The sequence below is a fragment of the Tachyglossus aculeatus genome, unplaced genomic scaffold (assembly GCF_015852505.1).
Source record: "Tachyglossus aculeatus isolate mTacAcu1 unplaced genomic scaffold, mTacAcu1.pri scaffold_169_arrow_ctg1, whole genome shotgun sequence".
NCBI lineage: Eukaryota > Metazoa > Chordata > Mammalia > Monotremata > Tachyglossidae > Tachyglossus > Tachyglossus aculeatus.
The window spans coordinates 156,838-227,148 of record NW_024044891.1 but is presented as its reverse complement, the minus strand read 5'-3'; the positions used below and the strand labels follow the sequence as shown (position 1 = coordinate 227,148).

General features: G+C 56.1%; 2 long non-coding RNA genes across 3 annotated transcripts; both read right to left on the bottom strand.

Annotated features, from left to right (window-relative positions):
- Positions 1-31,677: 31,677 nt before the first annotated feature.
- On the bottom strand, positions 31,678-52,722 carry LOC119923292. 2 transcript variants are annotated; one of them, XR_005448812.1, is made up of 4 exons: positions 52,682-52,722; positions 35,927-36,024; positions 35,249-35,345; positions 31,678-31,854 (listed from the first exon to the last, which is right to left on the bottom strand). It is a non-coding gene; the product is annotated as an uncharacterized LOC119923292 (long non-coding RNA). The 2 variants fall into 2 exon arrangements; XR_005448811.1 differs by lacking the exon at positions 31,678-31,854 and adding an exon at positions 34,477-34,840.
- A 38-nt stretch (positions 52,723-52,760) lies between these two features.
- LOC119923293 lies at positions 52,761-60,835 on the bottom strand. The gene is made up of 3 exons (XR_005448813.1): positions 60,701-60,835; positions 57,212-57,309; positions 52,761-52,802 (listed from the first exon to the last, which is right to left on the bottom strand). It is a non-coding gene; the product is annotated as an uncharacterized LOC119923293 (long non-coding RNA).
- Between the last annotated feature and the right edge of the window lie 9,476 nt (positions 60,836-70,311).

Below are 70,311 nucleotides of genomic sequence, written 5' to 3'. Positions count from 1 at the left end.
CCCCCCCCCACTCCGCATAGTGCTATCCCCCCACTCCGCCTAGTGCTATCCACCCACTCCGCCTAGTGCTATCCCCTCGCCCCGCTTAGGTCTGTCCCCCACAACCCCGCCTAGGGCTGTCACTTCCCCGCTCCACCTAGTGCTATCCTCCTCTCCACCTAGTGCTATCCACCCACTCCATCTAGTGTTATGCCCCCGCTCCGCCTAGGGCTGTCGTCCCCCGCCCAGCCTAGGGCTGTCGCACCCCACTCTGACTAGGTCTGTCTCCCACGGCCCCGCCTAGGACTGTCGCCCCCCGCCTAGTGCTGTCGTAGGCCTGCTCCGTCTAGTGCTGTCGCCACCCCCCTCCGTCTAGTGCTGTCGCCCCCCGCTCCGTCTAGTGCTGTCGCCCCCCGTCCTGTCTAGTGCTGTCGCCCCCGCCCCACCTAGGGCTGTCACCCCCCACCCGGCCTAGGGCTGTCGCCCCCCGCCTAGTGCTGTCCCCCCCCGCTCCGTCTAGTGCTATCCCTCTGACCCGCCTAGGGCTGTCATCCCCCTCTCTGCCTAGGGCTGTCGCCCCCAACCCTGCCTAGTGCTATCGCCCCTGCTCTACCTAGTGCTATCTGCCTGCTCCGCCTAGTGCTATCACCCTGCTCCACCTAGTGCTATCACCCTGCTCCGTCTAGTGCTATCCCCGCACACCGCCTTGGGCTGTCACCCCCCGCCCCGCCTACGGTTGGCGCACCCCCGCTCCGCCTAGTCCCCTCCTATTCCCTCTGCCTACTGCTGTCGCCCCAGCTCCATCTAGTGCTATCCTCCCGCTCCGTCTAGTGCGATCCCCTGCTCCGCCTAGGGCTGTAGCTCCCTGCCCCGACTAGAGTTGTTGCCCCCTTGCTCCATCTAGTGCTGCCCCCCTGCTCCGTCTAGTGCTATCCCCCTGCTCCGTCTAGTGCTATCCCCCTGCCCCACCTAGTGCTATCCCCCCCTGCACTGCCTAGTGCTATCCCCGCCGCCTAGTGCTGTCCCCCCGGCTCCTTCTAGGGCTATCCCCCGGCTCTGTCTAGGGCTAGCCCCCTGCTCCGTCTAGGGCTATCCCCCCGTTCCATCTAGTGCTATCCCCCTGCTCCATCTAGTACTATCCCCCCGCTCCGCCTAGGGCTGTCACACCCTGCCCCGATTAGGGTTGTTGCCCCCATGCTCCGTCTACTGCTTTCCCCCCTTGCTCTGCCTAGTGCTATCCCCCCCACCTAGTACTGTCCCCCCGGCTCTGCCTAGTGGTATCCCCCCCCCACCCCCATCTAGTGCTATCCCCTCGCTCCATCTAGTGCTATCCCCCCTCTCTGTCTAGTGCTATCCCCCCGCTCCATCTAGTGCTACCCCCCTACTCTGTCTAGTGCTATCCTCCTGCCCCGTCGAGTGCTATCCCCCAGCTCCACCTAGGGCTGTCACCCCCTGCCCTGACTAGGGTTGTTGCCCCCAAACTCCGTCTGCTATCCCCCTGCTCTGCCTAGTGCTATCCCCCCGGCTCTGCCTAGTGCTATACCCCCACTCAGTGCTGTCTCCCACGTTCTGTCTAGTGCTATCCGCCCGCTCCGCCTAGTGCTATGCCCCAGCTCTGCCTAGTGCTATCCCTCTTCTCTGCCTAGTGCTATCCCCCCGCTCTGCCTAGTGCTATCCCCCCCGCTCTGCCTAGTGCTATCCCCCCGCTCTGTCTAGTGCTATCCCCCCACTCACCTAGGGCTGTCACTCCCCGCCCTGACTACGGTTGTCGCCCTCCCCACCCCGCTCCACCTAGTGCTGTCCCCCCAGCTCCGTGTAGTGCTATCCCCCCGCTCCGCCTAGTGCTATCCCCCCGCTCTGTCTAGGGCTGTCACCACCTGCCCCGACTAGAAGTTGTTGCCCCCCCGCTCCGTCTAGTGCTACCCACCTGCTCCGTCTAGTGCTATCCTCCTGCTCTGCCTAGTGCTATTCCCCCCGCCTGGCCTAGTGCTATCCCCCTGCCCCGCCTTGGGCTGTCTCCCCACCCCTCCGCCCTGCCAAGGTCTGTTGCCCCCCCCGCTCCACCTAGTGCTATACCCCCACTCCATCTAGTGTTATCCCCCCACCCCGCCTAGGGCTGTCGCCCCCCGCTTCGCCTAGTGCTGTCGCACCACCCCCCAGCCTAGAGCTGTCGCCCCTCCGCCCCGCCTAGTGCTGTCACCCCCCCCCACCACGCCTAGTGCTGTTGCCCCCCGCCCGACCTAGGCCTGTCACCCACCTCCCCTCCTAGGGCTGTCACCCCCGGCCCTGCCTAGGGCTGTCGCCCCCTGCCCTTCCTAGGGCTGTCACACCACACCCCGCCTAAGGCTGTTGCCCTCCTACCCCGCCTAGGGCTATCCCCCCCGCTCTGTCAAGTGCTATCTCCCCGCTTAGTCTAGTGCTATCCCCCCGCTCCATCCAGTGCTATCCCCCCACTCCATCTAGTGCTATCCCCCCGCTCCGTACAATGCTATCCCCCCACTCCGTCTAGTGTTATCCCACCGCTCCGTCTAGTGCTATCCCCTCGCTCCGTCTAGTGCTATCTCCCCGCTCCGTCTAGTGCTATCCCCCCACTCGTCCTTGGGCTGTCGCCCCCCGCCCCGCCTAGGGCTGTAGCCCCCCCACCGTGCCTAGTGCAGTCATCCCCATGCCCCGCTTAGGGCTGTTGCCCCCCTGCCCTGTCTAGGGCTATCCCCCACGCTCCATCTAGTACTATCCCCCCGCTCCATCTAGGGCTGTCACTCCCCGCCCCGACTACGGTTGTCGCACCCCCGCTCCGCCTAGTGCTATCCACACCTGCTCTGCCTAGTGCTATTCCCTCTGCCTAGTGCAGTCCTCCCAGCTCCATCTATTGCTATCCCCCCTCTCCGTCTAGTGCTATCCCCCACTCCACATAGGGCTGTCGCTCCCTAGTAGTAGGGTTGTTTCCCCCCTGCTTCATCTAGTGCTAGCCCCCTGCTCCGCCTAGTGCTATCCCCCTGCTCCGCCTAGTGCTATCCCCCTGCTCTGCCTAGTGCTATCCCCCTGCTCCGCCTACTGCTATCCCCCCTGCTCTGACTAGTGCTATCCCCGCCGCATACTGCTGTCCCCCCCGCTCTGTCTAGGGCTATCCCCCTGATCCATCTAGGGCTATCCCCCTGCTCCATCTAGTGATATCCCCCTGCTCCGTCTAGTGCTATCCCCCCACTCCGCCTAGGGCTGTCACCCCCTGCCCTGATTAGCGTTGTTGCCCCAACGCTCCATCTAGTGTTATCCCCCGGCTCCGCCTAGTGCTATTCCCCCCTGCTCTGCCTAGTGCTATCCTCCTCGCCTAGTGCTGTTCCCCGGGCTCCTTCTAGTGCTGTCCCCCCTGCTCTGCCTAATGCTAACCACTCCACCTACTGCTGTCCCCCCCGCCCAGCCTAGTGCTATCCCCCCCCCGCCTTCTCGAGTGCTATCCCCTGCTCCGCCTAGGGCTGTTGCCCCCTGACCCGATTAGGGTTGTTGCCCCCAGGCTCCATCTAGTGTTATCCCCCCGCTCCGCCTAGTGCTATTCCCCCCTGCTCTGCCTAGTGCTATCCTCCTTGCCTAGTGCTGTCCCCCCTGCTCTGCCTAGTGCTAACCTCCCCGCTCCGTCTAGTGCTATCCCCCCGATCCGTCTAGTGCTATCCCCCCGATCCGTCTAGTGCTATCCCCCCGATCCGTCTAGTGCTATCTCCCCGATCCGTCTAGTGCTATCCCCCCGATCCGTCTAGTGCTATCCCCCCGATCCGTCTAGTGCTATCCCCCCGATCCGTCTAGTGCTATCCCCCCCGCTCCGTCTAGTGCTATCCCCCCCGCTCCGTCTAGTGCTATCCCCCTGCTCTGCCTAATGCTATCCACTCCACCTACTGCTGTCCCCCCTGCTCAGCCTAGTGCTATCCCCCCCGCCTTCTCAAGTGCTATCCCCTGCTCCGTCTAGGGCTGTTGCTCTACCGCCCTGCCTAGTGCTGTCACCCCCCGCCCCGCCTAATGCTGTCGTCCCCCCGCCCTGCCTAGGGCTGTCACTCCCCTCCCTGCCTAGGGCTGTCGCCCCCCGCCTAGTGCTGTCTCCCCCGCTCCGCCTAGTGCTGTCCCCCCTGCTCCATCTAGTGCTGTTGCCCCCCGCCCAGCCTAGGGCTGTTGCCCCCAGCCCCGCCTAGAGCTGTCGCCCCCCGCCTAGTGCTGTCCTCCCCGCTCTGTCTAGTGCATCCCTCTGACTGACCTAGGGCTGTCACCCGCCGACCTGCCTAGGGCTGTCGCCCCCCTGCCCCGGCTAGTGCTATCCACCCCGCTCTGCCTAGTGCTATCCCCCTTCTCTGCCTAGTGCTCTCCCCCTGCTCCCTCTAGTGCTCTCCCCCCGCTCCCTCTAGTGCTATCACCCTGCCCCGCGTAGGGCTGTTGCCGCCCACCCTGTCGAGTACTGTTACTTCTGCTCCACCTAGTGCTATCACCCCCTCCGCTCCACCTAGTGCTATCACCCCCTCCGCTCTCCTAGTGCTGTTGCCACCCGCCCCGCCTAGTGTGGTTGCCCCGCCGCTCCGCCTAGTGCTGTCGCCCCCCGTCCTGCCTAGTGCTGTCGCCCCCCACCCTGCGTAGTGCTGTCGCCCTCCACCCCTCCTAGGGCTGTCACCCCCCACCCCTCCTACGGCTGTCGCCCCCCCCCCCCCTCCTACGGCTGTCGCCCTCCACCCAGCCTAGGGCTGTCGCCCCCCGCCCCGCCTAGGGCTGTCGCCCCCGCCCCGCCTAGGGCTGTCGCCCCCGCCCCGCCTAGGGCTGTCGCCCCCTGCCCCGCCTAGGGCTGTCGCCCCCCGCCGCGCCTAGTTCTGTCGCCCCTGTGCCCTGCCTACTTCTGTCGCCCCCCCGCCCAGCCTAGGGATATTGCCCACCCACCCTGGATAGAGGTGTCGCTCCCCCCCACCCACCTGGGGCTGTCTCCCCCCCGCCCCATCTATCCCCCCGCTATGCCTAGTGCTATTCCCGGGCTCCATCTAGTGCTATCCCCCCGCCCCAACTAGGGTTGTTGCCCCCCACCCCGACAAGGGTTGTCGCCCCGCCGGCTCCGCCTAGTGCTATCCACCTTCTCTACCTAGGGCTGTCGCCCCCCGCCCCACCTAGTGCTGCCTTCCCACCCACCCACCCACCCACCTGGGGCTGTCTCCCCCCTGCCCCACCTAATGCTATCCTCCCCGCTCAGCCTAGTGCTATCCCCCCGCTCTGCCTAGTGCTATCCCCCCGCTCTGTCTAGGGCTATCTCCCGACCCAACTGGGGTTTTCACCCCCGCCCTGACTAGGGTTGTTGCCCCCCACCCCGACTAGGGTTGTCACCCACCCCCCCATGCTCCACCTAGTGCTATCCACCTTCTTCGCCTAGGGCTGTCACCCCCCCCGCCCCGCCTAGTGCTGTCTTCCCCCCCAACCCACCTGGGGCTGTCTCCCCACTTCCCTGCCTAGTGCTAACCCCCCTGCTTGGCCTAGTGCTATCCCCCGCACTCTGCCTAGTGCTATCCCCCTGCTCCATCTAGTGCTATCTCCCGGCTCTACCTAGGGCTGTCGCCCCCTGCCCCGACTAGGGTTGTTGCTCCCCCCCGGCTCCGTCTAGTACTATCCCACTGCTCCGCCTAGTGCTATCCCCCCCTGCTCTGCCTAGTGCCTCGCCCTCGCCTAGTGCTGCTCCCCCTGCTCTGTCTAGTGTTATCCCCCCGCTCCATCTAGTGTTATCCCCCCGCTCCATCTAGTGTTATCCCCCCGCTCCATCTAGTGCTATCCCCCCGCTCCGTCTAGTGCTATCCCCCCGCTCCGTCTATTGCTATCCCCCCGCTCCGTCTATTGCTATCCCCCCGCTCCGTCTATTGCTATCCCCCCGCTCCGTCTAGTGCTATCCCCCCGCTCCGTCTAGTGCTATCCCCCCGCTCCGTCTAGTGCTATCCCCCCCATCTGTCTAGCGCTATCCCCCGGCTCCTTCTAGCACTATCCCCCGGCTCTGCCTAGTACTATCCCCCCCGTTCCGCCTAGTGCTATCCCCCCCTGCTCTGCCTAGTGCCTCGCCCTTGCCTAGTGCTGCTCCCCCTGCTCTGTCTAGTGTTATCCCCCCGCTCCATCTAGTGTTATCCCCCCACTCCGTCTAGTGCTATCCCCCTACTCCGTCTAGTGCTATCCCCCCGCTCCGTCTATTGCTATCCCCCCGCTCCGTCTAGTGCTATCCCCCCATCTATCTAGCGCTATCCCCCCACTCCTTCTAGCACTATCCCCCAGCTCCGCCTAGTACTATCCCCCCCGTTCTGCCTAGTGCTATCCCCCCCTGCTCTGCCCAGTGCTATCCACCCCACCTAGTGCTGTCCCCCCGCCCAGCCTAGTGCTATCCCCTGCTCTGCCCAGGGCTGTCACCTCCTGCCCCGACTAGGGTTGTTGCCCCCCCGCCTAGTTCTGTCTCCCCCGCTCCACCTAGTGCTGTCCCCCCCCAGCTCTGTCTAGTGCTGTTACCCCCTGCCCCGCCTAGTGCTGTCGCCCCCCCCGCCCCACATAGTGCTGCCGCCCCCCCGCCCGGCCTAGGGATGTTGCCCCCCACCCCGGATAGAGGTGTCACTCCCCCCCCACCCACCTGGGGCTGTCTCCCCCCCCGCCCCATCTAGTGCTATCCCCCTGCTATGCCTAGTGCTATTCCCCGGCTCTGTCTAGTGCTATTCCCCCCGCCCCGACTAGGGTTGTTGCCCCCCACCCCGACTAGGGTTGTCGCCCCGCCGGCTCCGCCTAGTGCTATCCACTTTCTCTACCTAGGGCTGTCGCCCCCCGTCCCACCTAGTGCTGCCTTCCCCCCCACCACCCACCCGGGGCTGTCTCCCCCCTGCCCCACCTAATGCTATCCTCCCCGCTCAGCCTAGTGCTATCCCCCAGCTCTGCCTAGTGCTATTCCCCCACTCCATCTAGGGCTATGTCCCGACCCGACTGGGGTTTTCACCCCCCGCCCCCACTAGGGTTGTCGCCCCCCCGCCCCATATAGGGTTGTCGCCCCCAACCCCGACTAGGGTTGTCGCCCCACCCCCATCCCCCGCTCCACCTAGTGCTATCCCCCTGCTCTGTCTAGTGCTATCCACCTTCTCTGCCTAGGGCTGTCACCCCCCAGCCCCGCCTAGTGCTGTCTTCCCCCCCAACCCACCTGGGGCTGTCTCCCCACTGCCCCGACTAGTGCTATCCCCCCTGCTTGGCCTAATGCTATCCCCCTGCTCCGTCTAGTGCTATCTCCCGGCTCTACCTAGGGCTGTCGCCCCCTACCCCGACTAGGGTTGTTGCTCCCCCCCGGCTCCGTCTAGTACTATCCCCCTGCTCCGCCTGGTGCTATCCCCCCCTGCTCTGCCTAGTGCCTTCCCCCCCACCTTGTGCTGCTCCCCCCGCTCCGTCTAGTGCTATCCCCCCGCTCCGTCTCGTGCTATCCCCCCGCTCCGTCTCGTGCTATCCCCCCGCTCCGTCTCGTGCTATCCCCCCGCTCCGTCTAGCGCTATCCCCCCGCTCCTTCTAGCGCTATCCCCCCGCTCCTTCTAGTGCTATCCCCCCGCTCCTTCTAGTGCTATCCCCCCGCTCCTTCTAGTGCTATCCCCCCCCTGCTCTGCCTAGTATTATTCCCCCTTGCTCCGCCTAGTGCTATCCCCCCACCCCTGCTCTGCCTAGTGCTATCCACCCCACCTAGTGCTGTCTCCCCGCCCAGCCTAGTGCTATCCCCTGCTCCGGCTAGGGCTGTCGCCTCCTGCCCCGACTAGGGTTGTTGCCTCCCCGCCCAACCTAGGGCTGTCGCCCCCCACCTAGTGCTGTCTCCCCCGCTCTGCCTAGTGCTGTCCCCCCGGCTCCGTCTAGTGCTGTTGCCCCCAGCCCCGCCTAAGGCTGTCCGTCCCCCCCCCCCCCCCACCGCCTAGGGTTCTCACCCTCCCACTCCATCTAGTGCTATCCCCCTGCTCCTTCTAATGCTATCCCCTGGCTCCGCCTAGTGTTATTCCCCCCCGGCCCCCCCGCCTAGTGCTATCCGCCCTGCCTAGTGCTGTCCCCCCTCACCATGCTCTACGTAGTGCTATCCCCCCCACCGCTCTGCCTAGGGCTGTTGTCCCCCACCCTGCCTAGGGCTGTTGCCTCCCACCCCGCCTAGGGCGATCGTCCACCACCTCGCCTAGGGTTGTCACCCGCCACCCCGCATAGGGCTGTCACCCCCCCAATTCGCCTAGTGCTATCCCCCCCCTGCTCTGCCTAGTGCTATCCCCCCGCCTAGTGCTGTCCCTCCCGCTCTGTCTAGTGCTGTCCCCTGCTCCGCCTAGTGCTATTACCCCCAGCTCTGCCTAGTGCTGTCGCCCCCCGCCCCACCTTGGGCTGTCCGCCCCTCCCCCGCCCTGCCTAGGGCTGTCCGCCCCGCCGCCCCGCCTAGGGCTGTCGCCTCCCAGCTCAGTCTAGTGCTATCCCCCCCCGCTCCACCTAGCGTTATCCCCCTGCTCCGCCTAGGGCTGTCTCCCTCCACCCCGCTGAGAGCTGTCACCCCCCACCTCGACTAATGCTGTCGCACCCCCCCGCCTAGGGCTGTCGCCCGCCCCCCCGCCCCACCTAGGGTTGTCTCCCTCCTGCTCCATCTAGTGCTATCCCCCTGCTCCCTCTAATGCTATCCCCTGGCTCCGCCTAGTGCTATCTCCCCCTTCTCTGCCTAGTGCTATTCCCCCCCACCCGCCTAGTGCTATCCCCCCGCTTAATGCTGTCCCCTGCATGCTCTACGTAGTGCTATACCCCCCCACCACCTAGGGCTGTTGCCCCCCACCCCACCTAAGGCGATCGCCCTCCATCCCACCTAGGGTTGTCACCCGCTGCCCTGCATAGGGCTGTCACCCCCCAACTCTGCCTAGTGCTATCCCCCCACTCTGCCTAGTGCTATCCCCCCTGCTCTGTCTAATGCTATCCCCCGCTCTGCCTAGTGCTATCCCCCGCTCCGCCTAGTGCTATTACCCCCAGCTCTGCCTAGTGCTGTTGCCCCCTGTTCCGCCTAGGGCGATCGCCCACCCACCCGCCTAGGGTTGTCATCCGCCGCCCCGCCTAGGGCTGTCACCCCCCCCGCCCTGACTAGTGCTATCCCCGCCCGACCCCCGACTCTGCCTACTGCTATTCCCCCGCTCCGCCTAGTGCTATTCCCCTGCTTCGTTATCCCCCCGCCCTGCACTGTTGCCCTCCGCCCCGACTAGGGTTGTCGCCCCCCGCCCCGCCTGGTGCTGTCACCACTCCACGCTTCGCCTAGTGCTATCCCCCCGTTCTGCCTAGTTCTATCCCCCCGCCCCACCTAGTGCTATCCCCCTGCCCCGCCTAGGGCTGTCCTCCCCCACGCCCCGCCTAGTGCTATCCTCCCGCTCCGCCTAGTGCTATCCACCTGCTCCGCCTAGTGCTAGCCCCCCGCTCCATCTAGTGTTATCCCCCCCCCGCTCTGCCTGGGGCTGTTGTCCTCCACCCTGCCTAGGGCTGTCGCCCCCCGACTCTCCTAGTGCTGTCACCCCCCCCCGCCTCGCCTAGTGCTATCCCCCCCGCTCCGCCTAGTGCTATCCCCCCCCGCTCCGCCTAGTGCTATCCCCCCGCTCCGCCTAGTGCTATCCCCCTGCTCCGCCTAGTGCTATCCCCCTGCTCCGCCTAGTGCTATCCCCCCGCTCGATCTAGTGTTATCCCCCTGCTCTGCTTGGGCCTGTTGTCCTCCACCCTGCCTAGGGCTGTCGCCCCCCGACTCTCCTAGTGCTGTCACCCCCCCCTCCGCCTCGCCTAGTGCTATCCCCCCAGCTCTGCCTAGTGCTATCCCCCCGCTCCGCCTAGTGCTATCCCCCCCGCTCCGCCTAGTGTTAGCCCCCTGCTCGATCTAGTGTTATTCCCCCGCTCTGCCTGGGCCTGTTGTCCTCCACCCTGCCTAGGGCTGTTGCCCACCGCTTCTACTAGTGCTGTCGCATCGCCCCCGCCCCGCCTCACCTAGTGCTATTCCCCATTGCTCTGCCTAGTGCTATCCCCCCATTCCGTCTTGTGCTATCACCCCGCCTAGGTCTGTCCCCCTCCACCCCACCTAGGGCTGTCACCCCCCCCCACCCCGCTCGACCTAGTGCTATCCTCCTCTACACCTAGTGCTATCCCCCGACTCCATCTAGTGTTATCCCCCCGTTCCGCCTGGTGCTGTCTCTCCGCGCTATGCTTAGGGCGGATGGCCGCCGCCTAGTGCTGTCGCCCCCCGGCTCCGTCTAGTGCTGTCGCCCCCCGCTCTGTCTAGTTCTGTAGCACCCCGCCCCACCTAGGGCTGTCGCCCCCCACCTGGCCTAGGTCTGTCGCCCCCCGCCTAGTGCTGTCCCCCCCGCTCCATCTAGTGCTACCCCTCTGACCCACCTAGGGCTGTCATCCCCCGCCCTGCCTAGGCCTTCCCCCCCTGCCCTGCCTAGTGCTATCGCCCCCGCTCTGCCTAGTGCTATCCCCCTGCTCCCTCTAGTGCTATCCCCCGGCCCCGCCTAGGGCTGTGGCCCCCCCGCCCCACCTAGTGCTATCCCCCCCGCTCCGCCTGGTGCTATCCCCCACTCTCTGCCTAATGTTATTCCCCCCCGCCCAGCTTAGGGCTGTCGCCCCCCTCCTGGCCTAGGGCTGTCGCCCCCCATCCCACCTAGCGCTGTCACCCCCGGCCTGCCTAGTCCTATCCCCCCACTCCGCCTAGTGCAATCCCCCCGCTCCGCCTAGTGCAATCCCCCCGCTCCGCCTAGTGCAATCCCCCCGCTCCGCCTAGTGCAATCCCCCCACTCCGCCTAGTGCTATCCCCCCGCTCCGCCTAGTGCTATCCCCCGGCTCCGCCTAGTGCTATCCCCCCGCTCCGCCTAGTGCTATCCCCCCGCTCCGCCTAGTGCTATCCCCCCGCTCCTCCTAGTGCTATCCCCCCGCTCCTCCTAGTGCTATCTCCCCGCTCCATCTAGTCCTATTCCCCTGCTCCGCCTAATGCTATTCACTCCTGCTCTGCGTAGTGCTATCCCCCCACCCAGCCTAGTGTTGTCGCCCCCCACCCCGCCTAGTGCTGTCGCCCCCCACCCCGCCTGGGGCTGTCACACCCCCACTCCGCCTAGTGCTATCCCCCCTGCTCCACATAGTGTTATCCCCTTCCTCCACCTAATACTACCCCCCTGCTCCACCTAGCGCTATCCCCCTGCTCCATCTAGTGCTTTCCCCCCGCTCCACCTAGGGCTGTCGCCCCCCGCCCCGGCTAGGATTGTCGCCCCCCACTCTGCCTAGTGCTATCCCCCCGCTCCGCCTAGTGCTATCCCCCAGCTCCATCTAGTGCTATCCCCCCACTCCGCCTAGTGCTATCCCCCAGCTCCGCCTAGTGTTATCCCCCCGCTCCATCTTGTGTTATCCCCCGCTCTGCCTGGGGCTGTTGTCCTCCACCCCGCCTAGGGCTGTCGCCCCCCCGCCTCTCCTAGTGCTGTCACCCCCCGCCTCACCTAGTGCTATCCCCCCGGCTCTGCCTAGTGCTATCCCCCCAGTTCGCCTAGTGCTATCCACCCGGTCCACCTAGTGCTATCCCCCAGCTCCGGCTAGTGCTATCCTCCTGCTCTGCCTAGTGCTATCCTCCTGCTCCGCCTAGTGCTATCCCCCAGCTCCGTCCCCCAGCTACTCTTCCGCTCCGCCTAGTGCTATCCCCCTGCTCCATCTTGTGTTATCCCCCCGCTCTGCCTGGGCCTGGTGTCCTCCACCCCGCCTAGGGCTGTTGCCCCCTGCTTCTACTAGTGCTGTCGCCCCCCCGCCGCACCTAGCGCTATCCCCCCACTCCGCCTAGTGCTATCCACCCGCTCCGCCTAGTGCTATCCACCCGCTCCGCCTAGTGCTATCCACCCGCTCCGCCTAGTGCTATCCTCCTGATCCATCTAGTACTATCCCCCCGCCCCGCCTAGGTCTGTCCCCCACAACCCCGCCTAGGGCTGTCACTCCCCCGCTCCACCTAGTGCTATCCTCCTCTCCACCTAGTGCTATCCCCCCACTCTATCTAGTGTTATCCCCCCACTCCGCCTAGGGCTGTCGCCCCCCACCCAGCCTAGGGCTTTCGCCCCCGGCCCAGCCTAGGGCTGTCGCCCCCCACTCTGCCTAGGTCTGTCGCCCACGGCCCCGCCTAGGACTGTCGCCCCCCACCTAGTGCTGTCGCCCCTCGCCCAGCCGAGGCCTGTCGCCCCCCGTCTAGTGCTGTTGCCCCCCGCTCCGTCTAGTGCTGTCGCCCCCCGCTCTGTCTAGTGCTGTCGTCCCCCGCTCTGTCTAGTGCTCTCGCCCCCCCCGCTCCATCTAGTGTTGTCGCCCCCCACTCCAACTAGTGCTATCCCTCTGACCCGCCTAGGGCTGTCATCCCCTGCTCTGCCTAGGGCTGTCGACCCCCGCCCTGCCTAGTGCTATCGCCCCTGCTCCGCCTAGTGCTATCACCCTGCTCTGTCTAATGCTATCTCCCCACTCCACCTAGTGCTATCCCCGCACACCGCCTTGGGCTGTCACCCCCCAGCCCCGACTATGGTTGTAACACCCCCGCTCCGCCTAGTGCTATCCCCCCCTGCTCTACCTAGTGCTATTCCCTCCGCCTAGTGCTGTCCCCCCAGCTCCATCTAGTGCTATCCCCCCGCTCTGTCTAGTGCTATCCCCCGCTCTGCCTCGGGCTGTAGCTCCCTGCCCCAACTAGAGTTGTTGCCCCTCTGCTCCGTCTAGTGCTATCCCCCTGCTCCATCTAGTGCTATCCCCCTGCTCCGCCTAGTGCTATCCCCCCCTGCCCCAACTAGAGTTGTTGCCCCCCTGCTCCGTCTAGTGCTATCCCCCTGCTCCGCCTAGTGCTATCCCCCCCTGCACTGTCTAGTGCTATCCCCACCGCCTAGTGCTGTCCCCCCGGCTGCGTCTAGGGCTATCCCCCTGTTCCATCTAGGGCTATCCCCCCACTCCACCTACTGCTATCCCCCCGCTCCATCTAGTGCTATCCAACTGCTCCGCCTAGGGCTGTCGCCCCCTGCCCTGATTAGGGTTGTTGCCCCCACGCTCCGTCTAGTGCTATCCCCCCCTGCTCTGCCTAGTGCTATCCCCCCAGCCTAGTGCTGTCCCCCCGGCTCTGTCTAGTGCTATCCCCCCGGCTCCGTCTAGTGCTGTCCCCCCTGCTCTGCCTAGTGCTATCCCCCCCCCGTCTAGTGCTATCCCCTCACTCCGTCGAGTGCTATCCCCTCGCTCCATCTAGTGCTACCCCCCTGCTCCATCTAGTGCTATCCCCTTGCCCCGTCGAGTGCTATCCCCCAGCTCCACCTAGGGCTGCCACCTCCTGCCCTGACTAGGGTTGTTGCCCCCAAACTCTGTCTAATGCTATCCCCCCAACTCAGTGCTGTCTCCCCCGTTCTGTCTAGTGCTATCCGCCTGCTCCGCCTAGTGCTATCTCCCAGCTCTGCCTAGTGCTATCCCTCTGCTCCACTTAGTGCTATCCCCCTGCTCCGTTTAGTGCTATCCCCCTGCTCTGCCTAGTGCTATCCCCGCCGCCTAGTGCTATCCCCCCCTGCTCTGCCTAGTGCTATCCCCGCCTCATAGTGCTGTCCCCCCCGCTCTGTCTAGGGCTATCCCCCCGCTCTGTCTAGTGATATCCCCCCGCTCCATCCACTGCTATCCCCCCACTCCGTCTAGTGCTATCCCCCTGCTCCGCCTAGGGCTGTCACCCCCTGCCCTGATTAGGGTTGTTGCCCCCACGCTCTGTCTAGTGTTATCCCCCCACTCCGCCTAGTGCTATCCCCCCCCCCCCCCGCTCTGCCAAGTGCTATTGCCCCCTGCTCTGCCTAGTGCTATTCCCCCTGCCTAGTGCTGTCCCCCCGGCTCCGTCTAGTGCTGTCCCCCCTGCCCCGCCTAGTGCTATCCCCCCCACCTAGTGCTATCCCCCGGCTCCATCTAGTGCTATTCCCCGCTCCGTCAAGTGCTATCCCCCCACTCCTCCGTCTAGTGCTATCCCCCCTCTCTGCCTAGGGCTGTCACCCCCTGCCCCGATTAGGGTTGTTGCCCCCAGGCTACATTTAGTGCTATGCCCCCGCTCTGCCTAGTGCTATTCCCCCCTGCTCTGCCTAGTGCTATCCTCCTCGCCTAGTGCTGTCCCCCCTGCTCTGCCTAGTGCGATCCCCCCCGCCTAGTGCTATCTCCCCTGCTCCGTCTAGTGTTATCCCCCCACACCTTCTAGTTCTATCCCCCCGCTCCATCTAGTGCTATCCCCCCGCTCTGCCTAGGGCTGTCACCCCCTGCCCTGATTAGGGTTGTTGCCCCCATGCTCCGTCTAGTGCTATCCCCCCTGCTCTGCCTAGTGCTATCCCCCCTGCTCTGCCTAGTGCTATCCCCCCTGCTCTGCCTAGTGCTATTGCCCCCTGCTCTGCCTAGTGCTATCCCCCCCGCCTAGTGCTGTCCCACCGGCTCCGTCTAGTGCTGTCCCCCCTGCCCTGCCTAGTGCTATCCCCCCCACCTAGTGCTATCCCCCCCGCCTAGTGCTATCCCCCCAGCTCTGTCTAGTGCTATTCCCCCGCTCCGTCTGGTGTTATTCCCCCACTCCGTCAAGTGCTATCCCCCTGCTCCATCTAGTGCTATCCCCCGGCTCCGCCTAGGGCTGTCACCCCCTGCCCCGATTAGGGTTGTTGCCCCAACGCTCTGTCGAGTGCTATCCCCCCGCTACGCCTAGTGCTATTCCCCCCGCTCTGCCTAGTGCTATCCTCCTCGCCTAGTGCTGTACCCCCGGCTCCGTCTAGTGCTGTCCCCCCTGCTCTGCCTAGTGCGATCCCCCCCGCCTAGTGCTATCCCCCCAGCTCCGTCTAGTGCTATCCCCCCGATCCGTCTAGTGCTAATCCCCCCCTGCTTTGCCTAATGCTATCCACTCCACCTACTGCTGTCCCCCCCACCCAGCCTAGTGCTATCCCCCCCGCCTTCTCGAGTGCTATCCCCTGCTCTGCCTAGGGCTGTTGCCCCCTGCCCCGACTAGGGTTGTTGCTCCACCGCCCTGCCTAGTGCTGTCACCCCCCGCCCCGCCTAATGCTGTCGGCCCCCGCCCTGCCTAGGGCTGTCGCTCCCCTCCCTGCCTAGGGCTGTCGCTCCCCTCCCTGCCTAGGGCTGTCGCCCCCCGCCTAGTGCTGTCTCCCCCGCTCCGCCTAGTGCTGTCCCCCCTGCTCCATCTAGTGCTGTTGCCCCCCGCCCAGCCTAGGGCTGTTGCCCCCAGCCCCACCTAGGGCTGTCGCCCCCCGCCTAGTGCTGTCCTCCCCGCTCTGTCTAGTGCTATCCCTCTGACCCACCTAGGGCTGTCACCCCCCCGCCCTGCCTAGGGCCGTCGCCCCCCCTGCCCCGGCTAGTGCTATCCACCCCGCTCTGCCTAGTGCTATCCCCCTTCTCTGCCTAGTGCTCTCCCCCCACTCCCTCTAGTGCTATTCCCCTGCCCCACGTAGGGCTGTTGCCGCCCACCCCGTCGAGTACTGTTACTTCTGCTCCACCTAGTGCTATCACCCCCTCCGCTCCACCTAGTGCTATCACCCCGTCCGCTCTCCTAGTGCTGTTGCCACCCACCCCACCTAGTGTGGTTGCCCCGCCTAGAGCTGTTGCCCCCCGCCCCGCCTAGTGCTGTCGCCCCCCACCCTGCGTAGTGCTGTCGCCCTCCACCACTCCTAGGGCTGTCGCCCTCCACCCCTCCTAGGGCTGCCGCCCCCGCCCCGCCTAGGGCTGTCGCCCCCCGCCCCGCCTAGGGCTGTCGCCCCCCTGCCCCGCCTAGGGCTGTCGCCCCCCTGCCCCGCCTAGTGCTGTCGCCCCCCGCCCCGCCTACTTCTGTCGCCCCCCCCCCCGCCCAGCCTAGAGATGTTGCCCCCCCACCCCGGATAGAGGTGTCGCTCCCCCCCACCCACCTGGGGCTGTCTCCTCCCCGCCCCATCTAGTGCTATCCCCCCGCTATGCCTAGTGCTATTCCCCGGCTCTGTCTAGTGCTATCCCCCCGCCCCGACTAGGGTTGTTGCCCCCCACCCTGACTAGGGTTGTCGCCCCGCCGGCTCCACCTAGTGCTATCCACCTTCTCTACCAAGGGCTGTCGCCCCCAGCCCCACCTAGTGCTGCCTTTCCCCCCACCCACCCACCCACCTGGGGCTGTCTCCCCCCTGCCCCGCCTAATGCTATCCTCCGCACTCAGCCTAGTGCTATCCCCCCGCTCCGTCTAGGGCTATCTCCCAACCCGACTGGGGTTTTCGCCCCCGCCCCGACTAGGGTTGTCGCCCCCCCCACCCCGACTAGGGTTGTCACCCCCCCCCCCCACTCCACCTAGTGCTATCCCCCTGCTCTTGCTCTGTCTAGTGCTATCCACCTTCTCCGCCTAGGGCTGTCACCCCCCGCCCCACCTAATGCTGTCTTCCCCCCCAACCCACCTGGGGCTGTCTCTACACTGCCCCGCCTAGTGCTATCCCCCCTGCTTGGCCTAGTGCTATCCCCCCCACTCTGCCTAGTGCTATCCCCCTGCTCCATCTAGTGCTATCTCCCAGCTCTACCTAGGGCTGTCGCCCCCTGCCCCGACTAGGGTTGTTGCTCCCCCCCTGCTCCATCTAGTACTATCCCCCTGCTCCAACTAGTGCTATCCCCCCTGCTCTGCCTAGTGCCCTCCCCCCCGCCTAGTGCTGCCCCCCCCCGCTCCGTCTAGTGTTATCCCCCCGCTCCGTCTAGTGCTATCCCCCCGCTCCGTCTAGTGCTATCCCCCCGCTCCGTCTAGTGCTATCCCCCTGTTCTGTCTAGTGCTATCCCCCCGCTTGTCCCTGAGCTGTCGCCCCCCGCCCTGCCTAGGGCTGTCGCCCCCCCCCACACACACACACCGTGCCTAGTGCTGTCGTCCCCATGCCCCGCCTAGGGCTATCCCCCACGCTCTGCCTAGTGCTATCCCCCGGCTCTGCCTAGTGCTATCCCCCCGCTCTGCCTAGTGCTATCCTCCTGCTCTGCCTAGTGCTATCCTCCTGCTCTGCCTAGTGCTATCACCCTGCTCCGTCTAGTGCTATCACCCCGCTCCGTCTAGTGCTATCCCCCCGCTCTGTCTAGTGCTATCTCCCTGCTCCGTCTAGTGCTATCTCCCCTACTCTGCCAAGTGCTATCTCCCTGCTCCGTCTAGTGCTATCTTCCGGCTCCACCTAAGGCTGTCACCCCCTGCCCCGAATAGGGTTGTTGCTCCCCCCTGGCTCCATCTAGTGTTATCCCCCTGCTCTCCCTAGTGCTATCCCCCCCTGCTCTGCCTAGTGCCTTCCCCCCGGCCTAGTGCTGCCCCCACCGCTCTGTCTAGTGCTATCTCCCCGCTCCGTCTAGTGCTATCCCCCCACTCCGCCTAGTGCTACCCCCCCGCTCCGTCTAGTGCTGCCCCTAGCACTATCCCCCGGTTCCGCCTAGTACTATCCCCCCTGCTCTGCCTACTGCTATCCACCCCACCTAGTGTTGTCCCCACGCCCAGCCTAGTGCTATCCCCTGCTCCGCCAAGGTCTTTCGCCTCCTGCCCCGACTAGGGTTGTTGCCCCCCCTCCCCGCCTAGTGCTATCCCCCAGCTCTGCCTAGTGCTGTCTCCCCCGCTCCGTCTAGTGCTGTCTCCCCCTGCCCCGCCTAGGGCTGTCGCCCCCAGCCCCGCCTAGGGCTGTCGCCCCCCCACCTAGTGCTGTCCCCCCCCCCGCTCCGTCTAGTGCTATCCCTCAGACCCACCTAGGGCTGTCACCCCCTGCCCCGCGTAGGGCTGTCGCCCCCCGCCTAATGCTGTCTCCCCTGCTCTGCCTAGTGCTGTCCCCCCCGCTCTGTCTAGTGCTGTTGCCCCCTGCCCCGCCTAGGGCTGTCGCCCCCCCACCTAGTCCTGTCTCCCCCGCTCCTTCTAGTGCTATCCCCCTGCTCTGTCTAGTCCTATCCCCCCGCTCCGCCTAGTGCTATCCCCCCCCTGCTCTGCCTAGTGCCTTCCCCCCCGCCTAGTGCTGCCCACCCCGCTCCGTCTAGTGCTATCCCCCCACTCCGCCTAGTGCTACCCCCCCCCCCACCCCGGATCTGTCTAGCGCTATCCCCCCTGCTCCATCTAGCGCTATCCCCCGGCTCCGCCTAGTACTATCCCCCCCTGCTCTGCCTAGCGCTATCCACCCCACCTAGTGCTGTCCCCCTGCCCAGCCTAGTGCTATCCCCTGCTCCGCCAAGGTCTGCTGCCTCCTGAGCCGACTAGGGTTGTTGCCCCCCCCACCCCACCTAGGGCTGTCACCCCCCGCCTAGTGCTGTCCCCCCCCCCCTCCATCTAGTGCTATCCCTCAGACCCACCTAGGGCTGTCACCCCCCCGCCCCGCCTAGGGCTGTCGCCCCCCCCGCCTAGTGCTGCCCCCCCCGCTCTGTCTAGTGCTGCCCCCCCCGCTCTGTCTAGTGCTGTTGCCTCCTGCCCCGCCTAAGGGCTGTCGCCCCCCCCGCCTAGTCCTGTCCCCCCCGCTCCTTCTAGTGCTATCCCTCAGACCCACCTAGGGCTGTCGCCCCCCTGCCCTGGCTAGTACTATCCACCCCGCTCTGCCTAGTGCTATCCTCCTTCTCTGCCTAGTGCTCTCCCCCTGCTCCCTCTAGTGCTATCCTCCTACCCCGCCTAGGGCTGTTGCCTCCCGCCCGGTTGAGTACTGTGACTTCTGCTCCACCTAGTGCTATCACCCCCTCCGCTCTCCTAGTGCTGTTGTCACCTGCCCCGCCTAGTTTGTTTGCCCCCCAGCTCTGCCTAGTGCTATCGCCCATCCGCCCCACCTAGTGCTGTCACCCCCCGCCCCGCCTATTGCTGTTGCCCCCTGCCCTGCGTAGTGCTGTGGCCCCCCCACCCCTCCTAGGGCTGTCGCCCCCTCACTCCTCCTAGGGCTGTCGCCCTCCGCCCCGCCTAGGGCTGTCGCCCCCCCACCCTGCCTAGAGCTGTCGCTCCCCCCCACCCACCTGGGGTTGTCTCCCTGCCGCCCCATCTAGTGCTATTCCCCCCCGCCCGGCATAGTGCTATCCCCCCGCTATGCCTAGTGCTTTCCCCCGGCTCTGTCTAGTGCTATTCCCCCGCCCCGACTAGGGTTGTCGCCCCCTTGCTCCGCCTAGTGTTATCCACCTTCTCTGCCTAGGGCTGTCGCCCCCCGCCCCACCTAGTGCTGCCTTCCCCCCCACCCCCACCCACCTGGGGCTGTCTCCCCCCTGCCCCGCCTAATGCTATCCCCCCCGCTCTGACTAGTGCTATCCCCCAACTCCGTCTAGGGCTGTCTCCCGACCCGACTAGGGTTTTCGCCCCCACCCCGACTAGGGTTGTCGCCCCCCCGCTCCGTCTAGTGCTCTCCCCCCGCTCCGTCTAGTGCTATCCCCCCGCTCCATCTAGTGCTATCCCCCGGCTCCGTCTAGTGCTATCCCCCTGCTCTGTCTAGTGCTATCCCCTTGCTCTTCCTAGGGCTGTTGCCCTCCCGCCACACCTAGGGCTGTCGCCCCCCACCCTGTCTAGTGCTGTTGCACCCTGCCCCGCCTAGGGGTATCCCCTCCGCTCTGCCTAGTGCTATCCTCCCCTGCTCTGCCTAGTGGTATTCCCCCCGACCCTGCCTAGGGCTGTCACCCCCTCCCCGCCCCACCTAGTGCTGTCGCCCCCCCGTCCCGCCTAGTGCTCTCGCCCCCCCCCCCCCCGCTGCCGACTAGGGCTGTCGCCCCCACCCCCGAATAGGACTGTCACCCCCCGCCCCGACTAAGGTTGTCACCCCCCACCTCTGCTTAGTGCTATCCTCCTGCTCTGTCTAGTTCTATCCCCCCGCTCTGCCTATTGCTATCCACCCCTGCTCTGCCTAGTGCTATTCCACCCCGTCTAGTGTTATACGCCACCGCCTAGTGCTGTCCCCCCCCGCTCTGCATAGTGCTATCCACCCCCGCTCTGCCTAGTGTGATCGCCCCCTGCCCCGCCTAGGGCTGTAGGGGCCACCCATTTCCCACCTAGGGTTGTCGCCCCCTCCCCCACCTAAGGCTGCCCCCCTACCCCACCTAGTGCTGTCCCCGCGCTCGGCCTAGTGCTATCCCCCCGCTCTGCCTAGGGCTGTCACTCCCCCCCTGCCTAGGGCTGTCGCCCCCCGCCTAAGGCTGTCGCCCCCCGCTGCACCTAGTGCTATCCCACCACTCTGTATTGTGCTATCCCCCTATTCCCCCTAGGGCTATCACCCCCTGCCCCGCCTAGGGCTGTTGCGCCCCGCCCCACCCAGTGCTATCCCCCCACCACACTCTGCCTAGTGCTATCCCCCCTGCTCTGTCTAGTGCTGTTCCCCTTGCTCTGCCTAGTGCTATCCCCCCCACCTAGTGCTATCCCCCTTCCTAGTGCTATCCCCCCCTGCTCCACCTAGTGCTATCCCCCCTGCTCCGCCTAGTGCTATCCCCCCTGCTCTGCCTAGTGCTTCCCCACCCCCAACCTAGTGCTATATCGCTCCCGCCTAGTACTATCCCCCAGCTTCACCTAGTGCTGTCCCCCAGCTCCGCCTAGTGCTGTTCCCCAGCTCCGCCTAGTGCTATCCCCCCGCTCCGCCTAGTGCTATGCCCCCGCTCCGCCTAGTGCTGTCTGCTCCCTGCTCTGCCTAGTGCTATCCCCCACTGTTCTGCCTAGGGCTATCTCCCCCCTGCTTAGTGCTATCCCCCACCCCAGGCCTAGTGCTATGCCCCCACTGCCTAATGCTATCCCCCTTGCTCCGCCTAGTGCTTCCCCCCGACCAACCTAGTGCTATACAGCCCCTGCCTAGTGCTATCCCCCCTGCTTCACCTAGTGCTGTCCCCCGGCTCCACCTAGTGCTATCCCTCCTGCTATCCCCCTCGCTCCGCCTAGTGCTATCCCCCCGGCCCCGCCTACTGCTATTCCCCCGCCCCTGCCTAGTGCTGTCCCCCTGACCTAGTGCTATCTCTCCTGCCTAGTGCTATCCCCCCTGCTTACTGCTGTCGCCCCCAGTCGCGCCTACTGCTGTCGCCCCCCCGACCTTACCTACTGCTGTCGGCCCCCGCCGCGCCTACTGCTGTCGCCCCCTGCCCCAACTCCTGCTGCCATCCCCCTGCCCCGCCTACTGCTGCCATCCCCCTGCCCGCCTACTGCTGTCGCCCCTCGCCCCGCCTACTGTTGTCGCCCGTCGCCCCGCCTACTGATCTCGCCCCTTGCCCCGCCTAGTGCTGTTGCCCCCAGCTCCCCTTAGGGCTATCCCCCCTGCTCTGCCTATTGCTAGCCCCCACCATGCTCTGCCTAGTGCTGTAGCCCCCTGCCCCGCCTTGTGCTGTCGCCCCCCTCTCCGCCTAGTGCTTTCGCCCCCCCCCCACCCCGCCAGTGCTGTCACCCCGCCCAGCCCACTGCTATCTTCCCGCTCCTCCTAGTGCTATCCCCCCGCTCCGCCTAGTGCTATCCCCCCGCTCCGCCTAGTGCTATCCCCCCGCTCCGCCTAGTGCTATCCCCTCCTGCTCCGCCTAGTGCTATTCCTGACTGCTCTGCCTAGTGCTACCCTACCCTGCTTTGCCTAGTGCTATCCCCCCGCTCTGCCTCGTGCCATAGCCCTGCTCCGACTAGTGCTATCCCTCCTGCTCTGCCCAGTGGTATCCCCCCCCGCTCTGCCTACTGCTATCCCCACGCTCTGTCTAGTGCTATCCCCCCACTCCGCCTAGGGCTATCCCTCCACTCCGCCTAGGGTTATCCCGCCCATTCTCTGCCTATTGCTATCCCGCACCATGTTCTGCCTAGTGCTACCCCACCCTGCTCTGCCTAGTACTATCCCCCCCCTCTCTGCCTAATGCTATTCCCCCTCTGCTCTGCCTAGTGCTATTCCCCCCCTGCTCTGCCTAGTTCTGTCCCCCCCGCCTAGGGCTATCCCCCCGCTCTGCCTAGTGCTATCACCCTGCCCTGCCTAGTGCTATCACCCTGCCCTGCCTAGTGCTATTCCGCCACTCCGCCTAGTGCTATCCCCCGGCTCTGCCTTGTGCTATCCCACCCGCTCTGCCCTGCGCTATCCCCATGCTCCAACTAGTGCTATCCCCACCCCGCTCTGCCCAGTGTTATCCCCACCCCGCTCTGCCTAGTGCTGTCCTCCCCTGTTCTGCCTAATGCTATCCCCCCCTGCTCTGCCTAGTGCTATCCCCCCCTGCTCTGCCTAGTGCTATCTCCTCTGCTCTGCCTAGTGCTATCCCCTCTGCTCTGCCTAGTGCTATCCCCCCTGCTCTGCCTAGTGCTATCCCTCTGCTCTGCCTAGTGCTATCCCCCCTGCTCTGCCTAGTGCTATCCCCCCTGCTCTGCCTAGTGCTATCCCCCCTGCTCTGCCTAGTGCTATCCCCCCTGCTCTGCCTAGTGCTATCCCCCCTGCTCTGCCTAGTGCTATCCCCCCTGCTCTGCCTAGTGCTATTCCCCGCCCCACTCTGCCTGGTGCTATTCCCCCCCACCACTCTGCCTAGTGCTATTCCCCACCCCCTGCTCTGCCTATCCCCCCTGCTCTCCCTAGTGCTATCCCCCCCACTCTCCCTAGTGCTATCCCCCCCACTCTCCCTAGTGCTATGCCCCCCGCCTAGTGCTATCTCTCCCCGCCTAAGGGCATTCCAGGCCCGGGGGATGACGTGGGCCGGGGGTCGATGGCGGGACAGGCGAGAGCGAGGTACAGTGAGGAGATTAGTGGTGGAGGAGCGGAGGGTGCGGGCTGGGCAGTAGAAGGAGAGAAGGGAGGTGAGGTAGGAGGGGGCGAGGTGATGGAGAGCCTTGAAGCCCAGGGTGAGGAGTTTCTGCCTGATGCGCAGATTGATCGGTAGCCATTGGAGGTTTTTGAGGAGGGGAGTGATATGTCCAGAGCGTTTCTGGACAAAGATAATCCGGGCAGCAGCATGAAGTATGGATTGAAGTGGAGAGAGACACGAGGATGGGAGATCAGAGAGAAGGCTAGTGCCTTCTAGTGAGAGCTTGAATTAGCAGGGTAGCGGTTTGGATGGAGAGGAAAGGGCGGATCTTGGCAATGTTGCGGAGCTGAGACCGGCAGGTTTTGGTGACGGCTTGGATGTGAGGGGTGAATGAGAGAGCGGAGTCGAGGATGACTCCAAGGTTGCGGGCTTGTGAGACGGGAAGGATGGTAGTGCCGTCAACAGAGATGGGAAAGTCAGGGAGAGGACAAGGTTTGGGAGGGAAGACAAGGAGCTCAGTCTTCGACATGTTGAGCTTTAGGTGGCGGGCGGACATCCAGATGGAGATGTCCTGAAGGCAGGAGGAGATGCGAGCCTGGAGGGAGGGGGAGAGAGCAGGGGCAGAGATGTAGATCTGGGTGTCATCAGCGTAGAGGTGATAGTTGAAGCCGTGGGAGCGAATGAGGTCACCAAGGGAGTGAGTGTATATTGAGAACAGAAGGGGACCAAGCACTGAACCTTGGGGAACCCCCACAGTAAGAGGATGGGAGGGGGAGGAGGAGCCTGCAAAAGAGACTGAGAAAGAACGACCGGAGAGATAAGAGCAGAACCAGGAGAGGACGGAGTCTGTGAAGCCAAGGTCAGATAACGTGTTGAGGAGAAGGGGGTGGTCCACAGTGTCAAAGGCAGCTGAGAGGTTGCTATCCCCCAGCTCTGCCTAGTGCTGTCCCCCCGCTCCGCCTAGTGCTATCCAACCTTCTCTGCCTAGTGCCATCTGCCCCCTGCTCTTCTTAGTGCTACCCCCCCCGCTCTTAGTGCTGTTCCCCCCTGCTCTGCCTAGTGCTGTCCCCCCAGCTCTGGCAAGTGTTATCCCCCCCACCCCGCTCTGCCTGGTGCTGTCGCCCCCCATTCCACCTAGTGTTGTTGCCCCCTGACCCGCCTAGGGCTTTCGCCCCCCACCCCCCTAGGCCTGTCACTCACTGCCCTGCCTAGTGCGTGCGCCTCCCCCGCCTCGCCTGGGGCTGTTGCCCCCAGCCCCGCCTAGGGCTGTAACACCCCCGCCCCGCCTAGGGCTATAACACCCCCGCCCCGCCTAGGGCTGTAACACCCCCGCCCCGCCTAGGGCTGTAACACCCCCGCCCTGCCTAGGGCTGCCGCCCACCCTGCCCCGCCCAGGGTTGTCGCCCCCACCCCCACCCCCCCCTAGTGTTTTCCCCCTGCTCTGTGTAGTGCTATCCCCCCGCCCCGCCTAGGGCTGTTGCCCCCCACCCCGCCGAGGTCTGTCACCACTCGCCCCTCCTGGGGCTGTCGGCCCCCCGCCCTGCCTAGGGCTGCCGGCCCTCCGCCCTGAGTAGGGCTGTCACCCCCCCCCCCACTACCCACGCTGCCTAGTGCTATCCCACCCACTCTGTCTAGTGCTATCCCCTCCGCTCTTCCTAGTGCTTTCCCACCATTCCGTCTACTGCTATCCCTCTGCCCCGCCTTGGGCTGTCGCACTCCTTCCCACCTAGGGCTGTCACCCCCCATCTCAGTCAACTGCTATCCCCCTGCTCTGTCTAGTGCTATTCCCTGGCTCCACCTAGGGCTGTCGCCCCCTGCTCCATCTAGTGTTATCGTTCCACTCTGCTAGTGTCACCCCCCAACCCCGAATGGGGCTGTCGCCCCCGGCCACGCCTAGGGCTGTCTCCCCCCGCCCCGCCTAGTGCTATCCCCCCACTCCTTCTAGTGCTATCCCCCTGACCCGCCTAGGGCTGTCGCCCCCTACCCCTTCCTAGGGCTGTCGCCCCCGCCCCCCGCGCCACTGCCCCGCCTAGTGCTATCCCCTCCGCTCTGCCTAGTGCTATCCCCCCTGCCCAGCCTAGTGCTATCCTGCCAGCTGTGCCTAGTGCTATCCTCCCGCTCTGTCTACTGCTATCCCCCAGCCCCGTCTTGGGCTGTTGCCCACCACCCTGCCTAGGGTTGTCTCGCCCACCGCGCCGGCTAAGGCTGTCAACCCCCAGTCCCAACTAGTGCTATCCCCCTGCTCCATGTAGTGCTATCCCCCCGCCCTGACTAGGGCTGTCGCCCCCCCGCCCCCCGCCCCGCCTAGTGCTATTCCCCCAGCTCTTCCTAGTGCTATACCCCCTGCCCAGCCTAGTGCTATCCCCCCACTCGGCCTAGTGCTATCCCACCCCTCCGCCTAGTGCTATCCCACCCCTCCGCCTAGTGCTATCTCCCTGCTCTGTCTACTGCTATCCCCCCGCCCCACCTTGGGCTGTCGCCCCCCGTGCCGCCAGGGCTGTCGCCCCCGCCCCGCTCTGTCTACTGCTATCCTCACACTCCGTCTACTGCTATCCCTCCGCTCCGTCTAATGCAGTCCCCTCACCCGGCCTACGGCTGTCGCCCCCCCACCCCCCGCTCCTTGTAGTGTTACCCTCCCACTCCGTCTAGTGTTATCCCCCTGCTCTGCCTAGTGCTGTCACGCCCCCACCCTGCATGGGGCTGTCGCCCCCCCCGCCCCACCTACGGCTGTCACCCCCCTGCCCTGCCTAGGGCTGTTGCCCCCCCCCAGCCCCACCTAGGGCTGTCGCGCCCCGCTCCCCCCCAGGGCTGTCTCCCCCAGCCCCGCCTAGTGCTATCACCCCCTTCTCTGACCAGTGCTATCCCCCCCTGCTCTGCCCAATGCTATCCCCCCCACTCTGCCCAGTGCTATCTCCCCAGCTCTACCCAGTGTTATGCCCCCCACTCTGCCTAGTGCTATCCCCCCCCGCTCTGCCTAGTGTTATCCCCCCTTGCTCTGCCTAGTGCTATCCCTCCCTGCTCTGCCTAGTGCTATCCCCCATGCTCTGCCAAGTGCTATGCTCCCCGCCTAGTGCTATCTCCCCCAGCCGACTGCTTTACCCCCCGCTCTGCCTAGTGCTGTCCCCCCATTCCGCCTAGTGCTATCCCCCTGCTCCACCTAGTGCTACCCCACCATGCTCTGCCTAGTGATACCCCACCATGCTCTGCCTAGTGATATCCCACCATGCTCTACCTAGTGATACCCCACCATGCTCTGCCTAGTGATGTCCCCCAATGCTCTGCCTAGTGATGTCCCCCAAGCTTTGCCTAGTGCTATCCCTCCCACTCTGCCTAGTGCTGTCGACCCCATCCCACCTAGTGTTGTCTCCCCCAACCCTGCCTAGGGCTTTCGCCCCCGGCCCCGCCTGGAGCTATCGCCCCCCCCTCCCGCCTAGGGCTGTAACCCCCCTGCCCCGCCTAGAACTATCACCCCCCGCCCCACCTAGGGCTGTCGCCCCCCCCCCACCCCGCCTAGTGTTTTCCCCCAGCTCTGTGTAGTGCTATCCCCCTGCCCAGCCTAGGATTGCTGCCCCCAACCCTGCCGAGGTCTGTCAGCCCCCCACGCTGCCTAGGGCTGTCACCCCCGCCCCCACCCCGGTCTAGCACCCGCCCTGCCTAGTGTTATCCCACCCGCTCTGCCTAGTGCTATCTCCCCGCTCCGCCTAGTGCTTTCCCACCACTCCTACTGCTATCTCCCCTCCCCGCCTAGGGCTGTCGCCCCTCCTCTCTGTCTACTATCTCTCCGCTCCATCTAGTGCTATTCCCTCTCTCCACCTAGGGCTGTTGCCCCCTGCTCTGTCTAGTGTTATCCTTCCACTTTGTCTAGTGTTATCCCCCCGCTCCGCCTAGTGCTGTCACCTCCCGACCCTGCATGGGGCTGTCGCCCCCCCCCCCCGCCCCGCCCAGTGCTATCCCACCCGATCTGTCTAGTGCTATCCCCCCACTCTGCTTACTGCTTTCCCACTGCTCCGTCTACTGCTATCCCCCCGCCCCGCCTTGGGCTGTCACCCCCGTCCCTGCATAGGGCTGTCACCCCCAATCTCCGCCTACTGCTATCCCCCTGCTCCATCTAGTGCTATTCCCTTGCTCCACCTAGGGCTGTCGCCCCCCCCCCCCCCCCCCCGCCTACGGCTGTTGCCCCCTGCTCCATCTAGTGTTATCCTTCCACTCCCCTAGTGTTAACCCCCACCCCGCCTAGGGCTGTCTCCCCCCCGCCCCGGGCTGTCGCCCCCCACCCCGCCTAGTGCTATTCCCTTGCTCCATCTAGTGCTATCCCACCGCCCTGCCTAGGGCTGTCACCTCCCCTCCCCTCCCCGCCTAGGGCTGCCGGCCCCCCGCCACGCCTAGTGCTTTCCCACTGCTCTGTCTACTGCTATCCCCCCCGCCCCGCCTAGAGCTGTCGCCCTCGCCCCCCCCCCGCCCCCCGTCTACTGCTATCCCCCCGCTCCGTCTAGTGCTGTTCCCTCACTCCACCTCGGGCTGTTGCCCCCTGTCCCACCTAGGGCTGTTGCCCTCTGCTCTGTTTAGCGTTATCCTTCCACTCCGTCTAGTTTTATCCCCCCGCTCTGCCTAGTGCTGTCACCCCCCACCCCACCTAGGGTGTCGCCACCCCACCCGACCTAGTGCTACCCCCTCGCTCAGTCTCGTGCTATCCCCCTGACCCGCCTAGGGCTGTCACCCCCGTCCTGCCTAGGGCTTTTGCCCACCCCCCCGCCCCGCCTAGTGCTATCCACCCCGCTCTTCCTAGTGCTATCCCCTCCACTCTCGCTAGTGCTATCTCCTCCCCGGCCCCGCCTAGTACTATCCCCCTGCTCTGTCTACTGCTATCCCCCCGCCCCACCTAGGGCTGTCGCCCTCCCCTTCCTGCTCTATCTACTGCTATCCCCCGCTCCATCTAGTGCTATCGCCTCGCCCCGCCTAGGGCTGTTGCCCCCCCCGCCCAGCTTAGGGCTGTTGCCCCCACCCCCAACCAGCTCCTTCTAGTGTTATCCTCCCGCTCTGTCTAGTGTTATCCCCCCGCTCAGCCTAGTGCTGTCACCTCCCCACCCCGCCCCGCCTGGGGCTGTCACGCCCCGCCCTGCCAAGGGCTGTCTCCCTCAGCCCCGCCTAATGCTATCCCCCCAAATCTGCCCACTGTTATCCCCCCCGCTCTGCCTAGTGCTATCCCCCTGGCTCTGTCTATTGCTATCCTCCGTGCTCTGCCGAGTGCTATCTCCCCCCGCCTAATGCTATCTTCCCCGACCTAGTGCTATACGCCCCGCTCTGCCTAGTGCTGTCCCCCCATTCCGCCTAGTGCTATCCCCCCCACTCCACGTAGTGCTATCCCCCCGGCTCCGCGTAGTGCTATCCCCCCACTCCGCGTAGTACTATCCCCCCTCTCCGCGTAGTGCTAACCCCCCGCTCCGCGTGGTGCTATCCCCCCGCTCCGCGTGGTGCTATCCCCCCGCTCCGCGTGGTGCTATCCCCCCGCTCCGCGTGGTGCTATCCCCCGGCTCCGCGTGGTGCTATCCCCCGGCTCCGCGTGGTGCTATCCCCCCGCTCCTCGTGGTGCTATCCCCCGGCTCCGCGTGGTGCTATCCCCCCGCTCCGTCTAGTGTTCTCCCCCGGCTCCGCCTAGTGCTACCCCCCATGCTCTGCCTAGTGCTATTCCACCCCGCTCTGCCTAGTGCTGTCGCCTCCCGCACTGCCTAGTGTTATCGTCCCCCGCCCCGCCTAGGGCTGTCCCCCCCTCACCCCCTGCACGTTGCCTAGTGCTATCCCACCCGCTCCATCTACTGCTATCCCCCCGCTCCGCCTAGGGCTTTCCCAGCTGTCAACCCCCTCCCCACCTAGGGCTGTCACCCCCCTTCTCCATCTACTGCTAGCCCCCCACTCCATCTAATGCTATTCCCTCGCTCCACCTAGGGCTGTCACCCCCTGCTCCATCTAGTGTTATCCTTCCACTCTGCTAGTGTTAATCCCTGCTCTGCCCAGTGCTGTCACACACACCCACCCCACCTAGGGCTGTCGCCCCCCGCCCAGCCTATTGCTATCCCCGCTCTCCGTCAAGTGCTATACCCCCTCCCTGCCTAGGGCTGTCAGTGCCCCGCCCCGCCTAGGTTGGTTGTCCCCCCTGCCCCTCCTAGGGTTGTCACCCCCCCAGCCCCACCTAGTGTTTTCCCCCAGCTCTGTGTAGTGCTATCCCCCCTCCCTGCCGAGGGCTGTCGGCTCCCCGCCCCCCCTAGGGCTGTCGCCCCGCCCACCGCCCTGCCTAGTGCTATCCCACCCGCCCCGCCTTGTGCTATCCCCCTGCTCCGTCTAGTGCTATCCCCCTGACTCGACTAGGGCAGTCGCCCCTGGCCCCACCTAGGGCTGTCGGCTCCCCCACTGCCTAGTGCTATCCCACCCGCCCCACTTAGTGCTATCCCCCTGCTCCATCTACTGCTATCCCCCCGCTCCGTCTAGTGCAATCCCCTCTCCCCGCTCCTTCTAGTGTTATCCTCCTGCTCTGTCTAGTGTCGCCCCCCCCCTCCCCGCCTAGGGCTATCACCCCTCTTCTCCGTCTACTGCTATCTCCCTGCTCCGTCTGGTGCTATTCCCTCGCTCCACCTAGGGCTGTCGCCCCCCCCGCCCCGCCTAGGGCTGTCATCCCCTGCTCTCTCTAGTGTTATCCTTCCACTCCGCTAGTGTTAACCCCTGCTCCGCCTAGTGCTGCCACCCCCCCCACCCCACCTACGGCTGTTGCCACCCACCCCACTTACGGCTGTCGCCCCCCGCCCCGCCTAGGGCTGTCACCCGCCACCCCGCCTGGGGCTGTCGCCCCCGGCCCTGCCAAGTGCTATCCCCCCTCTCCATCTAGTGTTATCCCCCTGGCGCCTCTAGGGCTGTCACCCCCCGCCCCGCCAAGGGCTGTCGGCCCCCTGCCTCGCCTAGGGCTGTCGACCTCCCGCCCCGCCTTGGGCTGTCGGCCACCCGCCCCCTCTAGGGCTGTCGCCCCCCCCACCCCGCCTAGTGCTATCCCCCCCTCTCCATCTAGTGCTATCCCCCTGCCCTGCCTAGGGCTGTCACCCCCCGCCCCGCCTAGGGCTGTCACCCCCCGCCCCGCCTAGGGCTGTCGCCCCCCGCCCTGCCTAGTGCTATCCCCCATCTCCGTCTAGTGCTATCCCCTTGGTGCCCCTAGGGCTGTCACCCCCCGCCACACATAGGGCTGTTGACCTCCCACCCCGCCTTGGGCTGTAGGCCACCCGCCCTGGCCCTGCCTAGTGCTATCCCACATACTTCGCCTAGTGCTATCCCCCCACTCCGCCTATTGCTTTCCCACCGCTCCATCTACTGCTATCCCCCCGCCCTGCCTTGGGCTGTCGCCCCCCTCCCCGCCTAGGGCTGTTGCCCCCCTGCTCCACCTAGTGCTGTCCTCCTCTCCACCTAGTGTTATCTCCCTGCTCCGCCTAGGGCTGTAGCCCCCACACCCTGCCTCGCATAGTGCTGTCCCCCCCGCTCCGCCTAGTGCTATGCCCCCTGCTCCGCCTAGTGCTGTCCCCCCCACTCCTCCTAGTGCTATCCCCCCGCTCCGACTAGTGCTGTCCCCCCACTCCTCTTAGTGCTGTCCCTCAGCTCCGACTAGTGCTATCCTCCTGCTCCGCCTAGGGCTGTCGCCCCCTGCCCGACTAGGGTTGTTGCCCCCCAACTCCATCTAGTGCTATCCCCCCAGCCTAGTGCTGCCCCCCCCACCCCGCTCCATCTAGTGCTATCCCCCGACTCCACCGAGTGCTTTCCCACCGCTCTGTCTACTGCTATCCCCCCGCCCCACCTTGGGCTGTCACCGCCCCCACCCCAGTCTACTGCTATCCCCCCCCGCTCCGTCTAGTGCTATTCCCTTGCTCCACTTAGGGCTGTTGCCCCACCACCCCGCTTAGGGCTGTTGCCCCCTGCTCCATCTAGTGTCTTCCTTCCACTCCGCCTAGTGCTGTCACCCCCTGACCCCGAATGGGGCTGTCGCCCCCGGCCTCGCCTTGTGCTGCTGGCCACCCGCCCCGCCTAGGGCTGTCGCGGCCCCCCCCCCCCACACCACCGCCTAGTGCTATCCCACCCGCTTCGTCTACTGCTATCCCCCCGCTCCGCCTAGTGCTTTCCCACTGCTCCGTCTACTGCTATCACCCCGCCCCGCCTTGGACTGATGCCCCCCTCCCCGCCTAGGGCTGTCACCCCCCCCCCCCACCCTTGTCAACTGCTATCCGCCCGCTCCATCTAGTGCTATTCCCTCGCTCCAACTAGGGCTGTCAACCCCCACCCCCACCCCGCATGGGGCTGTCGCCCCCTGTCCCGCCTAGGGGTGTCACCCCCGCCCCGCTTAGTGCTATCCCCCCGCTCCACCTAGTGCTATCCCCCTGATACCCCTAGGGCTGTCGCCCCCCCCCCCCACCCCGCTTAGTGCTACCTCCCCGCTCTGTCTAGTGCTATCCCCCTGACCCCCCCTAGGGCTGTCGCCCCCCCGCCCTGCCTAGGGCTGTTGCCCCCTCCCCCCGCCCCGCCTAGTGCTATCCCCCCTGCTCTTCTTAGTGCTATCCCACCCTTCAGTTACCTCACTTGTCAAGTGGGGATGGAGAATGTGGGCCCTGGACAGAGACTACGTCCAATCCAATTGCCTCGTATCTATCCCAGAACTTGGTGTGGTGCTTGGCCCATGATAAGTTATTTACAGATTCCACAATTATTCTTATTACTACTATTACAACAGGCTCAGTGGAAAGAGCACCGGCTTTGGAGTCAGAGGTCATGGGTTCGAATCCTGGCGCCGCCACATGTCTGCTGTGTGACCTTGGGCAAGTCACTTAACTTCTCTGAGCCTCAGTTACCTCATCTGTAAAATGGGGATTAAGACTGTGAACCCCACACGGGACAACCTGATCACTTTGTATCCCCCTCAGCGCTTAGAACAGTGCTTTGCACATAGTAAGCGCTTAACAAATGCCAACATTATTATTATTATTAATATTATTATTTAGTAGACATTTCTTGCCCACAAAGAGTTTTCAGACTAGAGGGAGACACAGACATAAATATAAACAGCAGCTACCCTGACACTCATCTTGCCTTATGCCGTCCAGTCTTCTCCGACCCATAGCGACGCCACGGACACATCTCTCCGAGAACGACCCACCTCCATCAGCAGTCCTTCAGGTAGCATTTCTGTAGAGGTTTCTTGGTAAAAAAAATACAGAAGCTGTTTACCTTCGCCTCCTTCTGTGTGATAGACGTGAGTCTCCGCCCTCGAATCTTTCCCGTGATGCCGCTGCCAAACGCAGGTGAGTTTTGACTTGTAGCAGATTGCCCGCCACTCACTAGCCACTGCCCAAGCTAGGAATGGAATGGACAGGCCTCTGCTTTACTCTCCCTCCAGTGGTCGAGACTGGTAGAGTATGGAAACCCTCCAGGTGTGAACCTGAAAAGGGATCCTGGCACTTAGCAAGTGCACAATATCACAACTATTGTGATTATTATTAGAAAGAAAAGCAGAAACCCAGAGAGCTTGAGGGACACCCTTAAAGTCACTCAGACAGTCACATGTTCATTCTCAGGCTCCTCTGTGGGCTCTTCCTCCATCTCCCACCCCCTCACTGTGGGGGTCCCACAAGATTCAGTTCTGGGTCCCCTTCTAGTCCCCATCTACACACGCTCCCCTGGAGAACTCATTCACTCCCATGACTTCAACTAGCACCTCTATGCCGACAATACCCAAATCTCTATCTCCGGCCCTAATCTCTCCCCCTCTCTCCAATCTCGCATCTCCTCCCGCCTTTCGAGACATCTCCACTTGGATGTCCTCCTGTCACTTCAAACCTGGCATGTCCAAAACGGAGCTCCCTATCTTCCCACCCAAACCCTGGCCTTCCTATCACCGGAGACGGCACTACCATCCTTCCTGACTCGCAAGCCCGGCACCTTCACCTCATCCTTGACTCCTCTCTGTTGTCCGACCCGGATATTCAATCCCTCGCTAAATCCTGTCGGTCTCTCCTTCGCAACATCGCTAAAATCCACCCTTTCCCCTCTCCGTTCAAGTTAATTCCTTCGCTCATCGGATCCTACCTGGATTGCTGCATCAGCCTCCTTGCTGACCTCCCAGCCTCTGCTCTCCCCCCACCTCCAGTCCACATTTCTTTCTGCGGCATGGACCATTTCTCTACAGAAACATTCAGAACGCGTCACCCAGCTCTTCAGAAAACTCCAGGGGTTGCCCATCCACCTCTGCCAGAAACTAAAATTCCTCTCCGTCGGCTTTAATGCGCTCCACCACCTTGTCCGACCCTACCTCATCTCACCTCGCTTCTCCCCTTCTACAACCCAGCCCCTACACTTCGCTCCTCCGATGCTAACCTTCTCACTGTTCCTCCATTTCATCCATCTGGCTGCCATCCATCCCCTAGCTCACGTCCCGCCTCTGGCCCGGCCCGTCCTCCCTCCTCAAATCCAACAGAAGAGTCTTCTCTCCCTTCTTCAAAGCCTATCTGAAGGCACATCTCCTCCAAGAGGCCTTCCCAGACTAAGCCCCACTTTTCCTCATCTCCCACTCCCTTCCACATGGCTCCAACCTGCTCCTCTTGCTCGTCCCCCCCCCTCCATCCGGCCCTACAGCACCTGTGTACATCCCTATCATTTTATTTATTTTTACGGATATCTGTCTCCCCTCCTCTAAACTATAAGCTCATTGTGGGTGGGGATCGTGACTGTTTATTGTTGTAGTATATTCTCCCAAGCATTTAGTACAGTGGTCTATGCACCGTAAGTGCTCAATAAATACAACTGAGTGAATGAACTTTAGTTGCTTAAACATGACTGATTGACTCACAGACTGGGTAGTGGAAACTGGGACAACCTCCAGTCTGAGCCACTGCCCACCCTCACCCTGTGCTGCCCCCTCCCTGGCTCTTGGGCTTAGAGGGTCCTGCCTCCCAGGCTTGCCCAGCCCAGCCGATAGGGTCAGGGAGATATCAGAGGCTCTCCAGCCAATGGGAGCCACACTACTCCAGTCCCTTCCTCTAGAGACCCTCAGACTGGAGAGGCAGAGTGGGCAGGAGAACAAGAGGTATCATCACTCCCTCCGTTTGACCTCTTAAGACTCCTGCACCCTTAGCCGTCCCGGGTGAGACCGAAGGAATGAGATCTGGGGGGAGGGAGGGAGGAGTGGGAGTTCTAGCCTGCCAAATTCCAAGTTAGAAGCTGGTGGGCTGCCTCTGCTTGGAGCACAGAGTTGCTCCCCTCAAATGAGAACCCTTCTGTGGAGCAGGTCAGCTACCACTGGCTCAAGGAGACTCAGGTGGGATGCACAACACAGACATTTTATTCCATACAGATGCATGTGGCCTTACAGAGGCCAAGCTGCCAAGGGGACAGAGACAGGAGGAGAGAAGGAGGGGGCCAGACTGTGCCATTTATGTGGGTAGTGTGACAGGGGAAACCACTTGGCACCTTCCCACTCTAGGATTTGCTACTGATTCTCCCCACCCCTCATTCGGCTCCTTGTGGAGAAATGGATGACACAGGGCAGTCGCGCGCGCGCACACACACACACACACACACACACACACACACACACACACACACACACTACTCCTGTCCCTGTACCCTGCTCCCCCAGGGTCACCCCCCTCGGGCGGGCAGGTGAGTCTGTACTCTTGAAGCCAGAGACGGGGCAGATGACTCCAGATGGACTGGACCCGGAGAAAGCTGCTCTATCTAAAGAATTAAGGGCCCCAGGCGACTTCACACCCGGTCTTGGGGTCCATCCTCAGAGCACCTGTCCGAACCCTAGACCCCTGTTTCCAGAACCCGTCTCCCCGTCCGAAAAGGGGCAGCCCCCTCCTCCTGATCTGGTCCTGACACCCATTCTCACACCAGAGACGCACACACATCCATCACCTCCAGGAATTGCCAGAGATTTGTGTGGCACCCATGATGCAGTGTTTGACCCTTAACCCCTACCCGAAAGAAATGACATTGTCTGAAGGAAGGGGATACAATCGTGGGATGGGGGCGGGAAGGAGCGTGCAGGGGGCAACAGCCTGGTGCCAACCGATGCCCTCCTGGGGGGGGCCGGTGCGGTTCTCATGGTATCCCAAGAGGGGCCGGTTAGTCGTCCGCCATCCAGGGGGGCCGACAGACAGGTTTGGATCAGCGCCACGGCCTCCTGGGGACAGATGTGACCGTTGATTGGATGATGAGATGATGATGTTGATGGATCTCCTCGCCCCCGGGGAGAGTGCTGGCCCATCACAGTTTAGGTGGTTGAAGGGGAGAAAGCGTGGATGGGTCTCCAACCAGGAGCCCAGGCCTCCAGCAGGGGAGCGAGAAGTTGTACATTGGATAGGAGCCTGGCCAGGGGTCACTCAGGGGCCAGGTGGGACTCGGTCACTGCGCTGAGTTGTTGATGATAAAGATGCAGTGGATTGTAGCAGGGGATAAGGATCCCTTCACTATACACTCTCAAGCACTCAGTACAGCGCTCCAGACCTAAGTGCTCAATAAACACCATCGATTCCTCCCACTTGCCCGAAACAGGGTCCCAACAGCCCCAGGCCTACAACCTGATACTCACCGTCCTGTCCATACCCCGATGTCCTTGGGGAAGCAGGGAAGGATGTGGGAGCCAGGTCTCCCATGACACATTGGGGGCTCAGGTGCCTTCCTTGGTCCTAAGGATACATCACTTGTCAGCTGTGTGACTTTGGGAAAGTCACTTAACTTCTCTGTGCCTCAGTTACCTCATCTGTAAAATGGGGATCAAGAGTGACAGCCCCTTGTGGGACAACCTAATTACTTTGTATCTACCCCAGTGCTTAGAACAGTGCTTGGCACATAGGAAGCGCTTAAAAACGAGCATTATCGTTATCATCACCTAGTCAGGCCTCAGGGCAATCTCCCTCTGCCCCCTTGCTCATGTGAGGGGGTACTGCCTCCTGTGTCCAGCTCCATCTGTGCCCTCACCCCTCAGCTGGACTGATCCCTGAACGCTCACTGGAGAGAGCAGAGAGGAGAGGGAGACCAAGAGAGAAGGCAGAGAGAGAAAAAAAAGAGAGGGAGACACGGAGGAGACCCCCTTTGAGACAGAGACACCGTGGCCGCCACTCACACTCCCTGCAGGGGATACCCTGGCTAGTTTAGCCTGGGGGGTCCGGCCTTGGGGTGAACCATCTGGGTTTCCCTGGACAGAGTCTTACCCCTGCAAAACTCCTCCCCGATATACCCACCCATACCCACTTCCCCAGGGTCTCACCTCTGAGCGGGCTGGTCTGGAAAGCTTCTCCAGGGAGGCAGAAAGAAGCTGGACTTCTGCCTTTTCTCCTCATGCAGCCAAGGCCCTGAAATTACTGACTAGAGGGGAAATGGGAATTAATAGAAAGAAATAAAACCACGGATATGTACAGAAGTGCTGTGGGGCTGGGAAGAGGGATCAAATAAAGGGAGTAAGTCAGGGCAATGCAGAAGAGAGTAGAAGAAAAGGAAAGGAGGGCGTAGTCAGGGAAGGCATCATGGAGGAGATGAGCCTTATCCAGCACCATCTGATCCTTCATGCTTGTCCCTCTTCCCCGCTTCAAGTTTGGCTGGACTTGGGTGAGACCACACCCCATTAAGCCCCCTCTTTTGGCCAACTGGCTATAAGAGACACAGTCCCTGCCCACTGGGAGCTCACAATCTAAGTCACTCAGTCCATCAGTTGATAGGATTTGAGCTCCTACTGTGTGCAGAGCACTGTACTAAGCCCTTGGGAGGATACATTAGAAAAATTTAACAGACATCCACCCTACCCAAAACAAGCCTAGAAGGGGAAGCTTTGACTTTGGAAAAACACAGTTGTTTTTTTTTTCCAAGAGTTCAACACTACATGGCCCCTGCTCTTAAGAAGCATCCAGTCTGTGATGGACATTAAAGCTGAGGTACACAGACGGAATGGCATATATGAGGTTGGTCCATGAAGTGATGCTCGCTGAACCTAACGTAAGCTCGAATTGGCAGTTCGAGATTAAGAACAGAGTAAAGGAGTACGTAAAGTGAAGGATGGCAGTATTGCATAAGACATCAATAGTGTTTACTGAACGCTATTTGACGGAGCACAGTACGATGAGGAGGATGGGGGGAGAGACCTCGATTGCTAAGGACAACCATTTCAGTCACTTGGATTTATCCAGCACTTTCCATGGGCCAAGCACAGTATCACAAGGCAGATAACAGATATACATTACACCCATTTAAGAAGGAACCATGACACATTGGGGGAGGAGTCATCTGGAAACGTTCAGCAGACTAGGTTCCAACTCAAGACGAGATTTACGCTCTGTAACTCAGTTTCCCAGGCGCTCAGTACAGTGCTCTGCATCTACCAAGTACTCAATGAATGCTGTGGATGACTCAGCTTCTTCTGCTACAACGGCACGTGTCTGTGATGCTACGGGTCAGTCTGTCCTGTTTGAGCACACCGCACTGTCTAAAGTACATAGGAGAGTACAATTTAACAACAGACACATCCTCCTGCCCAAATCGAGCTTCCAGTCTCCTCCACACGTGTGAGGCAAGTGAACCCCGACTCAGTGCTGGGCTTTTGAGGCGTCGTAATGGAGTCCCACAGGGGTGAAGGGGCAAGCTGTATCCTGGGGTGGAGAAATTGGGAAAGCCCAAAAGAGTCCTCAACCAGCCAGATGGGGTCGGCGCAATCCTGCCCTCAGAGGGGCTTCCTGTTTAAGAGCCCTCGAGGGGCACACGATGGTACCGCCACCCCACCCCTGTCCGGTCGGCGGGTCTCAGTTCCTACCCCGGAGGGGCTCACAATCTGATGCTACGATACGGATGCTTCCGGGACAGACCCACGGCTCTGAATCAAGGGAGGATGGTGGAGGGCAGGGGGAAGGTTACCAGTGGATTGGGGCTGGAAGTGCACCTCCTTGGAATGATAAGGGGGCTCACGAGTCTTGCAGGAAGCTCAGCACCTTCCACCTCATTCCAGGCCCAGGGTCCCATGCGGGGAAGGACAGTGGCCTTGGTGACCTTATTGTTTAGTGGAAAATCCTAGCTAACTAGGGGCTGGCATGAGCACACGGAAGAGGATACAATGACACACACACACACACACACACACACACACACACACAGTAAATATTCACCCCAGGGTTTCTGCCCCATCCCTTTGTCCCCCCCACACAAACATCTCTAGACACAGAGCATAAAGACTTCATAGCATCACAACCCCTCAACTTCCTCTATTCCAGAGGTATTTTGTTGTCCCCAAGTCACCAGGTATGGCAAGCGTAAACACCCAAATCACTTCTGAATCTTCCATAAAAAACCAAAGCCCCCAGTAAACCACCCCCTCACTCATCAATTAGCCCGGCCTTAAATTGCCTCAAAACATCAACCCAAGGGATGTTTCAGCCATCAAAATCAACCTATTAGCACCACCAATTCAATAAGCACTATCACCCAATCCCACCGCAAACACACACAAAATACAACTGAATGAATAAACAAAAGATAAGATAACCAAGAGAAAATCACAGGCCCAGCTCACCAAACCGCCTACAGGAAACAAAATCCATGGGGCACAAAATGGTGCACAAAAACACCCAGAAGCCTCTGGGACTTTAAAGGCACAGTGCCACTTGCCCCATTGAAGGGCACCTAATGGATAGACTATGTTTCTGGGTTGGGGGGCGGGTGTTGAATCTAGGAAGGAAGAGGCAGAAGGCTATTAAGGAGAAGGGGATTTGCAGCTGCCCATCATCAAAAGGATTTGGAAAAGCAGATGCCATTATAGACACCTGCAACCCATTCACATTCTCCTTGAGGATCGGGTCTAATGGGTACTTTCCCAGGGCTTAGTACGGTGCTTAGCATCCAGGAGGGTATTGAATAAAGAACAACAAATGAACCAATCATTGAAACAATGAATGATCTCAAGCACTGCACTGAGGCCTCCCCAGTTCCCAGGCCCCACTGTCCCCTCTGCTCTGTATCTCTTTTTCCCTTTTTGTTTCCTTTTTAATGCTATTTGGTAAGCACTTTCTGTGTGCCAGTCACTGTGCTGGGCCCCACGGTGGATACAAGATAATCGGGTTGGACACAAGCCTCTGTTCCATGTAGGGCTGGCACCCTCGATCTTCCATTTTACAGATGAAGTTACTGAGGCCCAGGGAAGTGAAGTTACTTGCCCAGGGTCGCACAGCAGATTGGTGGCAGAGTCGGGCTTGGAGCCCAGGTCTTCGGCCTCCCAGGCCCGGGCCCTTTCCACTAGGCCGCACTGCTTCTCTCCTCCCTGCTGCTGGCCCATTTGGCTTCCAGGGAAGGACTGTTGGTGTAAGAAGTAGGTAGAGGAGGCCAAGGTTGGGGGGGGGGGGGGGGGGGGGGGGGGCTCTTAGCCCAGGAGCCTGGGGAGAGTGGAAGGAAAAGGCAGGGAAGGGGTGGAGAAGAAGGGAAAGAACGGCGAGTCAGCTTTAAGGCTGGACACCGGGGTGACCACTCATGTCCCTTGCAGATCTTGTACCAACCAATAATTATAATGGTATTTTGAAGCGCTTACTATATGCCAAGCACTGCATTAAGTGCTGGTGCCCAGGGTGTCACATGTCTCACAGAACACTTTTTTATGCTACTTGTTCAGCGCTCACTATGTGTTCAACACCGTTTTAAGTGCTGGGGTCGACAAGTGAATTAGGTCAGACACAGTCCCTGCTCCGTGTGGGGCTGACAGTCTAAGTAGGAGAACCGAGGTCCAGAGAAGTGGAGCCACTTGCCCAAGGTCACACAGAGGGCATTTGGCAGAGCCGGGATTGGAAATCAGGTCCTTTGAATCCCAGGCCCGGGCTCTCTCCACAAGACCACGCCGCTTCTTGGAAAAAAAACAACAAAAAAACTTCTCTCTGTTCATTACCTCGTCTGTAAAATGGGGGATTAAGACTTGTGAGTCCCATGCTGGACATGGACTGTGTCCAACCTGTTTAGCTCGTATCTTCCCCAGTGCTTAGAGTGCCTGTCACAGAGTTGGTGCCCAACAAATACCAGCTAAAAAAACAAAAACAACAAAAAAATAAAACACCATGCCCTCACACGAGACGACACCTTTCCGAAGACAACTTTCCGAGGTTGGGACGTCGGGACAGTGTGTGTGACGATGTAGAGGGCCAATATGGTTCTCCCAGATATTCCGTCGTCACTCACCGGTGCGGCTTACTAAGTGTCTGAGTGCAGAGTGCTGGATGGGGCAGAACAGAGTTACGAGAGAGTTACAGGACATGATCCTTCAGAGCTCTGAGTCCTCCAATAAGGTTGCTTCCAATCAATCCATCGTAGTTACGGAGAGCTCACTGGATGTAGAGCCCTGCACTGAGAGGTTGGGAGAGTACAATATAACAGTTAGGAGACATGTTCCCTGCCCACAATGAGCGAACAGCCTAGAGAGGGTGAGGTCCCATTTATACATTAAGATTAATCAAGTAGAGAAACAGTGTGGTCGAGTGGAAACAGCATGGGGCTGGGAGTCAGGAGAACTGGGTTTTAGTCCCAGCTTTGCCACTTCCCTACTGAGTAACTTTCTGAAACTCACTTCACTACCCTTTGCCTCAGTTTCCTCACCTGTAAAATGGGGGCTAAATTCCTGTTTTCTCTTCCCCTTGGACTGTGAGCCCGATCTGGGAAATGGACAGTGTCTGATCTGATTGCACTGAAGACTGTAAGCACAAGACGATAAGGGAAGGGATCATATCTACTAACTCTATTATACTCTCCTAGGTCTTCTTCCCACAGTAGACTGTAAACTCCGTTAGGGCAAATATCAGGTCCACCTAGTCTACTGTACTGTCCCAAGGTCTTAGTGCAGTGCTCTGCACAGAGTAGGTGTTCTATAAATACAAGTGAATCACTGATAAGGGAAAACACCGCACGTAGCTCAACAATATCTGTCTCTTCTGATCGGGTAGGTTGCTGCCACTTAAAACGCTCTTGCTGTCAGTTGGACCTCTGTTAATTTCCTAAACACCCTCTAGCCAGAATGTAGGGTGAAAATACACCTTCTGGCAGAGACGGAAGTATACCCATCCATCTGTAGTGTTTCCTGAGCCCCCAGGGTAGGCAGAGCAGTGAATTAATCTCTAGAGTACAAAATTCATTCATTCATTCAATCGTATGTATTGAGCGCTTACTGTGTGCAGAACACTGTACTAAGCACTTGGGAAGCACAAATAGGCAACATATAGAGACAGTCCCTACCCAACAACGGGCTCACAGTCTAGCTGAACGTTGTTGCCTTGTATTAAGATGATCCCCGATATCTATAGCTATCTAGTGCCCTCTGCTGAATACTTCAATACTGTGTCGCAGAATAGAGTACTTCTAGCAGTAATGTAGAAAAGGGAGCTTCTGGAGCCAATCAACTGAAAGTGTTCTGGCCTACATTTAGCCCAATATTTTATTCCCAGTCTGTATTCTCTCTGCTTTCCGACTGGAGTGGTAAATCTGGATTGCCTATGGGTTATAAACAAGAAAAACCAAATAGGACTCTTAAACCCCAGTTATCACTACGATCCTTTAAAAGTCAACCAAGTCACTGAAATCTACTGTGACCAGCAGCTCTGCTTCCAAATCATCAAGCTCTCTGCAAGGCACAACTCCAGAAATTATCTTCCAGAATGGTAAGACGAAAAAACATTCTTCAGCTACAAATGCCAGGAACCTCTAGCTGCCAAAGAAGAGGCACTAGGTCTTGCAGTTCATTAAAGACTTCAGATCATGCTTGCCAAAGTAACAATGCAGACAACTCGTATAGTCTTTGCATACTAGTCTAAATGCCCAATCAGACAAAGGGGATAGAGGAGTACAGTAGTGGTTATGCTGGGAGTTGTGGTGAGAGCAGCTAGAGCAGGGGTAGTGGGAAAGGTACAGGGAAAGAAACAGTCCAGGGAAACCTGAGAGAAGAGAGGCAGGAGGGATAGGAGAGAACTGGCTGGGGGAGGCCTGGTTTTCCTCAGTTCCCCTGAGGTGAATTTCTCCCTAAACCCCTCCAATGCTTCCCTGGAGCTTCTCTAGCCTGGATCTCTCCTAGGCACTTTTGCTAGCCTTTGAAGGGGAAACAGGAGGGATATTATAATGATACAGTAATAATGATGACGTGTCTGTCCACTCTTGCATTGCACTCTCTGCACAAACTAAGCCCTCAACCATCGTTGATGATGATGATGATAATACGGGAAGCGGTGTGGCCTAGTGGAAAGAGCACAGGCCTGGGAGTCATGGTTCTAACCTGGGCTCTGCCTCTTGCTTGTTGAGTGACCTAGGGGCCTAGGGACTACAGCTCAGATCTGGAAGTCAGAAGGACCTGGGTTCTAAATCCAGCTTTGTCCCTGGTCTGCTGGGTGACCTTAGAGAAGTCTCTTCGCTTCTCTGGGCCTCAATCACCTCATCTAGAAAACGCAGATTAATCCTAAATTGATGCCTATTTATAATTTAACTTTCAGGATGATTTTACTGGGGTAATTCTTGTTTGATTTCAATGGGGGTGATCTAGGGGTTTGACAAAACATCTGAATGATAAGTAAAGACCAAAAAGTCTGCCCAAAGAAGCACCAGCACGGGCTTGGGAGTCAGAGGTTATGGTTTCTAATTCCTGCTCCGCCACTTGTCAGCTATGTGACTTTGGGCAAGTCACTTAACTTCTCTGAGCCTCAGTTACCTCATTTGTAAAAAGGGGATAAAAAAAAAGTGAGCACCCCATGAGGGACAACCTGATTACCTTGTATCTACCCCTGAGCTTACAACAGTGCTTCGCACATAGTAAGCGCTTAAGAAATGCCATTATTTTTATTATTATATACTCAACAGTTGGCCTCATAAAACAAACGTAGGGCTGGGAGTCAGGGGTCCTGGCTTTTCATTCCATCTCCACTCGTCTGCTGGGTGACCTCGGGCAAGTCACTAAACTTTTCTGGTCCTCAGTACCCTCGTCTGTACAATGGGGATAAAGACTGTGAGGCCTCTGTGGGACAGGGAGGTATTCAACGCGATGAGCTTTTATCTACCCTGATGCTGGACATATTTTAAGTGCTTAACAAATACCATCATAATCACCTCACTCATCAGAGCCACAGTTCCCTCATCTGTAAAAGGGGATTCGATACCTGTTTTGACTCCTACCTAAGCAGTGGGACACGAACTGAACCCATCTGATGATCGGGTCAGACACAGTCCCTGTCCCATGTGGAGCTCATAATCATAATGATGATGATGATAGTTAAGCCAAGTCTGGGTCCCACATGGGGCAAAGTCAAAGCTGGAGTTGGCAGGGAACCTGTCCGCCCACCATTGTACTGGACTCTTCCCAAGTGCTCGGCACAGTGCTCTGCACACAGAAGAACTTAAATACAACTGACTGACTGAATGAATGATATTTGTTAATCACTTACTCCGTCACAGGCACTGGGCGACAAGCAAAGCAATTATGGTTTGATACAGTCGGTGTCCGCCATGGGGCTCACAATCTTAATTCCCATTTTACAGATGAGGTCCCTGGGACCCAGAGAAGTGAAGTGACTTGCCTAATGTCCCCCTCAGTCAATCACATTTCTTGAGCACTTACTACGTGCGGAACACTGTACTAAGCACTTGAGAGAGAACAATAGAACAATATAAGAGACATAATCTCTGCCCACAATGAACTTACAGTCTAGAGGGGGAGATGGACATTAATATAAACGAATACATTACAGATGAGCGGCAGAGCCGGGAGTTCAACCTGTGTCCTCCTGAATCCCAGGCCCATGCCCTATCCTCTAGGGAACAAACCGAGCAGCTAAAAACCCTCAAAATTCCATTTCTTACGGGCAAACCTTCTCATTTCTCTTCCCTGCCTCATATTTGTCACATTTATGAGGCCAAAAATATTGAAGTTCTAAGAAGCGGAAATAGGAAAATCAAAAAAGCTGGTTTGTTTAGACTCCAGACTGTAAGCTCCTTATGGGCAGGGAACGTGTTTGCTAATTCTATTGTATTGTACTCCACCAGGGGCTTAGTACAGTGCACTCTGCACGCAGTAACCATTCAATAAATACCTTTGATGGATGTTTAACCAGTATGTGGGGAAAGGGGTGTGCCCCAGTGGAAAGAGCAGCCGATCAATCAGTCATGTTTCCTGAGGGCTTACTCTGTGCAGATCATCATCTGAGGAGTCAGAGGACTTGGGGTCTAAGCTCTGCTCCGCCACTTGTCTGCTGTGACTTGTTTGGGTAAGTCACTTCACCTCTCTGAGCCTCTTCTGGCAAATGGGGATGAAGACTGTAAGCTCCATGTAGGACAGGAACCATGCCCAACCTCATTAGCTTGTACCTACTCCGGTGCTTAGAACAGTGCTCGAAACAGAGTAAGCACCTAACGAACAACATTTAAAAGAAAGAGAGGGAGGGAACCAGGATGAAAATCCAATCAGTCGTATTAATGGAGCGCTTACTGTGTGCAGAGCACTGGTCCAAGCGCTTGGGTGAGTACACTAGAACAATAAAAGGCCACATTCCCTGCCCACAGAGAGCTTAGGGTCTAGAGTGGGAGACAGACTATAACAGAAATAAAGAAATAACAGATACGGACATAAGTGCCGTGGGGCCGGGAGGAGGGGGATGAATAAAGGGAGCGAGTCAGGGTGACACAGAAGGGAGTGGGAGAAGAGGAAATGAGGGCTTAGGTCGGGGAAGGCCTCCCAAGGGCTTAGTACAGTGTTCTGCACACATTCAGTGCTCAATAAATACTGACTGACTATCCGAGCTGATTAACTTGTACCTCCTTCAGTGCTTAGAGAAGTGCTTGACAAAGAGTAAGCGCTAAAGAAATGCCATTTCAAAGAAACACAAAAAAAGAAAGAGGAAGCCAGACTGACGAGGAACTGAGCTCCACTCCCAGTCTGGCCAACAAATCTGGAGCTAGAACGAAGAAGGGGAATACTCTACTAGGAGAAGCAGCAAGGCCTAGCTGGTAGACCCCAAGGCCTGGAAGTCAGAAGAATGTAAATTCAAATTCCAGTTTTGTCCCCGGTCTGCTGGGTGACCTTGGATAAGTCTCTTCACTTCCCTGGGCCTCAGTCACTTCATCTGTAAAATGGAGATCAATCCTAAATTAATGCCTATTTATAACTGAACCTCCAGGGTGATTTTACTGGGGAAATTCTTGGTTGATTTGGGTTTGTGTGATCAAGGGGTATGATAAAACCTCTCAAAGATAAGTAAAAACTGAAAAGCCTGCCCACAGGATCACCAGCGATCACAGGGATTCGATCCCTGCTTTCTCTCCTACTCTGGCTGTGGGATAAGCACAGTAACCATCTGAAGATCTGACTGGAAACTGTCCCTCTCTCATGTGAGGTTCAGAATCATAATGATGATGGTGATGATGATGATGATGATAATGGTTAAGCCAAGTCTGGGTCCCACATGGGGTGCAGTCAGAGTTGGAGGTAGGCATGGAGTGTGTCTGCCCACCATTGTACTGAACTCTCCTAAGTGCTCGGTACAGTGTTCTGCACAGAGGAAGAACTTAATAAATATGATTGAATGAATAAATAAATACGATTGAATGAATGGTATTGGTTACTATGGGCCAGGCACTGTTCTGAAAACTGGTTACACACCGAGATAATCATGGTTTGACACAGTCCAAGTTCCCCAGAGGGCTACCAATCTTAATCCCCATTTTACAGATAAGGTCACTGAGGCCCAGAGAAATAAAGTGATTTGCCCTTTGTCTCCCTCAGTCAATCACATTTACTGAGCGCTTATGACGTGCAAAGCACTGTACTAAGCACTTAGGAGAGTACAACAGAGCAATAGACACATTCTCTGCCCACAACGAACTTACAGTCTAGAGGGGGAGATGGTAATTAATAGAAATCAATACATGACAGATGAGCGGCAGACCTGGGAATAGAACCCAGGTCCTCCCGACAACCAGGCCCGTGCCCTATCTGCTAAGGAACAAACCGAGCGGCAGAAGAGCCTCAAAATCCCAGTTCCTACCATTAGACCTTCTCATGTCTCTTCCCTGCCTCACAATCGTTACATTTATGAGGCCAAAAATATTGAAGTTCTAATAAGCGAAAAATCAAAAAGCTGGGTTTTTAGACACCACATTGTAAGCTCCTTATAAACAAGGAACGTATTGGCTAATTCTATTGCATCCTACTCCCCCAGTTGCTTAGTACTGAGCATGCTGCACATATTAAGCATTCAATAAACAGCTTTGATTGATGTTTAATTGGTATGTGGGGGAAGGGGCGATTGGAAAAAGCAGCTGGTCAATCAGTAAAATTTATCGAGGGATTACTGTGTGCAGGTCACCAGCCGGGGAGTCAGAGGACTTGGGTTCTAACCTCAGCTCTGCCAACTGTCCGCTGTGTGACCTTGGGCAAGTCACTTCACTTCTCTGGGCCTCAGTACCCTCCTCTGTAAAATGGAGATGAAGACTGTGAGACCCATGCGAGACAGGGAAGCTTCCAATGTGCAAACAAATCACCCTTCCTCCCTCAGGCCCTACCGAAGGCTCACCTCCTCCAGGAGGCCTTCCCAGACTGAGCCCCCTTTTTCATCAGCCCCCGCCACTACCCCACATTGCCCCGACTCACTCCCTTCACTCTACCCTGCCCTGCCCCACAGCACTTGTGTATATATGTACATATCTATAATTCTATTTATTTACATTTATGGAACAGCACCTGACACATAATAAGTGCTTAACAAATACCATCATCATCACCTCACTTAGCAGAGCCTTGGTTCTCTGATCTGGAAAACAGGGATTCGAACCCTGTTTTCTCTCCTACTCGGGCTGTGGGACAAGCACTTTTATCCATCTGATGATCAGTTTGGACACAGTCCCTGTCCCGTGTGGGATTCACAACCATACTAATGATGATAATTAAGCAAAGTCTGTGTCCCACGTGGGATGCAGTCTAAGTAGGAGGTAGGCAGGTTATAATATTCTGTTTACGGCTTTGCTTTCTTTGCATTTCCAGGGTCCCTTTACCCTGCTAGAAGACACTTTCATCCAAAATTGGCCTCGTTTATTCAGAGTTAAATCTCTAACCACTTTGACCATAACCAGTGAGCTGTCACAGCTCAGATCTTAGGTGCCTCCTGGGTGCTTTTCATTTGAAGGAACGTGGAAGATGATGTGATGAGCCTGAGATGGGTTTGGGCACGTACTTCCCAAGCACTTAGTACAGTGCTCTGCACACACTAAGTGCTCAGTAAATATGATTGAGTGAATGGGTGACTGAATAAAGGCTGAACATGACTGATTAGACTGCTAATAATAATAATAATAATTGTGGTACTTGTTAAACGCTTACCATGTGCCAAGCACTGTTCTAAGCTCCAGGGTAGATATAAAGTAATGAGGCTGGACCCAGAGGCTGTCCCACATGGAGCTCAGTCTTAATCCCCATTTTGCAGATGAGGTAACTGAGGCCCAGAGAAATGAAGCGACTTACCCAAGGTCACACAGCAGACATGTGGCACCTCAGTCCTTCCTCTGCACCCTAAAACTGGAAACCTGTCCTATAGTAAGTTCTGAGGGGCCTTGTGTGGCACGTCCCAACTCCAAGGCATTCTGGGAGGGGAGGCTGGAGAACCCCACGGCAGACCTGCTCCGTGGCCTCGGGCGAATCACAGGACCACAGACAAGGTGGCAAGTAGAACGGCCATTTGTCCGAACTGACTCCTCACCTGATCCAATTCTCAGTTGACCCGGCCAATGTGGTATGGGTCAGGACCGAACGCCTTCCCGTCCACCATTTTTATTTTCCGTGCCCCGCCTCCCTCCGCTCCTTTACTCTGACTGCAGAGTTCCACGGAGCGGAAGCAGTGCCCATGCTCCCAGGGACCAGAGAGGGGAATGCCACTGGAGAAATGCCCCAAGATAAAGGCGGACTTCCGAGAAGCGGCGTGGTCTTGTGGAAAGAGCCCGGGCCTGGGAGTCAAAGGACCTGAGTTCCAGTCCTGGCTCCACCAAATGCCCGCTGTGTGACCTTGGGCAAGTGGCTCCACTTCCCTGGGCCTCGGTTCTCCTACTTAAACTGTGACGCCCACCAGGGACAGGGACTGTGTCTGAACTAATTCACTTGTATCTACCCCAGTGCTTAGAATGGTGTTGAACACATATGTTACCAACTTGTACTTCTCAAGCGCTTAGTACAGTGCTCTGCACACAGTAAGCGCTCAATAAATACGATTGAATGAACGAATGAATGAATGTCTGCCCAGCGCTTTACTGAACTCTCCCAAGTGCTCGGTACAGTGCTCTGCACACTGGAAAAACTTAATAAATATGACTGAATGATCTACCCTTACTTGTTTTATGTGTTCTGTTGTTTATACACATCACTGATTCTATTTATTTATATTGATGCTACTGATGCCTGTTTGCTTGTTTTGATGTCTGTCTCCCCGCTTTTAGACTGTGAGCCCACTGTGGGCAGGGACTGTCTCTCACTGTGTACTTTCCAAGCGCTTAGTACAGTGCTCTGCACACAGTAAATGCTCAATAAATACAAGTGACTGCCTGACTCTCCTACATGATTAGTTTGTATCTACTCCAGTGCTTAAAACAGTGCTGGACAAAGAGTAAGCGCTGAAGAAACGCCATTTAAAAATAAATAGAAAAGAGAGAGGAAGCCAGGCTGAAGAGGAACTGAGCTCCATTCCCAGTCTGGCCAACAGCCCTGGGGATAGAAGGAGAAAGGGGACTACTCTACCAGGAGAAGCGGCAAAGGCTAGGGCCTACAGCCCAAGGCCTGGAAGCCAGAAGGACCTGAGTTCTAATTCCAGCTTTGTCCCTGGTCTGCTGGGTGACCTCACTTCTCTGGGCCTCAATCACCTCATCAGTAAACTCTAGATCAAAAACAAATAAACGCCTATTTATAATTGAACCTCCAGGAAGATTTTATTGTGGTAATTCTTGGTTGATTTCGATTGGGGTGATCTAGGGGTATGATACCACCTCTGAATGATAAGTAAAGACTGACAAGTCTGCCCACAGAAGCACCTGCAACAGCGCCGACAGCTGGCCTCGTGGAAGGAACGGGCTAGGAGTCGGAGGTCCTGGCTTTTAATTCTGGCTCCACTTGTCTGCTGGGTGACCTCGGGCAAGTCACTTCATTTATCTGGGCCTCAGTACCCTCATCTGTACAAGGGGGATTAAGACCGTGAGACCTCTGTGGGACAGGGAAGTGTCCAACTCGATGAGGTTTTATCTACCCCAGCCCTTAGAATAGTACTGGACACATAGTAAGTGCATAACAAATACCATCACCACCACCTCACTTAGCAGAGCCTTAGTTCCCTTATCCGTAAAAGGGGATTCGAACCCTGTTTTCTTTCCTACTCGGGCAGTGGGACAAGCACTGTCGCCATCTGATAATTGGGACGGACACAGTCCCTGTCGCGGCTGAGGCTCAGAATCATAATGATGATGGTGATGATAGTTAAGCCAAGTCTGGGTCCCACATGGGGAGTAGACAAAGTTGGAGGTAGGCAGGGAACGTGTCCGCCCCCCGTTGTATTGTACTCTCCCAAGTGCTCAGAACAGTGCTCTGCACACTGGAAGAACTTCATAAATGCGACTGACTGAATGAAGGAATGACTGGTATTTGTTAATCACTTACTCCGTCCCAGGCACTATTCTAAGCACTAGGCGATAAGCAAAGCAATCGTGGTTTGACACAATGTCCGCCATGGGGCTCACAATCTTAATTCCCATTTTTCAGATGAGGTCACTGAGGCCCAGAGAAGTGAAGTGACTTGCCTAATGTCCCAGTCAGTCAATCACATTTCCTGTGTGCTTACTACGTGCAGAACACTGCACTAAGCACTTGGGAGACTACAATAGAACAATATAATAGACACAATCTCTGCCCACAATAAACTTACAGTCTAGAGGGGGAGACAGACATTAATATAAATGAATACATTACAGATGAGCAGCAGAGCCGAGAGTACAACCCGGGTCCTCCTGATTCCCAGGCCCGTGCCCTAGCCTCTAGGGAACAAACCAAGCCTCAAAAAGAGCCTCAAAATTCCATTTCCTACTGGCAAACCTTCTCATTTCTCTTCCTTGCCTCACATTTGTCACGTTGATGAGGCCAAAAATATTGAAGTTCTACTAAGCGGAAATAGGAAAATCAAAAACTGGTTTGTTTAGACTCCAGACTGTAAGCGCCTTATGGGCAGGGAATGTGTTTGATAATTCTATTGTATTGCACTCCTCCAAGTGATTAGTATATTGTGCACTCTGCACATAGTAACTGTTCAATAAATACCTTTGATGGATGTTTAACCAGTATGTGGGTGTGTCCTAGTGGAAAGAGCAAACCGATCAATCAGTCATATTTACTGAGGGCTTACTGTATGCAGAGCACCAGCCAGGGAGTCAAAGAACGTGGGTCATAAGCTCGGCTCCGGCACTTGTCTGCTGTGTGACTTTGGGAAAGTCACTTCACCTTTCTGGGCCTCAGTTACCTCTTCTGGAAAATGGGGATGAAGACTGTAAGCCCCATGTAGGGCAGGGACTGTGCCCAAGCTCATTAGCTTGTACCTACTCCAGTGCTTACAGCAGTGATCGAAACAGAATAAGAACCTAAGGAACGTCATTTAAAAGAGAGGGAGGGGCCCAGGATTAAAAGTCAATCAGTCAGTCGTATTTATGGAGTAGTCACTTTTTGCAGAGCACTGGGCCAAGCGCTTGGGAGAGTACAATAGAACAATAAATGGATACATTCCCTGCCCACAGTGAGCTTACAATCTAGAGGGGGAGTCAGACAATAATCAAAATAAATAAATGACAGATATGGACATAAGTGCTGTGGGACTGGGAGGAGGGGATGAATAAAAGGGAGCCAGTCAGGGTGACACAGAAGGGAGTGGGAGAAGAGGAAGGGAGGGCTTAATCAGGGAAGGCCTCCCAAGGGCTTGGTACAGTGCTCTGCACACAGTAAGCGCTCAATAAATACAATTGACTAACTGTCCTAACGGATTAACTTGTACCTACTCCAGGACTTAGAACAGTGCTTGACAAAGAGTAAGCGCTGTAGAAATGCCAGAGAAGCAGCGTGGCTCAGTGGAAAAGAGCACGGGCTTTGGAGTCAGAGTTCATGGGTACAAATCCCGGCTCCGCCAATTGTCAGCTGTCTGACTTTGGGCAAGTCACTTAACTCCTCTGTGCCTCATTTACCTCATCTGTAAAATGGGGATTAAGGCCGTGAGCCCCCCGTGGGACAACCTCATCACCTTGTAACCTCCCCAGCACTTAGAACAGTGCTTTGCACATAGGAAGCGATTAATAAATGCCATCATTATCATTATTATTGTTATTATTCTTATTTCAAAGAAACAGAAAAAAAGAGAGAGGAAGCCAGGCTCAAGAGGAACTGAGCTCCATTCCCAGTCTGGCCAACAACCCTGGGCCTAGAGGGAGGAAGGGGAATACTATACCAGCAGAAGTGGTGAGGCCTAGGGGCTACAGCCCAAGGCCTGGAAGTCAGAAGGATCTGAGTTCTAATTCCAGCTTTGTCCCTGGCCTGCTGGGTGACCTTGGATAAGCCTTTTCACTTCTCTTCAATCACCTCATCTGTAAAATGGGCATCAATTCTAAATTATTGCCTATTTATAATTGAGCTTCCAGGGTGATTTCATTGGGGTAGTTCTTGGTTGATTTTGATTGGGGTGATCTAGGGGTTTGACAAAACCTCTGAATGATAAGTAAACACTGACAAGTCTGCCCATAGAATCACCAGCAACAGAGCCGACAGTTGGCCTCGTGGAAGGAAGGCAGGGTTGGGAACCAGATGTCCTGGCTTTTAATCCCGGCTCCCCTCGTCTCCTGGGTGACCTCGGGAAAGTCATGTCACATCTCTGGGACTCGGTATCCTCATCTGTAAAATGGGGATTAAGACTGTGAAATATCTGTGGGACAGAGAAGTGCCCAACTCGATGAGCTTTTATCTACCACGGCCCTTAGAACAGTGCTGAACGCATAGTAAGTGCTTAACAAATACCATCATCATCATCACCTCACTGAGCCAAGCCTTAGTTCCCTCATCTGTAAAACGGATATTCGATCCCTGCTTTCTCTCCTACTTGGGCTGTGGGACAAGCAGTCTGGGGGACTAGCTCTCTTCCTCCCTTCAGAGCCCTACTGAGAGCTCACCTCCTCCAGGAGGTCTCCCCAGACGGAACCCCCTCCTTCCTCTCCCCCTCCTCATCCCTCCCGCCTTACCTCCTTCCCCTCCCCACAGCACCTGTATATACGTTTGTATGCATCTATTACTCTATTTTACTTGTACATATTTATTCTATTTATTTTATTTTGTTAATATGTTTTGTTTTGTTGTCTGTCTCCCCTTTCTAGACCGTGAGCCCGCTGTTGGGTAGGTACCATCTCTATATGTTGCCAACTTGTACTTCCCAAGCGCTTAGTACAGTGCTCTGCGCATACTAAGCGCTCAATAAATACGACAATGAATGAAGCACTGTATCTGTCCGATGATCGGGTCGGACACAATCCCTGTCTCATGTGGGGCTCATAAGCATAATAATGATGATGATGATGATGATGATGACAGTTAATCGAAGTCTGGGTCCCACATGGAGCTAAGCCTAAATAGGAGGGAGGCAGGGAGGAGGGGATGAATAAAGGGAGTGAGTCAGGGTGACACAGAAGAGAGTGGGAAAAGAGGAAATGAGGACTTAGTCTGGGGAGGCCGCCCAAGGGCTTAGTACAGGGCTCTACACGCAGTAAACGCTCAATAAATACAACTGACTAACTGTCCTACTGATTAACTTGTACCTACTCCAGTGCTTAGAACAATGCTTGACAAAGAGTAAGCGCTGAAGAAACGCCATTTCAAAGAAACAGGAAAAAAAATAGAGAAGAAGACAGGCTGAAGAGGAACTGAGCTCCATTCCCAGTCTGGCCAACAAATCTGGAGCAGGATGGAAGAAAGGGAATACTCTACCAGGAGAAGCAGCAAGGCCTAGCTGGTAGACCTCAAGGCTGGGAAGTCAGAAGGAGCTCAGTTCAAATTCCAGCTTTGTCCCTGGTCTGCTGGTCTCTTCTCTGGGCCTCAATCACTTCATCTGTAAAATGGAGATCAATCTTAAATTAATGCCTATGTATAACTGAACCGCCAGGATGATTTTATTGGGGCAATTCTTGGTTGATTTCGATTCGGGTGATCTAGTAAATGATAAGCAAAGACTGACAAGTCTGCCCATAGCATCACCGGCACTATATCTGATAGTTGGCCTTGTAAAAGGAACGCAGGCTGGGAGTCAGAGGTTCTGGCATTAATCCCGGCTCCACTCGTCTGCAGGGTGACCTCGGGCAAGTCACTACACTTCTCTGGGCCTCAGTATCCTCATCCGTAAAATGGGGATTAAAATTGTGAGACCTCTGCGGGACAGGAAAGTGTCCAACTCGATAAGCTTGGATCTATCCCGGCCCTTAGAATGGTGCCGGACACAAAGTGCGTAACAAATTCCATCATCATCACCTCACGTAGCAGAGCCATAGTTCCCTCATCTGTTAAAGGGGATTCGATACCTATTTTGCCTCCTACACGGGCTGTGGGACAAGCACTGCACCCATCTGATGATCGGGTCGGACACAATCCCTGTCTCATGTGGGGCTCAGAATCATATGGCGGTGATGATGATGATGATAATAGTTAATCCAAGTGTGGGTCCCATATGGGGCATAGTCTAAGTTGGAGGTAGTCCGGGAACGTGTCTACCCACTGCTGATTTGGACTCTCCCAAGTGCTCGGCACAGTGCTCAGCACACAGGAAGAACTTAATAAATACGACTGACTGAATTAATGAATGAATGGTATTTGTCAAGGACTTACTACATCCCAGGCATTAATCTAAGCACTGGGCTACCAGCAAAGCAATCATGCTTTGACACGGTCAATGTCTACCATGAAGCTCACAATCAATCCCCATTTTATAGGTGAGGTCACTGAGGCCAAGAGGAGTGAAGTGACTTGTCTAATGTCCCCCTCAGTCAGACAGTCACATATACAGAGCGCTTACTACTTGCAGAACACTGTACTAAGCACTTGGGAGAGTACAGTAGAACAATATAATAGACACCTTCTCTGCCCGCAACAAGAATACAGTCCTAGAGCGGGAGATGGACATCAATATAAATGAATACGTTACAGACAAGCCGATGAGCCAGGATTAGAACTCAGGTCCTCCCGGCTCCCAAGCCCATGCCCTATCCTCTAGAGGACAAAATAAGCAGCAGAAAACCCTCAAATTCCCATTTCCTACTGGCAAACGTCCTGGTTTCTCTACCCTGCCCCAAATTCCTCACATTTATGAAGCCAAAAAACACTGAAGACTACGAGACCCATAAAGGATGGGAAAGTACCCAGTGTCCGCCAAACAATCACGCTTCCCACCTTTCAAAGCCCTACTGAACGCACACCTCCTCCAGGAGGCCTTCCCAGACTGAGCCCCCCTTTTCATCAGCCCCCACCGCTACCCAACATTGCCCCGACTCGCTCCCTTTGCTCTACGCCGCCCTGCCCACAGCACTTGTGTCTATATGTACATACCTAGAATTCCATTTATTTACATTTATAAAACAGTGCTTGACATGTAGTAAGTGTTTCACAAATACCATCATCATCGACTCAGCACAGCATTAGATCCCTCATCTGTAAAACGGGGATTCAATCCCTTTTTTCTCTTCTACTCGGAGAGAACTGAAGAAATGTAATTTCAAAGAAATAGGTAAATGAGAGAGGAGGCCAGGCTGAAGAAAAACTGAGCTCCATTCCCTCTCTGGACAACAACTCTGAAGCTAGAGGCAGGAAGGGGAATACTCTACCAGGAGAAGCGGCGAAGTCCAGGGGCTACAGCCCAGGAAGTCAGAAGTACCTGAGTTCTAATCCCAGCTTTGACCCTGGTCTGCGGGGTGACCTTAAGTAAGTCTCTTCACTTCTCTGAGCCTCAATCACCTCATCTGTAAACTCGAGATAAATCCTAAATTACTGCCTGTTTATAACTGAACTTTCAGGATGATTTTATTGGGGTAATTCTTGGTTGATTTTGATTGGCATGATCTAGCCGTATGACAAAATCTCTGAATGAGAAGTAAAGAATGACAGGTCTGCCCACAGAATCACCAGCAGCATATCTTACAGTTGGCCTCAAGGAAGGAACGCAGGGCTGGGAATCAGAGATTCTGGTTTTTAATCCCGGCTTCATTCATCTGCTGGGTGCCCTCAGGCAAGTCATTTCACTTCTCTGGGCCTCAGTTCCCTCATCTGTTAAATGGGGATTAAGACTGTGAGACCTCTGTGGGACAGGGAAGTGTCTGACTCGATGAGCTTGGATCTACCCTGGCCCTTAGAACGGTGTTGGACACATAGTAAGTGTTTAACAAGTATCACCATCATCATCACCTCACTGAGCCGAAACTTAGTTCCCTCATCTATAATATCGGGATTGATCCCGGTTTTCTCTCCTACTCGGGCTGTGGGGCAAATACTGTACCCATCTGGTAATCGAGTTGGACACTGTCTCTGTCCCATGTGGAGCTCATAATGATGATGATGATGATGATGATAATTAAGCCAAGTCTGGGTCCTACATGGGGCATAGTCTAAGGTGGAGGTAGACAGGGAACGTGCCTGCCCACCACTGTATTGGACTCTCCCAAGTGCTCGGCACAGTGCTCTGCATACAGGAAGAACTTAATAAATATGACTGACTGAATGAAAGCATGGTATTTGTTAAGCACTTTCCACGTGCCAGGCACTGTTCTAAGCGCTGGGGTACACAGGCGGCAATCATGGTTTGACATAGTCCAAGTTCCCCATGGGGCTCACAATCTTAATCCCCAATTTACAGATGAGGTCAGAGGCCCAGGGAAGTGAAATGACTTGCCCTATGTCCGTCTCAGTCAGTCAATCACATTTACTGAGCGCTTACGACATGCAGAACACTGTACTAAGCACTTGGGAGAGAACAATAGAATATAATAGACATATTCTCTGCCCACAGCAATCTTACAGTCTAGAGGGGGAGACGGACATTAATAGAAATCAATGACAAATTAGCGGCAGAGCCGGGAATAGAACCCAGGTCCTCCCGACACCCAGGCCCATGCCCTATCTGCTAAGGAACAAACTGAGCGGCAGAAGAGCCTCAAAATCCCAGTTCCTACAGGAAAACCTTCTCATGTCTCTTCCCTGCCTCACATTCATCACATTTATGAGGCCAAAAATATTGAAGTTCTAATAAGTGGAAATAGGAAAAATCAAAAAACTGGTTTTTTAGACACCAGACTGTAAGCTCCTTATGGACATGGAGCATATTTGCTAATTCTATTGCACCCTATTCCCCCAAGTGCTTAGTACAGTGCACTCTGCACATGGTAAGCATTCAATAAGTATCTTTGATCGATGTTTAATTGGTATGTGGGGGAAGGGGCTAGTGGAAAAAACAGCTGATCAATCAGTCACATTTATCAAGGGCTTACTGTGTGCAGGTAACCAGAGAGTTGGAGGACTTGGGTTCTAATCTCAGCTCCACCAATTGTCTGCTGTGTGACCTTGGGCAAGTCACTTCACTTCTCTGGGCCTCAGTACCCTCCTCTGTAAAATGGAGATGAAGACTGTGAGACCCATGGGGAACGGGGAAGTGCCCAATATCCGCCAATCAGTCTTCCCCCTTCAAAGCCCTACTGAAGGCTCACCTCCTCCAGGAGGCCCTCCCCAACTAACCCTCTCCTTTCATCAGCTACCCCCGACCCCCACATTGACTCACTCCCTTCGCTCTACCCTGCCCCACAGCACTTGTGTTTATATGTACATATCTATAATTCTATTTATTTACATTTATAGAACAGTGCTTGACACATAGTAAGGGCAGAACAATACCATCATAATTATCTCCCTTAGCAGAGCCTTAGTTACCTGTGCCTCAGTTACCTCATCTGTAAAATGGGGATCAGGATTGCCAGCCCCTTGTGGGACAACCTAGTTACCTTGTATCTACCCCAGCGCTTAGAACAGTGCTTGGCAAATAGGAAGCGCTTAACAAACACGAGCATTATTGTGATCATCATTACCTAGTCAGGCCTCAGGACAATCTCACTCTGCCCTCCTGCTCGTGTCAGGGGGTACTGCCTCCTGTGCCCAGCTGCAACTGTGCCCTTACCCCTCCGCTGGACTGATCCCTGCACGCTCACTGGAAAGAGTAGAGAGGAAAGGGAGACCAAGGGGGGGGGGGGGGGGGGGGGGGGGGGAGAGAGAGCACGCGAGAGAGAGAGAGAAAAGAAACAACCCCCTTTGAGACTTTGAGACAGACAGAGCGACTGCCACTCACACTCCCTGTAGGGGAGAACCTAGCTAGCTTAGCCTGGGGGTTCGGGCTTGGGGTGAACCAGCTCGGTTTACCCCGACAGAGTCTTACCCCTGCACACCTCCTCCCCAATACACCCACCCACACCCACTGCCCCAGGGTCTCACCTCTGAGGGGGCTGGTCTGGAAAGCTTCTCCAGGGAGGTGGAAAGAAGCTGGACTTCTGCCTTTTCTCCTCATGCAGCCAAGGCCCTGAAATTACTGACTAGAGGGGAAACGGGCATTAATATAAATATATAAAAACACGGATATGTACATAAGTGCTGTGGGGCTGGGAAGAGGGAAGAATAAAGGGAGTAAGTCAGGGCGATGCAGAAAAGAGGTGAAGAAAAGGAAAGGAGGGCTTAGTCAGGGAAGGCTTCATGGAGGAAATGAGCCTTATCCAGCCCCAGTCTGATCCTGTGCGCTTGCCCCTCTTCCTCGCTCCAAGTTTGGTCGGACTTGAGTGAGACCACCCCCCCTTAAGCCCCCTCTGTGGCCAGCTGGGTGTAAGAGAGACAGTCCCTGCCCACTGGGAGCTCACAATCTAAGTCACTCAGTCCATCAGTTGATAGGATTTGAGCTCTTACTGTGTGCAGAGCGCTGTACTTAGCCCTTGGGAGCATACATTAGAAAAATTTACCAGACACCTGCCCTACCCAAAACAAGCCTAGAAGGGGAAGCATGGACATTGGAAAAAAACATAGTACGAATGCCTCCAAGAGTTCAACACTACGTAACATACATGGCCCCTGCTCTTAAGAAGCAACCGGCCTGTGACAGACATAAAAGCTGAGGTCCACAAGGCGGAATGGCATATACAAGGTCGGGACATGAAGTGACGCACGCCGAACCTAAGGTAAGCTCGAATCGGCAGTACGAGGAGATTAAACAGAGTAAATGAGTACGTAGGGTGAAGGATGGCAGTATCGCATTAAGACAGAAGTAGTGTTTATTGAACGCTCTTTGACGGAGGAGTGTACAATGAGGAGGATGGGGGGGGAGAGACCTCGATTGCTAAGGACAACCATTTCAGTCACTTGTATTTGTCCGGCACTTTCCATGGGCCAAGCACAGTATCACAATCAACAGACAGATTCCCTGCTCATTATGAGCTGACAGCATAGAGGAGAAGGCAGATAACAGATATAAATTACACCCATATAAGTAGGAGCCATGATGCATCGGGGGAGGAGTCATCTGGAGTCATCAGCCCTCACCCTCCGCTCCTCTGCCGCTAATCTCCTCACCGTGCCTCGTTCTCGCCTGTCCCGCCGTCGACCTCCGGCATCCCCCTGGCCTGGAATGCCCTCCCTCCCCGCATCTGCCAAGCTAGCTCTCTTCCTCCCTTCAAGGCCCTACTGAGAGCTCACCTCCTCCAGGAGGCCTTCCCAGACTGAGCCCCGTCCTTCCTCTCCCCCCTCCTCCCCCTCGCCTTACCTCCTTCCCTTCCCCACAGCACCTGTATATGTTTGTACATATTTATTACTCTATTTATTTATTCTACTTGTACATATCTATTTCATTTATTTTATTTTGGTAATATGTTTTGGTTTGTTCTCTGTCTCCCCCTTCTAGACTGTGAGCCCTCTGTTGGGTAGGGACCGTCTCTGTATGTTGCCAACTTGTACTTCCCAAGCGCTTAGTACAGTGCTCTGCACACAGTAAGCGCTCAATAAATACGATTGACTGATTGATTGATTGATCTGGAAATATTTTACAGACTAGGTTCCAACTCAAGGCGAGATTGACACTCTGTAACTCAGTTTCCCAGGAGCTCAGTACAGTGCTCCGCATCTACTCAGTAATCAATGAATACTGTGGATGACTCAGCGTCTGCTGCTACAACGGCACTTGTACTTGTGGTGCTACGGGTCAGTGCATCCTGTTTCAGCACACAGCACAAAGGTCCTTGGGAGAGTACAATTTAATGACAGACACAACCCCCTGCCCAAAACAAGCATCCAGTTTCCTCCTGTTGTCCACTAGCGGACTTGACATGACTGACTCCATTTTGTGTGTGCCGACAGTAACCCTCCATTTTGTGCAGGCTGAGCGAACAACTCCTTTTTGTATTGTCTGCAACAGATGCCTTCAAGGCCATTAACCATTAAGTAACACCTATGTAAGGTCATAGGGCAGATGACATCCTGCACAAGACAGTGATAACAGAAGATAATGAGAATTTACATACCTATCTATGCAAGGCCATAGGGCAGATAACAACATCCTGCACAAGGCAGTGAGAAGAGAGAATAATGAGAATTCTGTAACATCCTGTCAGTCCTAACTGAATTCCTGAAATTTCCAAATGCCCCATTCCCATGTTGCTATAACTCAATAAAAGACACCGTGCGCATGGGATCGGGGCTGCTTGTCACTCGTACCTCTCCCGGGAGGTGAACAGGCAGGTAGCCACTTTCCTTCTTTACTGCTCTATCTGAACTCATGTCTCCGGGTCATTTTTCCTATCTGCGTCACCACCCTGGGTACAAGAACCCTGCGGCCGATTTACACCGAGTTAACCTATTTTGCACCCTACTTGTCGATAACACTCCACACGTGTGTGGCTAGTGAACCCCACCTCAGTGCTGGGCTTTTGAGGCGTCATAATGGAGTCATACAGGGGTGAAGGAGAAAGTTGTATCTTGGGGTAGAGGAATTGGTAAGCCCCAAACCGAGAGTCCCCAACCACCCAGCTGGGGTCAGTGCAATCCTGCCCTCAGAGCAGCTTCCTGTTTAAGAACCCTGGAGGGGCGCATGACAGTACTGCCATCCCACCTCTCTCCGGTCGGGGGGGGGGGGGGGGGTCTTGGTTGCTGCCCGATGGCGGGGGCTCACGGTCTGATGCTACAATACCCACACTTTCGGGACTGACCCGCAGCAATGAATCAAGGGAGGATGGTGGAGGGCGGTGGGAAGGTTACCAGTGGATGGGGGCTGGGTGTGCACCCCCTTGGGAACGATAAGGGGGCTCGCGGGCCTTCCAGAAGAAGCTCAGCACCTTCCACCTCAGTCCAGGCGTAGGGTCCCATGCAGGGAAGGACACTGGACTTGGTGACCTTATAGTTTAGTAGGAAATCCTAGCTAATTAGGGGCTGGCAAGAGCACACGGAAGAGGATACAACGACAGACACACACAGAGACAGTGAGCATGCACCCCCATGCACCCCGTGGTTTCTGCCCCATCCCTTTCTCCCCCAACGCAAACATCATGCCTAGACACATAGTATAAAGACTTCATAGCATCACAACCCCTCAACTTCCTCAATTCCAAAGGTATTTTGGTATCCCGAATCAAGTCACCAGGTATCACAAACCTATACACCAAAGTCATTTCTGAATCTTCCATAAAAAACCAAAGCCCCCTGCAAACCACCCCCTCACCCAGGTAGTCAACATCAATTAGCCCAGCCTTAGATTGTCCCCGCAAGGCATCAACCCAAGTCAGTTCTGAGCCTTCAAAATCAACCTATTAGCACCACCCATTCAATAAGCATTGACTATCACCCAATCACTTCCTACAATGCTTGGCACACCGTAAACACTCAATCATTACAACTGAATGAATAAACAAAAGATAAGAAAACCAAAGGAGAATCACAGCCCCAGCTCACCAAACCGCCTCCAGGAACCAAACTCCACAGGTCACAAAATGGTGCACGAAAATACCCAGCAGCCTCTGGGGCTTTAAAGGCACAGTGCCACTTGCCCCATTGAAGGACACCTAATGGAGGGACTGGGTTTCTGCGGGTGGGGTTGGAGAATCAAGGAAGGAAGATGCAGAGGGCTATTAAGGAGAAGGGGATTTGCAGCTGCCCATCATTAAAAGGATTTGGAAAAGTAGACTCAATTATAGACACCTGCAACCCATTCACATTCACCTTGAGGATCGGGGCTAATGCTCGTCCGGTGCTTTCCCGGCCCCTAATACAGTGCTTTGCATCCAGGAGGGTATTGAGTAAATACGAACAAACAAATCAATCAATTTAACAATGAATGAACTCAAGCTCTTCACTGAGGCCTCCCCAGTTCCCAGGCCCCACTGTCCCCTCTGCATCTCTTTTTCCCTTTTTGTTTGCTTTTTAATGGTATTTGTTAAGCACTTTCAATGTGCCAGCCACTGTGCTGAGCCCCACAGTGGATACAAGATAATCGGGTTGGACAAGGTCCCTGTTCCATGTAGGGCTCAGACTCTCGATCCCCCATTTTACAGAAGAGGTGACTGAGGTCCAGAGAAGTGAAGTTACTTGCCCAGGGTCACACAGCAGATGAGTGGCAGAGTAGGGCTTGGAACCCAGATTTTCGGCCTCCCAGGCCCGGGCCCTTTCCAACAAGTTGTACCGCTTCTCTCCTCCCTGCTTCTGTCCCATTTGGCTTCCAGGAATGGACTGTTGGTGTAAGAAGTCGGTAGAGGTGGCCAAGTTTCGGGGGGGCCCTTAACCCAGGAGCCTGGAAGAGTGGAGGGAAAAGGCAGGGAAGGGGTGGAGAAGACAAGGAATGAAGGGCGAGTCAGCTTTAAGGCTGGCCACTGGGGTGACCACTCATGGCCCTTGCAGATCTTGTACCAACCGATAATAATGATGGTATTTTTAAAGCGCTTACTATATGCCAAGCACTGTACTAAGTGCTGGTGCCCAGGGTGTCACATGTCTCACGGAACACGTTTTTTTATGCTATTTGTTAAGCACTTACTATGTGTTCAACACCTTTCTAAGCGCTGGGGTAGATACAAGTGAATTAGGTCAGACACCGTCCCTGTCCCATGTGGGCCTCACAGTCTAAGTAGGAGACCCGAGGCCCAGAGAAGCGGAGCAACTTGCCCAATGTCACACGGCGGGCATTTGGTGGAGCTGGGATCGGAACTCAGGTCCCTTGACTCCCAGGCCCGGGCTCTTTCCACAAGACCACGCCGCTTCTCGGAAGTCCGCCTCTATCTTGCGGCGTTTCTCCAGTGGTGTTCCCCTCTCCGGTCCCTGGGGGCACGGGCACTGCTTCCGCTCCGTGGCACCCTGCAGTCGGAGTACAGGAGCGGGAGGAGACTGGGCACGGAAAATAAAAATGGTGGACAGGAAGGCATTCGGTACCGACCCTTACCATATTGGCCGGGTCGGCTGAGAATTGGATCAGGTGAGGGGGTCAGATCGGACAAACGGCAGTTCTACTGGCCACCTTGTCTGTGGGCCTGTGACTGACCCGAGGCCACGGGGCAGGTCTGCCATGGGGTTCTCCGGCCTCCCCTCCCAGAATGCCTTGTGGTTGGGACATGCCACACAAGGCCCCTCAGGACTTACCACAGAACAGGTTTCCAGTTTTAGGGTGCAGAGGAAGAACTGAGGTGTCACATGTCTGCTGTGTGACCTTGAGTAAGTCGCTCCACTTCTCTGGGCCTCAGTTACCTTATCTGTAAAATGGGGATTAAGACTGTGAGCTCCACGTGGGACAGCCTCTGGGTCCAGCCTCATTACCTTATACCTACCCCAGAGCTTAGAACAGTGCTTGGCACAGAGGAATTATTATTACTGTTGTTAGCAGTCTAAACAGCAATGTTCGCCTTCATTCATTCATTCTTTCAATCATATTTATTGAGCGCTTACTTTGTGCGGAGCACTGTACTGAGCGCTTGAGGGGTACCTGCCCAAACCCATCTCAGGCTCATCACATCATCTTCCACGTCCCTTCATATGAAAAGCACCCAGGATGCACCTAAGATCTGAGCAGTGACAGCTCACTGGTTATGGTCAAAGTGGTTAAAGATTGAACTCTGAATAAACCAGGCCAATTTTGGATGAAAGTGTCTTCTAGGAGGGTACAGAGACCCTGGAAACGTAAAGAAAACGAAGCCCAAAATAGAATATTATAACATGGTGTAAACCTCACCTTGGAAAATAAAAAGTTAACCCTGTATTGTAAGTCAATGCCACGAAGTGTCTCTAAAAGTGTTAGAGATGTCGCTAAAAGATGTCTCTGATGATGGCTGGAAATTATTATTATTATTTTTATTATGGTATCTATCCCAGTGCTTAGTACAGTGCCTGGCACATAGAAAGTGCTTAATACCAAAAAAAGGGCTATAGACTCACATCAGGAAAACAAACACAGAAGCAACCGCAGTGTGGCCTTTAACCTGGAAGCAGTGTGTATCCTCTGGCACACAACAGCAGCTGTGCTTGGCATATATTAAGTGCTTAAATAGGCCACAATTATTATCACAATTATTATTATTATAAGGGACAGGCTTCAATCCATCAACAGTCGATCAATGTACAGTATTTACTAAGCACTTACTCTGTGTCAAGCACTGTATTCAGGAAGTGGAAGAGTCCACTAGAGTTAGTAGATGAAATTCCTGCCCTCAAAGGTCAGCAACTTGCCATTTGGGGTCCTTTCAGCCTTAACTGGCTGCTCTCCGAAGAAAAAAAGAGAAGAGGCATCCTTCCCATCATTCTTAATTAGCCCTAAGCTTGCCTTCTTAGTCTTAATTGATTTCAGCTGTGCTTAATTAGCCTCATTAACAGTAAATGAAAAGTAAAACAAAATTTTAAAGGTTATCCATGGAGTAAAGGCTTAAAAAAATGGCCTCAGCACCTCAGTGTTGTGAGCTCTGATCCAGCTTGTGAAATCCAAGTCTTTTTAAGATTCTGACACTGGAGCCGGGACTCTGAGGCCTGGTTCTGCCCTCCCCCCCTCCCCCGACCCAGGGCTCTGAGGCCTGGTTCTGCCCCTTGGGATTTTGAGGCCCAGTTCTTTCGCGCCCGCCCCCCGTGCCCAGGGCTCTGAGGCCTGGCCCTGTCCCCCTGGGGCTCAGAAAGCTGAGGTTTCATCTGAGGGAGGACATTCCTGTCAGAGATAGCTCAAAGCCATGTCCCCTGGTGGAGAGAACACTGATCTGGCAGTCAGATGAACTGGGTTCCAATCCTGCCTCCACCACGTGCCTGCTGTGTGAGCTTGGGTGAAGTGCCGCTCTGTGCCTCAGTTTCTTCAACTGTAAAATGGGGATTGGGTACATGTTCTCCCTTCTTTTTTATGGCAAATGTTAAGCACTTTAGTATGTACTAAGGACTGTACTAAGCAGTGGGATAGATACATGGTAATCAAGTTGGACACAGTCTGTGTCCCACCTGGGGCTCACAATCTTCATCCCCATTTTACAGATGAGGTTACTGAGGGACTTTGGAAGTTAAATTACTTGCCCAAGGTCACACAGCAGCCAACCCAGGGACTGTGGCTGACCTGTTTATTTCATCTCTTCCCCACTGCTCAGGACAGCGCTTGGCTCACAGTAAGCATTTAAATAGCACAGTGATTTATTAGGATTCGATTCATTCATTCAATTGTACTTACTAAGCACTTACTGTGTGCAGAGCACTGTACTACGCGCTTGGAAAATACAAATCGGCACAGAAGAGCACCACATTTTCACAGGGGAGACACAAAGGATTCATTCAACTAGAGGAGGAGCAGAGAGATGGCTAGTGACAACAATGAGCAGTAGAAGGAGTTTATCCTATACTGTCAATCTATTAATGGGTATATACCTAGATGCGGGAGTTAGGGCACCATACTTAAATGCTAAAGGAGCTACTGGGAATGCCATAACTTAGGGTGTTGGGAATTAATCAATCAATCAATCAATCGTATTTATTGAGCGCTTACTGTGTGCAGAGCACTGTACTAAGCGCTTGGGAAGTACAAGTTGGCAACATATAGAGACAGTCCCTACCCAACAGTGGGCTCACAGTCTAAAAGGGGGAGACAGAGAACAAGACCAAACATACTAACAAAATAAAATAAACAGACTAGATATGTACAAGTAAAATAAATAAATAAATAAATAAATAGAGTAATAAATATGTACAAACATATATACATATATACAGGTGCTGTGGGGAAGGGAAGGAGGTAAGATGGGGGGGATGGAGAGGGGGACGAGGGGGAGAGGAAGGAAGGGGCTCAGTCTGGGAAGGCCTCCTGGAGGAGGTGAGCTCTCAGTAGGGCCTTGAAGGGAGGAAGAGAGCTAGCTTGGCGGATGGGCAGAGGGAGGGCATTCCAGGCCCGGGGGATGACGTGGGCCAAGGGTCGATGGCGGGACAGGCGAGGACGAGGCACGGTGAGGAGATTAGCGGCAGAGGAGCGGAGGGTGCGGGCTGGGCTGTAGAAGGAGAGAAGGGAGGTGAGGTAGGAGGGGGCGAGGTGATGGAGAGCCTTGAAGCCGAGAGTGAGGAGTTTCTGCCTGATGCGCAGATTGATTGGTAGCCATTGGAGATTTTTGAGGAGGGGGGTAACATGCCCAGAGCGTTTCTGGACAAAGACAATCCAGGCAGCGGCATGAAGTATGAATTGAAGTGGGGAGAGACACGAGGATGGGAGATCAGAGAGAAGGCTGATGCAGTAGTCCAGACGGGATAGGATGAGAGCTTGAACGAGCAGGGTAGCGGTATGGATGGAGAGGAAAAGGCAGATCTTGGCAATGTTGTGGAGCTGAGACCGGCAGGTTTTGGTGACAGCTTGGATGTGAGGGGTGAATGAGAGAGCGGAGTCGAGGATGACACCAAGGTTGCGGGCTTGTGAGACGGGAAGGCTGGTAGTGCCGTCAACAGAGATGGGAAAGTCAGGGAGAGGGCAGGGTTTGGGAGGGAAGACAAGGAGTTCAGTCTTGGACATGTTGAGATTTAGGTGGCGGGCAGACATCCAGATGGAGATGTCCTGAAGGCAGGAGGAGATGCGAGCCTGGAGAGAGGGGGAGAGAGCAGGGGCAGAGATGTAGATCTGGGTGTCATCAGCGTAAAGATGATCGTTGAAGCCGTGGGAGCGACTGAGGTCACCAAGGGAGTGCGTGTAGATCGAGAACAGAAGGGAGAACAGAAGGATGGGAGAGTAGCACTGAACCTTGGGGAACCCCCACAGTAAGGGGATGGGAGGGGGAGGAGGAGTCTGCAAAATAGACTGAGAATGAACGACCGGAGAGATAAGAGGAGAACCAGGAGAGGACGGAGTCTGTGAAGCCAAGGTCAGATAGCGTGTTGAGGAGAAGGGGGTGGTCCACAGTGTCGAAGGCAGCTGAGAGGTCGAGGAGGATTAGGATGGAGTATGAGCCGTTGGATTTGGCAAGCAGGAGGTCATTGGTGACCTTTGAGAGGGCAGTTTCCGTGGAATGTAGGGGACGGAAGCCAGACTGGAGGGGGTCGAGGAGAGAGTTGGTGCTGAGGAATTCGAGGCAGCGTGTGTAGACAACTCGTTCAAGGAGTTTGGAAAGGAATGGTAGGAGGGATATGGGACGATAACTAGAAGGTGAGGTGGGGTCAAGAGAGGGTTTTTTTAGGATGGGAGAGACATGGGCATGTTTGAAGGCAGAGGGGAAGGAACCAGTGGAGAGTGAGCGGTTGAAGATGGAAGTTAAGGAGGGGAGAAGGGATGGAGCGAGAGACTTCATGAGATGAGAGGGAATGGGGTCAGAAGCACAGGTGGCTGGAGGAGCACTTGAGAGCAGGGAGGAGAGCTCCTCTGAGGATACTGCTGGGAAGGATGGGAGAGTAGCAGAGAGTGTTGAGTGCCGGGGGTTGGAGAAGGGCGGGGGGGGGAGTGACTTTGGGGAGGTCGGACCTGATGGATTTTATGTTTGATGAGCATCAGCTTGGTAGAAGGAATGAGGGCTGGAAGTTTGGGCGTCTGGGTTCTCTTCTCAGGTTCACTTAGCCCACTACCCTCTGCTATCCTGATGGATGTTGACAATCCTGGGGCTATCTGTAATCACTTGATATCAAAATGTGTACTGTGTGCCAACCACTACACTTAGTGCTGGGGTAGATACAAGATTGTCACCCAAAGGACTCACAATGTAATTATTATTATTATTATTTGCTCAAATAACGTGCTGGGGAGATGAGACCAGGACGCCGGGCAGTGGGGTGGTCTCACAGAAAGAGCCCTGTCCTGAGAGTCGGGAGACCTGGATTCTAAGCCTGACTCTGCCACTTCTTTGCCAGATGGCCTTGGGTGAGATAAGCTCTCTGTGTCTCTGTTTCCTTATCTGTAAAATGGTGATATGACTCCTATTCTCCTTCCCCGAAAACCATGAGCCCAAAGGGAACAGGGATTGTTTCTTATCTGATTGCTCTCTATTTTTTTTTCAATGGTATTTATTAAGTTCTAACTATGGAAGTGTCATGACGTTTCGAGGAACTGATTCTTCCAATCACGGGGGGAAATGCTGACATCTGGGACTCTGAACGCATGGACTTCTCAACTCCAGGCCCCCTTCCCTGGACAAATGGGAGGAATAAAAGAATAACTCTTTGGAGAGAAAGTTAAAGAAAGCAATAGTTCTCTCCATTCCATGTTCTGTGGTTGTACTCTTCCCAGCACTCAGAGCTCTGAACACATTAGATGCTCAATCCATACTACCGATGGCTGGATTGAGCCAACATTTCTGGGAGCCGACCACTCTGGGTAAGATTGGGGAGAGAAACTTGATATTGTAGTGAGCATTTTACCTGAAGGGATATTTCACCATTTGTCAAATGGGTTTAGTTTTTTTTGTTTTTTAACTCTAGCATACTTTGTGCCCGCACTGTTCAAAGCACTTGGGTGGATACAAGCAGATTGAGTTGGATGCAGTCCCTGTCCCACGTGGGGCTTACAGTCTCAATCCCCATTTTACAGATGAAGTAACTGAGGCCCAGAGAAGTGAAGTGACTTGCCCAAGGTCAGACAGGAGACAAGTGGCAGAGCTGGCCTCAGAACCCATGACCTTTTGGCTCCCATGCCCGTGCTCTATCCACTACGCCATGCTCAAATGTCCCTTGGCTTCTTGATCTTTGTCCCCTGTGGATGAGGAATGAAACTATTGAAGCCGATTTGAAAGTCTGCTTTCAAGGATGTTGTGTTCTGATCAGACAGATCTGGGCACAAATCATTTATTATTTTCATTATCATTATCATCGTCATTACGGGGAACTCTTTGTGTATCTTAAAATGTATTCTTCTGTCCACAAAATGGAGGAAGAATCATTATAGGGTAGTCTAAGGGACCTGGGTTCTAATCCCAGCGCTACCACTTGACTGAGAGGTAACTTGGTGAAGTTACTTATCTATGCCTCAGTGACCTTATCTGTACATTGGGGATTAGGACTCTGAGCCCTAAGGGCTGTATCCAACCTGACTGTATCTACCCCAATGCTTAATTTGGGGCCTGGCACGTTGTACATGCTTAACAAGTGCCATAAAAAAATTAATCACTTTTTTAGGCCTCAGTTTCCTCATGTGGAAAGTGGGGATTTAATATTAGTTGTCCTTCTGACTGTGATTGCGAGTCCCATGGGGACAGAGACCATGACTGGTCTGATTACCTTGTATCTACCGCAGCAATTAGTATAGCAGGTGGTAGTAAATTCCTAACAAACATATCAATTATTATTACTTGGGAGGAGCATCTATCCTCCGGCTAGAAGCTAGATTGTAAGACTGCCCTCTGCCACCCTCCCCCCATTCATTTGTTCATTCATGCAATCACATTTATTGAGCACTCACTGTGTGCAAAACACTGTACTAAGCTCAAAAGACCCTGGGCGGGCAAGTATTATTATTAATAATAATAATGGCATTTGTTAAGTATTTACTACGTGGAAAGCAGTGTTCTAAGTGCTGGGGAGGATACGCAGTGATCAGCTTGTCCCAAGTGGGGCTCACAGTCTTTATCCCCATTTTACAGATGAGGTAACTGAGGCACAGAGAAGTTAATAATAATAATAATAATTATGGCATTTATTAAGCACTTACTATGTGCAAAGCACTGTTCTAAGTGCTGGGGAGGTTACAAGGTGATCAGGTTGTCCCACAGGGGGCTCACAGTCAATCTTCATTTTACAGATGAGGGAACTGAGGCAAAGAGAAGTTAAGTGACTTGCCCAAAGTCACACAGCTGACAATTGGAGGAGCCAGGATTTGAACCCATGACCTCTGACTCCAAAGCCCAGGCTCTTTCCACTGAGCCATGCTGCTTCTACTACGTGCAAGGTACCGTGCTAAGAGCTGGAGAAGATACAAAATTATCAGGTCCCACGTGGGGTTCACATTCTAAGTAGGAGGAAGCACAGGGATTGACTCCCCATTTTGCAAATGAAGGAATTGAGGCCCAAAGAAGTTGTGATGTGCCCTAGTGCACACAGCAGGTAAGTGTCGGAGCCGCGAGTAGAATCCAAGTCCTCTGGCTACCAGGGCTTTGCTCTTTCCACTAGGCCACTATGCTTCCCATATTTGCTTTAGGGCAAAGCCTAGAAAGAAACTGAAGCTCCCCCCAGCCCCAAGCAAACAAACATTCATTAATTCAATTCGTTCAATAGCATTTATTGAGCTGTTATGGCTTTTCATGTCAAATAACAATTGCCATCTATAAAGCCAGTATAGACTTGATTCACGAGAAGCACCATGGCCTAGGGAATCGAGCACAGGCCTGGGAGTGTGAAGGACCAGGCTTCTAATCCCGGTTCCAGCACTTGTCCGCTCCGTGACCTTGGGCAATTCACTTCACTTCTCTATGCCTCAGTTAACTCATCCATTAAATGAGGATTAAGACTGTGAGCCCCATGTGGGACAACCTGATTACCTTGTGCTTACCAGCACTTAGAACAGTGTTTGGCATGTATTAAGCACTTAACAAATACCATAATGACATTATTATCATTTAATTATAATTATTATGTTGCCCTGCTGCTCCCCTGCCTCAGCTCCCCCCTCCCCCCCATCCTGGCGGTGTCCCCCCAGTGTCAGTCAATCCCCTGCTCCACAAACAGAGATTTCTCAAACTCTTGGCCCCAGTTGAAAACTTTGCTAACGATCCAATCGGTCGCCTGAAACCTCTTTGCTCAGACTGTCGGTTTCTTAAGTGGCTGGAATTTCTGACTGTCAGCTCCCTGTGGGCAGGGAACGTACCCACCAACTCAGTACTCCCCCAGCACGCCCTATAGTGCTCTGCACACAGGAAATGGTCATTAATTATCAGTATATCTTCACCTCATTCTCTCCGCCTCCCACCGCATTTCTGTACACAAAGTGCACAGCTATGTTACAGATAAGCACATAAATGCTGCAGGGCAAATAGTGAATGTCCAAAGGTCCCAGTTCCAAGGGTGTAGAAGATGCAGAAGGGAGAAGGAGGCGGGGTGTGGGGGGAGAGGGTTAAATCTGAGAAGGCCTCTTGATGGAATTGCAACCTTAATATTGCTCTGAA